Source organism: Oryza sativa, chromosome 11, assembly GCF_034140825.1.
Source record: "Oryza sativa Japonica Group chromosome 11, ASM3414082v1".
Classification (NCBI taxonomy): domain Eukaryota; kingdom Viridiplantae; phylum Streptophyta; class Magnoliopsida; order Poales; family Poaceae; genus Oryza; species Oryza sativa.
In genome coordinates this window covers 9,212,926-9,285,014 of record NC_089045.1, presented here as the reverse complement: position 1 = coordinate 9,285,014, position 72,089 = coordinate 9,212,926, and the positions used below count along the sequence as shown (strand labels likewise).

Sequence of the window (72,089 nt, the reverse complement as noted above, 5' to 3'; positions counted from 1 at the left end):
CAATCTGTAGCAAAGCATAAGAAATAGGCTAACCACATATATCTTTAAATGCATTATTTGGTGATAAAGAGGTTATTCACATAGATCTTCCCAGATAGAAATTTCATATATAATTTTAGTTAGAATAAAAAATATTAGAAACATTTTTACGTCTAACAGTAATAAAATTTTAGTAAGCAATATTGTATAGGTTATATATTTAATATGTAGCATAGCACAGGCAATAGGATAGTCAAAACTTTAAACATATTATTTGGCGATAAACAGGTTGCATGCATAGACCTTGGCCAGGCAAAAAATGTATATATAATTCTAATTAGAGTAAAAAATGTTAGAAACATTCTACGTCTAATGGTAAACATTATTAATTTAATAATGACAATTGTATAGTTTATCTTTTTAATGTGTAACAAAGCATAGACAATAAGATAGTCAATGCTTTCAACATATTATTTGGCGATAAAAAACACGTATAGACCTTTGGCAGATACAAAATGTATATATAATTCTAATTAGACAAAAAAAATGTCAGTTGTAGAAAATGGCATAATTCATCCTAGGAACATATCACTTTAGGTGAAGTTATCAACTCTATATTGCTGACATTCGACAAACCACTGAGAAGCACACAATCATCATCATAGACACCATAGATTCTTGTGCAGTAGTTTCCACATGAAACATGATCACCACAATCCCTAAAGTAACTGTGTAAGCAATAGTCCTCACAGCGATCATCCAGCCTGACAAATGTTATTGACTTGGCAAGCTCTCAAGTGCATGAGTCCAGCCTAGAATTTCAGTGAGTTCCAAAGAAACAAGACTAGGAGCTGAAATACGAGTGCGAGTATTCAACTCAAAATTGCATGGAGATATGCTCAAACTTATTACTGATTGGGACAGCATCTTCTCCACCAAGATTTTAGTCCTGTGCATCACTAGCACTTGCAATCCTGGGCTACATTAAAAAATCGAGAGATGTCCCCCAACTACACACCACTAAATTCTAGCCTTGTCAACTGGTTGGAGTGATTGGAGTGATAGCTATCTCAAGTAATCAAGAATAGTCAGTCGAATGGGCGTTGTCGACCCGAGGCACATGAACATTGCATGATATGGCATATTAGTACCATTGTGAAAAGAATCGAGCTCATATACATATAGAGGAGTCCATTCGTGGTGCAGCAGAAGGTGGATGACAAACTTATTCAGCTGCTGGACACTAGAGAAATTGTCAACGTCGTTTATTTGAATAACAGGCACAGTACCAACGCTGGGAGAACATACACGTCTACACAGCCTCACGTGATTGAAGGAACGAGAGCAGGTACTGAAGGAGCTTATCCAGGAGGCTGCTTAATTATGTGGTCTGTCCGCCCCCACCAGCCATGACCACTTTCTTGTTTCCCTCGTTTGCGAACTTCTCAGGCCTTATGTAAACACATTCCCAGTGTCAGAGCCATAGACAGATGTACGGAATGAACAAAAGAAATAAGAGGGAAAGAAGGCGTGATAACCTGATATTCTTACTGCATGAATTCAACTTATCTACCGGAAGTTACTAGCTGCAATGTGGAAGAGCAGATGAGATCTCTCCCTTTTTCTTGCAGAGTGCACGACAAGGGCATCCCCTATAAAATGAGGTCTTATATTTTTTCGTGAAGATGCTAATAACCAAGAAAAAACAGTAAATTTCATTCTAGCAAGGCACAGCTAGAGCTATTTTACCACATAACACCTTTTTGCTTGATCCACATCTAGGTCAATGGCCCTCCAACTATGTCAGGAAATTTAATGACCAATTGAAAATGTCTGCTACCAAAAGAGAAGGAATTGTGTGTGACCAATGACAACTAGATCTATGCCAAGGAAGCTCACTCGCCACGGTAGTGGCAATATGCCTAAGTAGCAAGAATAATCGCATCCTATCACAGCTATTCAGTTTTCCTTCCTAGCTGGAAAAATGAATCTTCAGTGCCTAGAATGCATGTTCACATCATCATAGTGAGCTACACTTATTCGAGGTAACCATGATTATGATGGAACACTTGTCATCAATGTCGAGAATAAAAAAAAAACCTTGTTCTTGCAAAATTGTATTGCTTATCTTATTAATCTATAGCAAAGAACAGGCAATAGGATAATCAATAATTTAAACACGTTATTTGGTGATAAACAGGTGCATTCATAGACCTTTGTTAGATAGAAAATGTAAATGCAATTCTAATTAGAATAAAAGAAACGTTAGACACATTTTTTGTGCAACGGTAATATATTTTTATAATCAAAATTAGATAGTTATATTTTTAATCTATGGCAAAGCATATGCAATTGGCTAGTCAATATTTTAAAGGTATTATTTGGCAATAAACAGATTGCATGCATCGAACTTTGCCAGATAGAAAATGTATATATCATTCTAATTATAATAAAAAAATGTGATAAACATTTTACGTCTAATGATAAAATAGTTCTAATAATCAAAGCTGTATGGTCTATCTTTTTAATCTGTAGCAAAGCACATGCATTAGGCTAGTCAATACTTCAAACGTATTATTTGGCGATTAATAGGTTGCATACATATGCATAGACCCTTACCAGATAGACAATGTATATATAATTCCAGTTAGAATAAAAAATGTTAGAAACATTTTGCGTCTAAGGGTAATCATTAATAGATAAAAAGGAGGGAGAAGACTATGATACATATTAGAACATGTTCTAATATGTACATATTAGCTTGCATTTAAGCACAAAGTTCTAGGACAATTAATTTTTGGAGGTAGCCTATGGGATTGTCCATCCTGCACAAGCCCAGGGATGGGCCTATTACATGGTTTGATTATGCTAGGAGACCAAGGATCAACTAGTCCCTCACCACATTCGGCATATATCCTACATTAACATATATGTTTAACAGATTTTCTAAATAGGCACCAGAGTCATTGTTTATTCCAAAAAACTCATATTACATACCTTGATGTGTGAACAATATCTTCTCCTCCCTCAACTTCATGGCAGATCAGATTTCTAGTTTTGGATCCTTGGTAGCTCTCACCAGTTACCATTTTTCATCCCGCGGAGGGAGAATAGGAGGTGGTGGACTGCTGATTGGACGCAGAAGTGGTGGAAGGTTGAAGAAGGAAAAGGATTCGAATTGACGGGGTGGTGGTGACACATCCAAAGGTCATAGCTGCCAGAGAGAAGGAAGAAGATGTACAACGAGGCGCTGCAGATAAGGCAGAGAAATGAAGATGGCAATGAAGGAAATTGTCGGTGGAGGTATGAGTAGTGGTGGCAGGAGGTATGAGTAGCGCAAAGACGGCGGCGGCGCGGGAGGAGCAAGGAAGGTGGGGGGTAGGTGAGGTATTGGGTGTGGGCCAGTTAGTGTTAGAAGATCGAGTCCATATATAGTGGGGGATGATGTTTGATATAACGGCTAGAAATTTTTTGCTTTCTTTTAAAAAAATCATGTATCTTCTAAGCTGGTCAAACTTTTTTTGAAACTAGTCATACGCAATGCACCGCAAAGAGCACCTCTACCCTTGATACTGTTCTTGGAGGTCCAACACTTCTATTGTCTCTGTCATTGCTAGAGCGTCACCGCTACCTGCCTCTCTCAAGGCACCAGTCCAACCTCCCTCTAGCTCTTCCTAATTCCCTCATCATCCCAGTGATAACGTCCTTATAGTCAGCATACACATTATACTAGTTTGGCATGTGACACCACCTTTATCCGTGGGGGAAGCCACACCTAGTTCACGTGCTTTCACCTTGCCTCTTTCCATTCGTGTTCATAGCATGGTACAGCTAAGACATCAATCCCCAAGAAGTGGGTTTTCTATGGATTAGTCTCCATTTGAGACCAGCATTTTTAAAAGACCTTGTTGTTCAAATCAGAGATTGATCCAGATTGGAATTTTCAATTAAGGAGATGGATTGGATTAACCCATCAAGATAAGAGTCTAGTGGAAGGTTCAATTGTGGGGTTAATCCCTTCCAGAGATAGTGCGGTGGCGAAAATGTAAAGCTAGCTGCAGTTTCTATCCAATCAAGCAGCATCCAAGCAACTTGGCAGTACGTGTTCACGTCCTTTCTTTGATGCACATGAAATAAGTGAAAAAGAAAAAAAAGAGGAGATGTTGCTTGCAAATGCACATAAACTATCTAATAAACAGCTTACAAGTTTTGGGGGCTTAATGAAAACCAGTAACAAATTTAGGCTAGACAAAAATCACCAATCATATTTCGGAAACATTGCACATGATGTGAAGCCTTTGGTGGTGAAATGACAAACACAAGTAGGGGTGTCTCAATGTGTGATAGTCAGCTAGTTTAGGGAACACTGTGCTAGGCAATGGGGGTTTAATGCTATGACTGCACAGCTTTGTAATCGAACAATCCCCCAACATACACGATTTACCCTGGTTCAGGCATCCCGGAGGATAATAACCCTACTCCTAATTTCTTGTTTAATACGAGAAGTTGTTTTACATTGTGTGAAGTGCTCACATGGGTAAGTATAGATCTCGTAAGGCTTCTAAGATGTGTGTTATGGAGTAGATCCACTGTTGATTCGATCAAGGCTGGTACTCACTGTTGAGTCGATCAAGGCTGTTCATTACTTTACTCATCAAGAATGTCTTGTACCCTATCATAAATTTTCAAGTTGCCAACAAAGTCTAACAAAGTTAAGTTACTTCCAAAAGACCACAACTCCACACGCTCGATGTTAATTTTGTTGCGAGGTACACCAAGTGTTGAAAATCCATAAAATTCTACAAAGCACTGCGCCCTTTTAGAATATTTGATTTCAAATACTTTTAGGTGCTTTGATGCCACAAATTGCTCCTCTAGGTCACAGCTTCCATCTGTCTCTATCATAGCTTTTGCTTCCTGTAGATTTAATTTAAATAGGAAAACTACAAAAATAACTTTAGTAAACAAGAAGTTATTTATTGAAAAATAAAATTGTTTTTTAATTTCCTAATACAGTTTAAGAATAAACTTGTCCAGAACTGGAGAGTGCCTTGAAATGTTAACTAGCAGGCCAAAGCTGGCATCCGCATCTGAAGCATTAAGCAACAACATTTTTAGCTTGCTATGTTGGGCAAGTAAGCAAATCCTTTCTGACAATGAACTGCATGAAGAACAAAACAGTAAGGACAATTTAAGGTCAAACTCCAAAAGTACTAGATTAAGCCATATTGGATTGAACATGATCATTCTGTTGGACTTTTTTTTTCTAGGGCTTAGATGTAACTGCATAAGCAGAAAGTAACTTATTTAGTACAAGATTTTTCATGTCTACTGCTATCATAAAAAGATAAATTAGTCACACTAGCTAAATGCACTTCCTAAAATAGATACCACTAATTAATCACAAATCGTGCATTTGAATATTATGTTGTTAGAAGAACTTGACACCAACATTGTACATTTCCATTCTCAGTACATAAACTTTACAAGAACGAGTTGGTTGTGATGGGGATTATTCTTCACTCAAAAGATAATCAAATCTATAAGCTTTTTCAATTTGGTTAAGAACATCATCTTTCACTTATGTGTGTATATACACATTTAGTCAAATGATATATTGATAATCAAAATTGTATAGTTTATCTTATCAATGAATAGCAAAGAATGTATTCTTTCGCAATGAATAGGTTGCATGCATAGACCTTTGCTAGATACAAAATGTATCTATAATTCTAATTAGAATAAAAATGCGAGAAACATTTTATGTCTAACTATAAATTTTCATAATCGAAATTGTATAGTTTACATTTTCAATATGTAGCAAAGCACAAGCAATAGGCTATCAATCTTTAAATGTATTATTTGGCAATAAACAATTTTTACGCGCATAGATCTTTGCCCGATAGAAAATTTCTAGGTAATTGTAATTAGAAGATCATGAAACATATTAGACCATATTTGCTTGAATTTAAATATAAAATTTTGGGACCACTAAATTTTGGGGTGCCCTATACGATCGTCCATCCTGCGCATGCCTAGGGATGGGCCTATTACATGGTGGGTTTAAGCCACACGACCAAGGAAAAGTCCCTCACCATATTCGACTTATATACTACATTACTTGTTATGTTCTACAGATTTTCTAAATAGTCAGCAAAAATCATTTTATTTATCCTAAAATAGTCGAACTACTTACCTTGATATGTGCGCAATGTCGTCTTTTCACTCAAGGTAGCTGGTAGATCAGGTTTCCAGTTTTGAATCCATCGTAGCTCTCACCAATTACCTCTTACCATGAATACCTCGGAGGAGGGAGAGGAGGTGGTTTGCCTTTAGCTTGGTGGCAGATGTGGTGGAGGGGTCAAGAAGAAAAGGGATTAGAAGGGGCAGGTTGGTGGTGACAGATCCATAATGTTGTAGCTACTGGAGAGAAGGAAGAAGATATATGAGGAGGTGCTGCTGATACAATAGAGAAATGAAGATGGCAAGGAAGGAAATTGTTAGAGGTATGAGTAGTGGTGGTAGGGGTGACCGGAAATCTTCACCAGTAGCAAGGGGAGGGCAAAGGCCGCGGCGGCAGCAGGGGGGTAGGTGAGGTATGGGGTGTGGTCCAGTTAGGCACTACAACAAATCTGGGCTTCTGTGACGATTACCTGATGACAGAACACATATCTGTCATAAACAGAGGTTGTTTATGACGACTGTTCACAGGATGACAACTGTTTATGACCAAACCATGTATCTGTCATAATCATTGTCACACTATACTCTGCATGGGCTCTATGATGATAGCACGATGACAATAGTGGATCGTCATAAAATATAGACCTATTATATTTTTAGAAACAAAAAAAATATTGTTATACTACATTGCTACCAGACCACAAATTGTTTGTCCTAGGTGGACTCTTCTTGTCTACAGCATTTCTAGTCTCTTATTTTAGGATTTAGGATTGAAGTCATCTCTACTCTCATTTTATGAATGAAAAAAAAAATCAAAATTATGGCGTTTCATTTTATGATGGCTAAAATGGCTATAAATTGGTCTAAATTATTCTTTTAAAATTTTCATGAATCTTCGGAGCACAATAACTAATTTTAATACCACAAAGTTCATTTAACTTATTAAAATAAATAGAAAACAAATTAAAATTCCTCTCTATGTCTTTGGGCCTTTTTTGGCCCAAGTATTACTCTCTCCCTCCCTCAGCCCGCGCCTCTCTCTCCCTTCTCCTCCCTTTTTGGGCCGCCGGCCTAGCCCTTTTCCTCCTCCTTTACCGACAAGTCCATTTTACTTCCCTCCTCTCAATTCAAATAACTTTTCACGTAGTAAATGATTTCAAATGAAAAACTTGTCAACAACAAAGTTGTATAACTTATCAAGATCTACAATTTTTGTTTTGGTCATTTTTCTATATGACTTTGTTTCAATAATTTGAATTTGAACTCCAAATTATGACAACTTCAAACACTATTTTCAAATAGTAAATGATTTCAAATGAAAAAGTCATTAACAACAAAGTTGTATAAGTCATCAATATCTATAACTTTTACTTTGGTCATTTTGCTATGTGACTTTGTTTCAATAATTTGAATTTGAATTTCAAATTATAATAACTTCAAACAACGTTTTCAAATACTGAATGATTTCAACTGAAAAAGTCATCAACAACAAAGTTGTATAACTCATCAATATCTATAACTTTTATTTTGGTCATTTTTTTATCCGATAAAGTGATAGTAACATTTTTCACGAAATTTAGATATCTCTCTTACAGTTTATAAAACCATATAAGAGATATGTAAATTTTGTGAACAATGTTACTATCACTTTGTCGGATGAAGAAATGACAAAAATAAAAGTTATAGATATTGATGAGTTATACAACTTTGTTGTTGATGACTTTTTTAGTTGAAGTCGTTCAATAACAAAAAGTTCTATTTGAAGTTATCAAACTTTGAATTTCAAATTTCAAATTGTTCAAATAGAGTCAGATGGAGAAATGACCAAAATAAAAATTTGCATCTCAATGATCTGTACAACTTTGGTTTTGGTGATTTTTCCATTCGAAATAATTTATTAACCGCAATTTTTGTTCGAAGTTGTCAAATTTTGAAAATTCAAAATTTGAATTGTCCAAATGAACTTATTTGTAAAAAGGACCAATACAACAGTTGTAAATCTCGATGAGTTCTACAATTTTTCTGTTTATGATATTTGCATTTGAAACATAAAAATCAGCCTAAAATTAAATTTAAAGTTCTCATAAGTTTAAGGTGAAATGTCCATTTTGTCCATAAAATTTCGTAATTACCCTCAACACACCAGGGACAGTTTGGTAAATTCGCATAGGATTGCTTCTTATCCATATACTCTATTCTCAAAACCCTAGCCAAACTCCATCCATCCACTCAGCCGCCGCCACCATCTACTCACTCTCCTCCATCCACTGCGCCGCCTGCATCTCCTCCCCCAGCCACCTCTTCGCCCTTCCCCGCCTCACACCCCCACCCAGGGAAGGATGGTGGCGCGCGGATCCGCCGCCTCCCGTCCTCGGGAGCGACGGCAGCGCATGAATCCAGCGGCCTCCGTCCTCGGGAGCGGCCTGGCGTGAGTGGGAGCACCGGCAGCACGCGGATCCGCCTGCCTTCGCCCTCCGGAGCAACGGCGGAGGGCTTAGGAAGGCGGGAGCGAGCGGCTACGGTGGCGGCGGCTGCGGCAACGACGGCGATGGTGGCTGCAACGACGACGACGACGGCGACAGCTGCGACGGTAGCTGCGATGACGACGATGATGATGACCAGCGGCGGCCGGCGACTTGCAATCGCGAGGCGGGCAGGTGGTGTGGGGCCGCGGGGGCGCGCCGGCGCGGGGCAGGGGTGCATGGCAACGGGCCAGCGACGCGTCGGCGCCTCAGCACAGGATCTGTACGCCGTCGCGGCGGCCAGCGAGTCGGCAACCAGGAGCACTGGACCAGCAATGGTTGCGCCGGAATGCCAACCAAAGGTCTAGCTCCAAGCGTCGTTCACTCATCTGTCCATGTGCACGGCTGACGGCTGGTATATTCAGTGAGTATTTCTAGGATCTCTCTCTGGTTTGGTTTTTCTCTTAGCAGAGTGAGATTAATTGAAAAGTTGAAACCTAGAATGAGTAAACTCAGTTCAGTTCAAGGCATATTTTTGTGATTTGTATGCAGAGAATTGAGATCATGTGTCTTTACTTCCTGGTTCAATTAGCAATGAGTAAAAATGAAGCGCTGCAATTAGGAATGATTGATTATATTATTGTGAACAAGTTTTTTATTTGACTCAACTATACTATGACATGTGGGCACACCCATGACAAAAATCTGACCCTTGTTTTCTGCTAAATTCGAATGCGCTGTTAAGTTTAAGTACACTGGGTTTGTTTGCTTAGCTTGTTCTTCTGATCGTATAGTCACTAGAACAGGTGCTTTACTGGTACAGGTGGACCTAATTACTTTTATCATAATTCATGAGTGAATTGGAGGCATCGCCACAACTCAAATTGACTTGAGGATCATAACTCAAATTGACTTGAGGTTCATAGCTTGGACAAGTGAGCAATCCATCCAAGGAAATTAACTAACTGAACCAAAGGGTGGAATTTGATGGCACAGCTTTTGGGCTTTCTGTTTTGCAATGGGCTTCCTGATAAGTTCTTTCAAGAAAAATGCATGGTTAACTAATTATAGTTATGAAGATGTTTATGCCTGCCCAACCGATCAGAGCTGTTGTTTACTGCTTTGATCTCTACTATGTACCAAACTTACCACATGCATTCTTCTTGAAAACAAACACCTTTTTTTTTGTTAATGTTAGGTGTGGTAGCATTAATCTGAACTCAGTTTAATCCAAGTATATAGATCATGATATCTCCAAGGAAGAAATTTTTTCTAGCTTTTTTTTTGTTAATATTAGGTGTGGTAGCATTAATCTGAACTCAGTTTAATTAACCCAAGTATATAGATCATGATATCTCCAAGGAAGAATTTTTTTCTAGCTTGGATCCTTTAGTGCAGTCAGTAGAAGAAGTAGGAAGGGAAGCTACTACTGCATCTCCACCTCAGTCTGTAATTCATAAAGCTGAAAATGTCACTGGTAAAAGGGAAGCATCACCTCCTGAGAAGAAAGGTCATGGCTAGCATCTCTCTGACTCCTTCTGTAATCCAATATAATGTTTGTCACAGAAATATCCCTTTAAGAATGTAAATAAGATGTGAGATTTTTACTAAATTGGCTATAAACTTTCTCAAAGAGTACATGTTCCTTAAAATCATGTTCCTTAAAACCCTACTCAACTAACAGATTTGCCTAGCAAAACCGGTTACTAGTCAGAAGCTTCTGCAACTCTAATGCAATGTTGTGATCCTTTCTTCTGATCCTTTCTTCATCTGTGTTGCAGAATGTGACTACAGGAATGAGGGCCTCGGGACTGCAAGATCAGGTGGCACTGGTGAGCATCGGCGGGTGGAGCCCTAACCAGGGCGTGCCGCAGCCGGCCATCATCCTCAACCCTTCCTTCTCGCGCCACAGACAGGGCCTTTGCCCTGGGTGGCCATATTGGGCGGCGGCAATGGGATTGAGCAACCGCACTTTAAGTACAGAACTGGAGCCAATGGAATTGAGCACTACTGAACAAGGCAAGTAACTTGGATTCTTGTTCTTTTGTCTTTATATGTGCTATGCTTCATTCATATCAAGTGCAGGATCTTTTTATTGACACCTGTAAATGTTTTATGTTAGGCACCCTCACTGGCAGTAGACAAGTGGAGCCAAGGGGGGAAGACCATGGGCACTGCAATTGACAGTTAGCCCACTGCAATTGATCTCTTTAAGGAGTTGCATTGCAGCAAAACTAAATGTTTTAGTGAACCTGAGAAGAAAGCTATAGTAAGTACTAAACTATTACTTCTTCTTTCCTTCTTTTATTAAGTACCTTATGCAATGAACCTTTATTTATATAATAATGCAAAACTGAAACCTTGCTTTGATTGCTAGGAGGATATGCATGCCCGGGAAGTCCTCACTTCACCATCAGTAGAAGATGGGCAGCCAGCTAAGACTTCTATTGAAGCTGTTTCCAAAGTGCTGCGGAAGTCGAACACATTTTTGCGCAACGTCGGAATTTAGCAGCTCGCTGCCAAGACAACCAATGTGATGAAAGAGATACAAGTTGAACTAGATGCAAAGAAGCTAGAGTCTGCAGTACTTCAGGAGGAGCTTGAAAGATTGAAGGCACGGGTACTTGTGTAGTTGGATGGTGGATGGATCATTTTGTATTCATGTTTTGTGCTTTTGTATGGAACATGTTGGAAACTGTATTCTGGAACTTGCTTTTGTATGGGCTGGAAAATTAATTATGGCTGGAATGTGATTATAATATAATTATGCAACTGGCTATGATTTATATTCTGTGATTGCTTTTTAATTGGGCTGGCCCATAATATGGGCTAGAATTGTACTGTTGGGCTATAATGAAAAAAAAACGTAAAAGCAAATTTGTAGCTGGGTCAAAAAAAAATATTTGGGCCAATTGTAATTGAAAATAAACAAGCCCATGCTATATGGGCTGAATGTGAATTGCCACGTCATTTGCCATATCACCCGCCTTGTCATCTGCAACATCACATGTCATCGTACACGTGGCGTTATTCAGTTCAATTTGTTATGACGAATTTGTCTCGTCATTCATCAATGACAGGAGAACTATCGTCACTGTATCAATGACGATGTCCTCTGGTGGTCACAGAAGCTGGTTAGTGACCCACCTTCTGTGATGACAACCATTTCGTCACTGCGGGCAGTTAGTGACAGGAAACAAGCTGTTATCGTCATAATGTAATCGTCATAGAAGCCCAAAATTCCTGTAGTGAGGGTTAGGAGATTGAGTCCATATGTAGTGAGGATTTTAGTTTGATCCAATGGTTAGAAATTTATTTGCTTTCTTTTTAAAAAAAAATAAACCGTGCACCTTCTATATCTGTAGTAAGCTAGTCTAATTTTCTTTAACACTAGGCATATATGACACACCATGAAGAGCACCTCCAGTCTTGCTACTGTGCTTGGAGACCCAACATTGCTATTGTCTTCACCATTGCTAGAGCATCACCACTACCTACCTCTGTCATGGCAGCAATCATACCTCCGTCGAGCTCTGCCTCATGCCCTCATCATCCCGGTGGCAACATCCATATAGTCAATCGAGACCTGGCCTTTCGAGGCTTCTCAGCAGAGCAGAGACATAGATTCAGTTGGATCTGAACTTGGGGAAACAAATCAGTCTCCCTCCCTCTCTCTCTCTCTCTCTCTCTCTCTCTCTCTCTCTCTCTCTTTCTCTCTCTCTCTCTCTCTCTGCCCCCCTCCCCTTTGCACTTAGTGCTTGCATATCGAGCTATTTGGTGATCATATCGTTGTATGCTTATCTGTTGTTGATCACCTCCTTGTTCTAGTTTAAAACTACTATGCAAAGTACTCAATCTCGCCATATGTTTCATATTCTCTGTATAGGGCCAGATCGATTATTCGATCGTGGTCAGTTTACCCGACACTGAGTGCTCTATTGGACTGTCCGCACCGGCACTGGATTAGTCTGGGTCTGTACATTTAGTAGTTGAGTTCATGTTTACTTTGTGTTTGATCAGATTGTCCAGCTGCTCTCGGATTGAACGAAACTATTTGTTGTCGAACTGTCTGCCGTGGCAATGGATTGTCCGTTCAATTTTGATTTCCACTGCAAGTTTCTGTGATTGCAAGAAATACCTATGCACCCTCATTGTAGGCGACATCTACCATCCTCAAGGCCCTTTCTGTTGGAATTAGAGCTTTCAATCAATCTTTCATCGTGGAAACCCATACCTGTGATGCTAACATGGTGAAATGATTGGGTATTAGAAATTGAGTGTTGAACAATGTAAATACTAGTTCCATGCTTAAGTGGACAACTTGGCCATGTGCATTCACCTTATGATGCAGAGGCCAGGCATTGCCCATTATCTAAAAAATGCTTAAGTGGACAGCGAAACTCGAGGGGATAGGAGGTCTACATAGACAACGAGGTCATGCAGGATTCTCAGGCTAAATAAAATGCACAAGAAAGTGAAGTTCCCAAATGGTGTACAAGGGATGTGTGCAGTTATGGAAAAGGAGACAAATTTAGATGGAGTCTGAATTTGGGAAGGTTTGAGTTCGAATTTGTAAGGAATAAAATGTATTCCTAGAAGGATTGTATTTATAGGGATGTAGGATTGTAGAAATTGTGGCTTGTGTGCACTATACATGGGCATAATAAATAGATGAAGGGTTGAGATACAAAGTGTGTGATCCATTTTTCCAGCCCCCCCCCCCCCCAAAAAAAAAAAAGTAGGTTTCAATAGCTTGTTTTGATCCTATAGTTAGTCAAAACTACAAGCCCCGGTCGAGCATATGCTGTTGCACTAGTTTGGTTCTTTCGTAAACCTACATCCGGACGATCTTCAATTCACTCCCCATTAATTGATTTATTTTACAATTTTGAAACTAGCCATCCATGGATTTTAGGTTGCCTTTATTGTTAGCAAGAGCTCGAGGCTTCCATTTTCCTTCTTATGCTTTTAGATTATTCACTGGATTATTGAAATGGATTGTTTGCTCGTTTCGAAAAATATGTTTTCTTAAGCTATTTGTTACCTTTATTTCTCAAACTATATAATTTATCCCTATAATCAGCTAGATAATAAGCAGCAATTATTCGCTTAATAATATAAATCAAACAAGGCCCAGATTGTGGTGATGTAGGAATGCTCTTTGAGGCTCTAGACAGATGCCTCTCGTTGATTATCACAGGCTAATACCAAGATGCCATTCGTTGGGCAGTTTGCAGTGACCGTGTGTTTGTCAGTTGATTGTTGCAGACTTCCTGTGTCCGACATGTGCAGCTTTTTATGTTGATTGTTCCAGCAATGGTGATAACACTAAGAGCATTCACAGTGCGTCGCCGAGAGTCGCCGTGGCGTTCTTCCCCGCCGCGCCACGTTGGAGATTCCACGCCACGCATACGTCTGGCACAACCAACCTGAAGCCCGCGGAGCCAAACTTGGGCACGCGTTTTTCGTCAGTTTTGGCATGCACGCGTCAGAACGAGGAGAGGAACGGGGCGCATGGCGCATTAGGAGAGGGCATGGCCCCGTGCTTCGTCGCCCCCAAAGCAGCGCCGGATCTAGTGACGTCGGCGGCCTGGGGAGAAGGGAAGATGGTGGCAGCGGTGGAAGAGGCGGTGGCAGATCTGGCTCCTAACCTTGTTGTCGTCCCCGTTCCGAACCGTCAACCCCGCCGTCGTCCTCTGTTCCAAGCAGCAGGAGCAGCTTGACGGCGACCTCCCCGCCAACAACCACCGTTCTGCTCAACTCCATCACCGAGGCCGCCGCCGCCGCTTCGCCCTAGGGCAGATCCGCGCCGGAGAGGGAGCCTCGTCGCCGCCCTTGCTCAAACCCACGGCGCCGAGCTCGTTTGCCCGGCGCCGGAGGGGAGAGGCGGCTGTCGCTTCTTCTCCCAAGCGCCGCCAGATCGGTGCCGCCATGCCGTCGGACAGAGAAAGTGGAGTGGTAGGGCGGTCGCCGCCGTGCGCCGGTGTAGAGAGGACAGAGAGGAGGAGGGGGCGGGGGAGGGGGAGGGGGGTCGCCGATACGCCGAGTGAGCGGGAGGAAGAAGCGGCGGAGAAGGGGTTAGGAGCGAAAGTCACGACAGAGCGGCGGAGAAAGCGATGGAGCGGAAAAGCCGAAAAGGGATGAGCGGCGTCGTGGTGGGGCCGACCGGGGAAAAAGTTTGCTGGTGGGCCCCACCTTAAGCACGGCGCATTGTAAAGCTAGAAGCCCCATTTGTTAAGCTCCGTGCCTTTTCCTACGTGTATGCCCTTGGGCTCCTTGGAAGGAAGGGCGCACTGCTAACGCCCTAAGAAAAGCCTGGAGATATGGGCATATATGACCATATCATATCTGATCAAAACGACAGTGGATATAAGCGTCACATCATTAGAATAGTGTGCTAACTGCAGTAAACCTATGATGACTGATGATCCTCATGTTTTGGTTAGAGGAAGATTGTAATATTTTAGCCACTGATGATTAAAGCAGCTATAATCCCCCCCCACCGCCCGCCGACCCACCCACCCACCCACACACCCCTCACCCCCAAAAAAAAACATGAACACAGTTTAGCGAAACTGGAAAACAAGGCATTTCAAAAGTTTGCTCTCATGGTCATGGATAAAAGTTAGTCGGTATAGCGGAACAACGACTAACATTCTCAATCGCTTCAGTCATTGATCACACAAGACATGCCAGATGACGACATAGGAACACATGATATTTGTTAACGAAGTTCAACCGTAGCCTACATCTCCAGGACTCTAATTATGGGCGCACATCCCTAACCAAAATAGTACCATGCCGCTATGTATCCATGGCCTCGCCGTTATCATCTCTCTGCATGTCTACGCTACATTATATTCACCATAGTTACATTGTGGTGCCCCTCTATTAATACCAAAATTTGGTAAGCCCCGAAGTCATCATCATCCTAAAGTCAGTATCGGCTTCAGAGTTCTGGAATCGGCTGATGGCAATTAGTCGTATTCTTACTATATTCGGTTAAGGAAATTAATCAATTAAAGGAAGTTTATCCAAAAGAGACCAAGTTCAAGGACGTAGCATGGCAGTTTATCTATTAAGGAAAAAGTACGGATTACACCCCCGAATTATCGCTGTCGACCGAATTACCCCCCTGAACCCGAAAACCAGACATCGTTCACCCTGAACTTTCAATACCGGACGAATTACCCCCTCTCGACCCAATCCAGAGCGATTTTGTCCTATGTGGCGTACGCGTAGCAATCCAATCAGCATTTTATTTTTTTAAAAATGGTGGGACCCACATGTCATATCCCCTCTTTCACTCTTCTCTCTCTTCACACACTCTCTCTCTCTCTCACGGGCGGGGACGAGCAAGGCAGCGGAGAGGCGAGCGAGGCGGTGAGTCGGCGAGGCGAGCGGTGGCGACGGAGGAGGTGAGGTGAGGCGGCGGCGGAGGAGGCGAACGTGGCGGTGGAGGAGGCGAGGCGGCGGAGAGGCGAGCGCGGCAGCAAGGCGAGTAGCGGCAACAGAGGAGGCACGGACGGGGACAGGCTGCGGGCAGTCAGCACAGACGGCGGCACGCACAGCGGCGGTCATGGCCGGAGCTGCGTCGGCAGCGAGGTCACCGAGCTACGCGACGACTTGGCCACCATCAGCGCCGTCCTCCGTAGGCAATCCAAGGCCGAAGAAGGCGCCGTGGACCACTTCGTCATGGACTACATCGACCTCTACCTCCTCCGGATTAGGTGCCGCCTCGGCAACAGCGTGCACGCCAGGCTAAGGCACCTGCTTGCCAGTGAGATCACCACCCTCTGCGCCCGCACCATTGCCATCAGCGAGCGCCACCGCCCGTCACATAGTCCTCTTCCCCTCTCTCTTCACACACACTCTCTCTCGGGGGGCCGCGCAGGTCAAGAGGTGAGCGGCGGCGTGAGATGGCGCGAGCGGGGATGGGTACCAAGCCGAGATCGACAAGAAGCTTCCGCCAGATGACCATGACCTCGCTATCGACGCAGCTCCGGCCACGACCGCCGCCGTGCGTGCCGCCGTCCGTGCCGACTGCCCGCCGCCCGTCCCCGCCCGTGCCTCCTCCACCGCCGCTCGCCTCTCTACCACCTCGCCTCGCCGCCGTGGCCTCCGCCGTCTGATGGAGGAGAGAGAGAGAGAGTGAGTGAGAGATTGGAAAGAGATAGAAGAGAGAGAAACTGACAGGCGGGGCCCACCAAATTTTTTTATAAATGAATTGCTAACTGGACTGCCACGTAGGATCAAAACCACCACGGATTGAGCCGGGAGGGGGTTATTTGTCCGGCTTGCAAAGTTCGGGTTGAAGAATGTCCGGTTTTGGGGTTCGGGGGGCGGGGGTTAATTCGGTCGACCGCGATAGTTTGGGGGTAATTCGTACTTTTTCCATCTATTAATTAGGAATAGTTTGGGGGGGAGTAGTTTTCATTTATCTTTTGGAAAGTGTTTAGTGTCCAATAAGGATTTTACGTTTTCCTTTTATCTTTAGGAAAGTTTCTTTGTTATCCAACAAGAACTAGTATCTACCTATGGGTATAAATATGTACACCCAGGTCATTGTAAATTATCTCTCGATCAATAAAACTACTCTCAGAGCATCGCCACCCTCTTTCCTGACGCGGGGCTGCATCGGCTTTAGATCTCCAGTGAAGGGGTATGTCCTATGTTCGGTCGGCCCTGTCAATTGTAGCGGCTACGTTGGTATTGTTCAAGGCTGCATCACTTCGACCTCTTGGATTGCTCTGGTTCGGTTGATATATTTGCCTACCTATTTATCATATATCTTATTTAATCTAGTTTGGTATCTCGATTTACTTGTATCGGCTGGGATCTGGTTTAGGGTTTTGTCGATATCGGCTAAATTGCTTTGCCAGATTAGGTTAGCTAAGGTATCCACCACTCTTAAAATCAGTCCAAGGTTTGATTGTTTAGAGTTTATGCTACTTTGCATACTTTGCAATGCATCATCCCTAGCCGTGCTTAGAATCATAAAAGCTAACATGTCTTTGATTGCCAATAAGGGTTTCATCGGGGTTTCAGCCGATGAGTTATCTGTACGCTGCATTAGCTTACAAGGATTACATACAAGTTAGTTTTAGCCGATCACAACAAAGGTTTCACTATTTATCTAATCGTTTGGATTTTATGACATCGGACCTCCAGTCAATGCATGCTTTAACCTTCGGATCAACACTTATTCTATTATATCATTATTAGCAGATTGGTTTCTATTGGATTATATTATTATTTTATTGCATTATTATCAGCCGATTGTCTTTATATCATTATTTATATTGGACATATAGCCGATTGCTTAAAACCCTATCGACATCGGCTGGAATCGCTCTATCGGCTTATCAGCCGATCGGCTATTTGATCTCTTGCTTATCCATCTTGTCAGTTGCAGGATCACACTGACAACACTTGAGCTAAGCAGATCGCCAAGGCTGTTGCTGTTGTCAACTTAGTTTATGCCAACACAGTTCCAGACCATTGGCCGAGCGCGGATTTTTCATCAGCACAGATTTGGCATGCCAAGTGGGACACAAGTTTTATACCTACATGTATGAAGAAGTCGACGCTAGTATCCTGGTCGCAATGGAGAATTTGACGGAGGAACAGAGGCAACAGATGGATCAATGAGTGGCTGATTTTCAAAGGCGTTGTCTTCAATGTTTCTTCATGGTGCAACAAGGGTCGATTCAGAAGACTCAATTTTCCAAGCCGATGATTGAAACACTTCAAGATACAGTTGATGAAGCAGTTCATCGTCCTTTGTTTGATCAATCTGGAGTTTTGGTGGATATATTGTGAAATTTGATCAAAAGAATAATTGAGGAGTAAATTGTTCAAAGACGACAGCTCGGGGGGCAGATTGAAGAACAACAGCAATATTGGCTTGGGGGCAAGCGCATCAGTATCGACAAGATGAATCATATCAACAACATCGGCCAGAAGAAACTCAAAGACATCAGTATGGAGAAGATTGGACCGATAGAATTGTGAAATTAATAGAGTAGTAGTTTGGAATTAAACCCAAGGAACAAACTTCTGTGTATCGGCTGCCATATCCTGAATAGTTTGATAGGGTTCCATTGCCACACTGAACCACTTGACGAACCTACACCAAACCCACCACCTTTAAGAGACTCCACTATCTCTGTAACTTCTTCCTCTGGACTTCACATGCAATTGTGCTCCACTTTCTCCCCCATCGTCTCAGTCGTCTTGCCAAGCGAAATTGAATTCATCCTTAGCTGTCACATCATAGACTCCTCGAAGACCATGTTCACCTTCATCTTCTATCTTAAATTTGATTTATCTAATCCATGGCCAGATAACCCGTGTCATCACCAAATAGATAAATCAAACTCACCAGACTGATGAAGAAACCTTTTCTTATTTGTAGTCTTATGAACCGATCTAATAAATTCAACATCCCCGCTTTCCACATCCGTAGACCAAGCTCCATGATAACTTGAGAAAATTCTCTGTTGCCTTGAATCACTTGAAGAATTACCACGATAGTGAGCCTTCGATCTTCCTCTTCAATTCTAGTCTATGTCCATATGAGGGATACATGGCATGGGTCGGAATGCAGAACGCTTGCGCGTGAAGGGATCGATAGACGACATGCCAAAAGGGACTGAGACCGAGCGTCACTGCGATGACGTACCAAAAATCCGGACAAAAACATGTTTAATTTTTATAGTAGTAGAGATAAAGCATGTAAAATGTTCCATTCATTCATCCAAAATAAAAGTTAAACCTTTAGTATAGCCAATCAATTATTACCCAAGTGCATTTGGTATGGTTTTCGTGAGTGAATTTTTTTTAACTCGATTATCTCAGCCAAGGAGCTCCCTGCTCAAGCCAACAAGATTGTGCAAAAAAAACAGATGGGAACCTGAATTTTTACCTTTTCAAATAGAAGGAAGAAGCCTAAAGTTGCTGCCCATGGGTGCTAATATGTATGGATTGGCTTCTAACTTTTATAACCCTGTAATACTTGTTTTATTCCTTGTTTGTAACTCATAGTTGTGGCAGAGAAGTAGCAGCTGTCATATCTACTTCATGTTTCTTTTCTAATAGAAAACATGCAGATTTCCTTATGTTGATTATTATTTTAAGAAAAGATGTTCCAATGCTCCCTTAGACCTAACCAAACATGGGAATCAATCATAATCATTGAAGAACCATAAATGTTTCCAAGAAAACCATATGATAAAAGGTGGCACAAATTGAAACTACTAGCGTAACAAATTTGGGACTGAGAGAGCCTGAAGTAAAATGCCAATATGCATGCCAAAAAAAAAAAGTTGGGGAAACTTCCCTGGTGTTCTTTATAGGCTTGAGAGGGCATCAAGAACTCATGCATGTTAGTATGCCGTACAAATTCGAGTTAGCAACAAAAGCAAGTTTCTAATTCTTTGATAAGCCTACAGGTAGTTTCACCGTGTTTAAATGGTAAGAGAACTGCTGAGTATCTGAATTTGACCGAGACCCTGATGTGTAGACTGTAGACTGTAGTACATACAATTCAGACAGTGTATGAGGGCAACAAGATGATAAATCGTTTGTGTTTCACGTCTTTCACCCATTTTTGGGGATCACACACTTCTCGAAGTATCCGTGAAACACACAAGCATGATATGTCATCTATTCAATTACAATTGTACAATCCTACCAAAATGAATGTTTTCAGTTGACTGAAAAGAAGTTCTTAGTTTTCTGATGATCAAATGTGTTGTGATACATAATTAACACAAACTTCCTGTCAATCTGAAAAGCACTGGTGTAAAGGGATAAGTTGCAGGAGATCGGAGGGAAATTAGAGAGGGGAAAAGAGAAACTAAGTGACATGAATCATGTGAGTGTTGGAATTTGAGGGTGTTCAAACAATCCAAGTATATCACAAGATTACGCAGTATCATTACAAAAATCAGTATTAAATTTCGCATTAATCAATGAACAAAATTCACCAATAATATTTCAGAAACAGTACACATGATGTTGGTCGTGGACTCGTGGCAGCGAAATAACATCCACAGGATCAATAATTGAATTTTACAAGTTGAGTGCTCAAAAATCTAAGTAGTAGTTTACCTAGCTAAATGGACGAGATATTTCAGGAGTACAAAATCAGTATGCGATTTTGACCATTAAAGGCAAGTTAACTTGTCTAGAACACAGGAATTTCCGGTGGTGGGCACCGGGAAAGTCAGGCGGATCGGGTGTCTTCATTCAAGCAACGGTACAAGCGTACAGAAGAACAAAACGAAGTGAGATGCTGGGAAAAATAACATGAGAACTAAGAAAAAAAAGTAAAAGTAAAAAACCAGCGAATCTTTCATGCTTGAGCATAAAACTTATTTTAAGAACTAAGAATAAGAAAAGAGTACTCCCTACGTTTCACATTATAAGTCGTTTACTTTCTCTGTCGCATAATGTAGCAACATAGTACGGGACATCTTATAGTACAACGAATCTGGACACTATGAGATGTCCCATCTAGTGCTAGGTTGCTATATTATGGGACGGAGGGAGTAACTATTTTCTTGTTCTAATCAAACTTCTTTAAATTTGATCAAATTTATAAAAAAAAAGTTATACTAACATTTTTAGTATAAAACAAATATATCATCAAAATAAATTCAAAATAAATTCAATGTTGAATTTAATGAAACTAATTTGGTGTTGTAAACGTTGCTAAAATTTTCTAAAAATTTGTCAAACCTAAAGAATTTTGACTAAAAAAAAGTCAAACGACTTATAATATGAAACGTAGGGAGTGGCATTTCATAAGGAGAAACTCAATTCCCACAGCAAACAGGAATAACTCCCACATTCCAAAAGGGGCATAAATCTGAACAAAATTCACCAATTATATTTCAGAAACAACATAGTACAATAGCACCTCATGTTCTCTTTTCTAGGTCATCTAGTACATATAGCCAACAATAGTTTCTGATAGAGTAAATTTCACAAAACTACATATACTTTAATCAAATTATCACAAAACTACAGATTTATAGTGATATATCACAAAACTACATATTTAGCACTAAATTTATTACAAAACTATAGATTTAAGGTGAAGTATCACAAAACTACAGATTTAATAACAAAATTATCACAAAACTAAATACTTTAGAGTTTAAATCCTTAGCACTAGTGTTACACGTGTAAGTTTTGTGATTAAATTATCACTAAACCTGTAGTTTTGTGATAATTTTATTACTAAATCTATAGTTTTACGATACTCCACCTTAAATCTGTACTTCTGTGAGAAATTTAGTGTTTAATTGGTAATTTTGTGATATATCACCCTAAATGTGTAGTTTTGTGATAATTCGGTCAAAGTATATATAGTTTTGTGAAATTTACTCCAATGATATTTACGTAATATTAACATGTTTTTCAGGAGTAGAAGATGAGGATAATGATTTAAAGCACGTCAGGAAGATGAAATATTTTCAGAAATTCTAATAAGAATCACATTCACATCACCTGAAAACAACCAAGAACCCACGGCAATGCATGGAGATACTTTTGTCAAGAGAATAGTGGAAAAAAAGGTTGCAACAAAGATTAAAAGTATGCACTGTAAACCTTAGATCACTTTAGCCCTTTTAAGTACTAGTTGAGTCATCGATCACCACTGAGTAAAAGTTCCTTACAGATTGCAAAAATTGAACAGCACTTCTCCATGTTATCACATTTCAACTGATACTCCTCATAAATAAAGAAAGTGCACGCATCGTTTTGGAAGTACAGTGGATACAGGAAGGTGTCCACATCAACAAGAAGTACCTTGATGAACAGAAAGATGTCACCATCGGAATGTGAGGAACACATGAGAAAATTCCTGGAAAAAACATGGAAACAATCTACCATGCACTGGGTAAAGACAGAGACAAGACAGGAATTTGAACAGAAGACTGATTCAACAACCAATCAAATGAGAAAATTGGTGGAAAAGTTTGAGCGCCCACAAATGCAGATCGCACTCCAGGTCTTTCTCCTTGTCAATTTGCTGTTCCAGGACATGCCCATACTAGTCTATTCTCTTTTATCCAATTCCTTATCATCACCAAAGGAGAGATCTGCGACTAAGATAGCATTAAATTTCTCGCAATGAGTAGGATATAGACAGGACACACCATGATGCCTTTACATATGTTACACCATATGCTGGATATTTTCTCCATGAATAATTAGAATTTCAGGGTGACATATTGGTTGTATAAAAAGATACTTCTATGATAAGGCAGTAAGCTTCCACTGAATGACTGAAATAACTTTAAAAATGCATCAGCAGTACTTAATCCCTAGATAAATCAGTATAACTACATTGATGCTGAATAATAATAAAAAGACCAGACAGATGTGTACCATGCATTCTGTTCAAAATTCTAGATAGCCAACAAAGTCCACTTGACAAGTTGGATCACACCCATGATGCACTGTCTTCCAACAGACTATCGGTACAAACCACGCAATCTGTAAGTGAGAGCATGCCGTCTCCATTGGCGTCGTCTCCCTTCCTCCTCCTAAAGTCCAATCTGCCACATAAGCTTTCAGTATACTATCTCCATAATATTTCACATAATTGACAACTTACAGTGTCCACTGTTGATTGCAGCTGGTTTCCCAAACTTAGTCTGGCCACTTGATGTTTTGTTGTACCAACACCAATCATCAATTATATTGTGTGCCCAAACTTGCTTGCAAGGTTGAGAAATTATTTTTAATGATAACATATGAATTGCTGAATCAGGCCACATGCATATTCTGAATTGTTGAATCAGGCCACATGAATAATCTGAATAGCTGAATCAGGCTTGACACACTGGGAAGTGTAAACATGATTACTCAGTGATACACTGCACATAGTCAACCAAACACAATAATTTTGGAGATAGTCCTGTCAGCAATTGGCACCGGGCCATTTTTCTTACTGGAATCCATGTTGGGAAAATAATCAAAATCCAAAGCAGGCATGCACAACTAAACTTAAAGAAACAGTTTCTCACAATTTGCACATATCAGCAATTGATTAGCACATCTCGATAAATAATGATGATAATGGTTTCTTTCCATTATTGAATCCACAAACAGTTTCAACATATCATCCTTTCTATCCTTGTTACCCAATTTACCGTGCAATCCCAATTGAGTCACCAAAATGTTACCTACCCTGAAGTTACCACACTGAACTAATTAAGCCGCCTTAGCTTGTACCTCTTTCAACCCATGGCTCTCCCTTACCAACAATGCAAGCCCTTCCTTTACCTCCCCCTTCTTCTCCTTCACCGCGGTAGCGATGGCGGCCTTCTCCGCCCCCTGCTTCCGGTACTGCCAGGCCTCCGCGGGATCCGTCGTGATCACCCTCACATTGGTGCCGCCACCATTGATCTCGAGCACCTCTGGCAGCCCATTACCGCATCCTCTAGACAATCCCACATCCACCCTCACCGCCTGCGCACCGCACACCGCATTGATCCCCTCGGTCTGAATCGTGTGCCCCATTATCATCCTCTTGGCGCCCGGGATCATCCCGAGAACCCCCTCGAGCCGCTGGCAATCGCAATTGACGCCGTCGGAGAACCTCCTGAGCCAGACCACGGCGTCGCGGCCGCGCACAAACTCCGGCGCCACGGCATTGGCGCCCCTCTCGCCGCGGATCCACTCGCTGACCTCCGCATTGATCCGCTCGAGGCCGTATTCGACGTTGGCCTCGAGGAGCCCGCCGTGGACGAACACGGAGTCGCCGACGACGAGCACGGTGGGGAGGTCGGCGAGGAACCGCCGCGCGATGGGCCCGTCGGGGAGGAGCGCGGCGAGGCGGGATCGGATGCCATCCCAGAACTCCGGCTTGACGCCGGGGAACTCCTTGGGGATTCCCAGGAACGGGTTCTTGGGGGGCGGGTCGCCGCCATCGCCGCCGCGGGCGCAGCGGCGCTTGATGGCGAGGCCGGCGCGGTACCAGCCCGCCCAGGCGGAGAACTCCCGGAGGCCCTGGGGCGTGGCGAAGCGGAAGTCGCCGGAGACGTTCATGACCTCGTGGTTCCCCATGATGGGGAGGAGCGCGCCGCCCTGGCCGGCGGCGGAGATGGCGAGGCGGCGGATGAGGTAGAGGAGGCGTATCTCGTCGCCGCCGCGGTCGAGGATGTCGCCGAGCTGGACGGCGAGGGTGGGGCCGGCGGACCAGGAGGTGGGGTCGTGGGGAGGGACGAGGCCGGCGAGGCGGAGGGCGGAGAGGGACTTGGGGAGGTCGCCGTGGAGGTCGCCGATGGCGACGAGGCGGGTGGGGGAAGGGAGGAAGGTGGTTGGCGTAGGGGGAGGAGGGGGTGAGGGGGTTGGGGTGGAGGGGAAGAAGATGCCGGAGACAGCGAAGTCGACGAAGGCGTCGGCGAAGGCGGAGACGGCGGCGGGGAGGTCGCGGCAGGAGGGGACATCGGCGGCGGCGGCGGTGGCCATATTGGGGGTCAGACGGAGACGGGTTTGTTTGGCAAAAAGGGAGGATTTGGTGTGCGGAAGATGGAAATTGGGTGGGGCCGCTTTTATAAGTTCCGGGACATGGTTTCTAGTCAACGCACAAATATTTTTAGAGCGATTTCTTTTTTTTTTTTTACAAAACTGCGGAATATATTTACAGGTTTGTTCGGTTCTGATAAGGCATGTTTAGTTCGTGAAAAAAAAATATTTAGGTATCATATAGGACGTTTGACGGATGTCAGAAAAGGTTTTCGGACGTAAATGAAAAAACTAATTTCATAACTTGTTTGGAAACCGCGTGACAAATCTTTTGAGCTTAATTAATCTGTCACTAGTGCATATGGGTTATTGTAGACTTATGGTTAATCATGTAGAGTACTAATTAGAGATTCGTCTCGCGATTTCTATGCAAATTATGCAATTAGTTTATTTTTTATCTATATTTAATGCTCTATGTATGTGTTCAAATATTCGATGTGACGTTTTTGAGAAAAAAATTTGGGTACTAAACCGGGCCTAAATTTCAATCCATAGCAACATAAAAAGGTGAAGAAATAGAAAGAATATACTCCCTTTATCGTCACGAAAAACAAACCTAGAATTGAATGTGACACATACAACGAATCTGGACAGAAGTATATCCAGATTCGTAATACTAGTATATGTCACATCTAGTACTAAGGCTTCGTTCGTTCCCGGGTGATATGGGAGATTGGGAGAGAAACCATCTCGTTTTCCGCGCGCACGCTTTTCAAACTACTAAACGGTGCGATTTTTGCAAAAAAAATTTATAGGAAAGTTGCTTTAAAAAATCATATTAATCCATTTTTGAAATTTAAAATAGTTAATACTCAACTAATCATGCGCTAATGGCTCACCTAGTTTTGCGTATCTTCCCAATCTCCTCAATCCCCTTCTCCTCAAACACACCCTAAGTTGATTTTTTTATAGGATGGAGGGACTACACTTTAGTTTTTATAATTTTTTCAAGAGGTTTAAGTGGATGAAATTTTTCACGTGTTTTCTATATACAACTTGGAGGAAAAATTTCTTACAAACAGAATGGTATTAATAGGAATTAATCCTTAACAATCCAAATTATTTGATTTTTCTTCACACTGAATAAACCCATAGACTTAAATAAATTGGGATGAAACAAAACATTTTTTAAGTTGACAGAATTATCAAGTTTTAGTAGAATATGCTAAATGTGATGCTGCTAAAACAATGATATGACTTAAAATGACACCAATCTAAACAGCCCAAAGACACAAATGCTACTAATGAAAGGTCCAACCAAAGTTTTTTAACAAAGCATTGCCAAATATATTAATTAGTCAATTTTTTTTATCTTATTCACTTGATTACCCCACTCTTTGAAAAAAATATGTTTTCTAAAAACAAATCTTCCATTAAACCACTATTTGTTAATTTTATTCTTTAAAACATTTAATGTTTCTCTAGAATTAAGTAAATAAGCCACAATAATAATTCGCTCAATAGTATATAAATCGCCTAATTAAGTGAAGAGATTGTTACCTATCTTTTTTTTTTTTGCGTGGAGATTATTACCTGTCGTTAGATGCATACGAAAAATAAATGTGCCCCACACCTTAGGACACTGGTGTACAAAACATGCTAGTAGACGGAAACCATAATGCTAATTAACCAATTCCGGCTCAAGCCAAAAGAAATTAAACCAGCATCGACCGACATCTTCATTCCTTCGACAGTTATGAAAATCGATCGACTTTACGGAGAAATTCAGGAACCCAAGATATAAAACCGGTTTTCCTGGTTGAAATAATCTTACCAAAAAAATAATTCCCAAAGAGGAGCAGCCCATCGTTTGGCATATCCAAGGAAAAAACCAAACAACATATTTACAAATGAAAAATAATTTATAAATAAAACTTTTAGCAACTTAAAAGCAAATGCTGAAAAATAAACCATGATAAAAATACCCAAAATGAACATCAAACTTAAATTGAAAATTTAAATTTTGTCTGATAAGTATAAGTATACACGAAAAGATAAGGCTACACGAGACAACGTTACGGGGGTTCATCAAAATTTTGTTTCATTTTATTCGCTCCAAATGTAGCATTTCTATGGACCAATGAAAAAAAGATGTGATCATTTATGGAATTTTGGAATTATGGCTTCCAAGTGTACCCGTGTACCATGTGTTTGATACTGGTAGTAATAACGATAGTGACTCCGCTCGTGTCCTGCGTGATCGATCTTGGCAAATGATGTGATATGAGACGCAAAAAAACATGTCTTTTTCAGTTGGAAGGCGTCAATGTTAATGCCGGGTGAATGACGTTTTCTGATACGTGTCGGCAGAAATCACCATGCGGATAATCTTGACTAATACGATGGCTTAGCTAGGATATTTTGTTCACAACCTATTTGTATTGGGATATTAATTTTTTTTTACCATTGTATGATTGATGGATACACACATCATCCATGTGTATATATTATTAGCCTTGTAATGATTTTGTTTCACATGATAAATAATTTGTAGCTGACAATACTAATTCCAACGCATCATCCTGTTTGATTCAGCTAGCATTATTATAATCTGAATTATTAGAAGTAGGCTAAAACAAACAGATAGCTTATTAATGATAGATTATTATAATTTATAAACCATATTAGTAATCCACTCGAAAGGTACTTTTTTAGATTATTGGTGGCTAACATCTAATAATTCGGAGAAACAAACATCTAACTGCTTATTCTATATCGGCTTATTATAATCTAGCTTATAGTAATCTCGCTCAATGATCTACTCCCTTCGTCCTAAAATATAAGCATTTTTAGCTATGGATCTGGAGAGCTGTGTGTCTAGATTCATAGCCAAAAGTTGTTATATTTTGGGACAGATGTGGTAGATCAAATAGGGCCTTAGAGAAGCTTAAGATTATAAGAAGCAGCTTAAGAGAAGCTAGCCGGTGAAATCTGGAGAAGCTGGCAAATCGAACTTTGGCTTCTAATTCATTTTCTTGATTCTACAACTACAGTTTTTATAATCCATGTGAAAATCTAGACTGTTTGAGGGAGCTTCTGACAGCTGGGAGAAACCGCAGCTGTCAAAAACTCCCCAAGTAGGTACTCAGCCTCAACAACAACACATGTGATTCAGGAGTTGCGAAGTGAGATTGGGATTTACAGAGATAAATATGTTGATGATCATTAATTTTTTTTTTCAGTTTCTTCCCCATTTCTTCTACGAAAATGTAGGTTGCTTTGATTTGGTCTCATGCTTCACTGGTGTCACTGGTACGGGTGTGTGCTGACGATCGATATGCAAAGTCTTGTGGGCATTTCTAGAGAAAATAAGGTTTTCAAATCCAAATGCCAACTAACAAGATCTTCCCGATAGTGATTGGCCTTGCAATTGATAAACAAAAAAATGAGGAGATTTCTAGAGGAAAAATTGGGTTCATAAAACTAGTACGAGCACAGCATGCTGATGGTGGTTGTTAATGAGCAGATCTTGAGCAACATCCGGTACTGCCTAGGCTTTCAACTTGACACAACCTTAAGTGAAGCCAAGCCTATTCCACCTTTAATTGTTGTTGAGTGTAGATTCTACTCAAAATTGTTGGCTAATGGCTAGTAGGAACAACGTGATGGGAAAAAAAGTACTTCTAGGGCCTGTTTTGATCCCTTGGCAAGTTTTTTTAGTTTGACAGATCAAATGTTTAGATACATGCATGAAGCATTAAATATAGAAAAAAAACTAATTATATAGATTGCGTGTAAATTATGAGACGAATCTTCTAAGCCTAATTGCTCTATGATTAACAATGTGGTGCTACAATAAACATTTGTTAATGACGGATTAATTAAGCTTAATAAATTCATCTCGCAGTTTACAGACGAATTCTATAATTTGTTTTGTTATTAGACTACGTTTAATACTTTAAATGTGTGTTCGTATATCCGATGTGATACGGTAAAAAAAAATTACCCCCAAGGCCTTGTTTAGTTTTCAACTTTTTCTTCAAATTTTCAATTTTTCCATCACATCAAAACTTTTCTACACACGTAAACTTTAATTATTTTCTTTACACTTTTAATTTTAGTCAAACTTCTAATTTTAGCGTGTAACTAAACACAAATCGAAATACAGCCTTAGACTTGCCATGTCTTCAATACACATATCGGCGATGAACATGGAAGTTCGTAATTGTGATGTTTGATCCCACACGCAACTAGATTTGCCAGAACGAATGAGCCCAGTGGGCCAACTTAGAGTGCCTCGATCATTTGCATATTAACGCATTCGTCTGTCGCGCTTGTGGGCTGATTTCTTCGGCTCCCTCCGTTTCACAATACAAGTCATTCTAGTATATCAACGTTTGATGTCATAATTCTGGTATTTGTATAGTATGGGGATCGTCAGTGCTAGAATATACGCGAGACTGAGGTAAAAGAGATGGGGACGAGGATTTTTATACAGGTTCGGGCCCCTGAGCTATCAGGTAATAGCCCTACATCCTGTTGGCCAGAGCCGATATTGCTCTTATTCACCATAATTACACCAGTACAATATGTGGGGTAGCCTATCTAACTGTTGTCGACATGGCGGTCTGAAGGTCTGACTCGTAGTCGACAACAGGGTAGCCTTCCTCCTCGAGCTCGCGCCCGACGAAATCAGAGACAGTGCTAGATCCCTACGGCCGGCCTCTGAAGGTACCGGATAGGGTCGATCCAGGCGTGTCTCTGATGTCGATATCCGGCGGCTTGTCTTGGCGTATGTAGGCTTGTATTTTGCGGCTTCTGGTGGGTGTATGTTGATTGTGCTGGTTCCCCCCGGTGGGTGTCTGTGGATTCTCCCCTCTCATCCTAGGGGGTCTTATATTTATACCCATAGGTGTCCCGTTATCCAAGTAAAATTAGGAAAACCAATATGGATACAATCCGAGTAGTCCTTGTCGTTTCCATGTAGAACTCTGGTTGTCTTTCCTTATCGGAACTCCTCCTATATCCGAAGGTTGTTTCCGTATAGGACATGGTATGTGGTGGGTCCTGCTGAGATTTAGTAACTACTATTAGGTATATGGTATCCATAACCATGACAGTAGCCCCCGACTTCAATGCAAATGAACGAGTTCATATTCTCAACCGCGCGCAGACATTGGAGTAACTGTTATCGAGCTCATGTGACCGTTCTCGGTGAGTTTAGAGATAACGTTGGACTTCCTTTGTCAGCCTCGTGCGGGCACCGAAAGGGTTTGTCTAAGTCAATCTCTGATGTCGACCGAGAAAGTACAGATCATACGACTAAGTCTCCCGTCTTGCTGTAATCGAGAATTTGGATTGAAGTCAAGAAATTTTATCTCGGCGGGTACACCATCTCTTCATTCCGTATTCCTTATCGAGATCTAGCAATCGTTCTCGAGTGATCGAGAAGGCGTAGAGTCTGCGACGGAGCTTTGTCGACATTTTTCGTACTCGCCTTAGTCGATCTTGGTGTAGAACTATAGAGACATGGAGTCTTCGATAATGTCAAATAGATTTTTCCTGAAATCAATACTCAGAAAAGAATATTAGATAGAAATAGCCCCCGAGCGAATGCTCAAAGGGTGACATGTTATAATATGACAGACTAGTGAATTGAATGTACAGACCAGTGTTTTGTATATGAGCGTCTTCTCTCTTACCGACTCTGATCAGTCAGTTTGTAGAGTCATACACTCTCCCTAGCCTCCAGCCTTGTCATCGGAGAATCGTTCTCGGATGATAAGGCTCTTGGACCTTTGACCTACCTCGGTTGAACAAGCACTGATCCTAGCCCCCAGCCATGAAGTTGGAAAACTCAATTTCCGATTACACGGCTTGGTTAATACGCACGGCGAGAACTCTTACACGACCAGATCTTACATGGTCTTTCGTCTCTGAAGGATCCGACAAGGCCTTATCGGCTCTGGGCGTCCCCAGCTAAGATTCCCTTAGGTTTCTCGGAGGCCTTGTTAAGACGGCGTAAAGGGACAGTAGGATAGGTTTCAACGCTAGGTGTCGTCGTGGTAAGGGATCTCTGGGTAAAACACTTGGCGATCTTGTGTACCTGATATTAACTTTGTTGAAGCAGTGGTAATGGGAGAATTGCTACACCTCTGGTCGAGGACCAAGTAGTAGTCGTAATGTCACGCCCGGAATTTCTATCCAAAATTCCAAACGCTTACATGTGTGTGAACCCTCGTCCAGGAATCAGCCGAGGCACACAATAACAAATTGATAATAGAGTACAATTATTACTCTAATTAATAAGCGTATAAACTGTCATTACAGAGGTAGATAGTTCCTCTCAATCAATAAAGATCTAAAGCAGCGGAAAATAAGATAAACGACGCAGACGGCTCCACTCCACAGGCAGCTTGACCAGGGCTACACCTAATCCTCCACACCATCAGCATCATTGTAGAACTCTTCCTCTGATGAATGATTGCAAGGTGAGTATATGACATACTCAGCAAGCCACGCAGCAAATATGCAAGTGCACAGGATAACAAAGGATGGCATAGTAGGGTTTGATTTGCATAAACAGCATTTAATAAACATTTCAGAATTTAATAAAGCAGTTAATAATTAAGCAATATTAATCCAACGCTATACAACATACTCTGTTGTATAGGCCCAACCAGTCTGAACAACCATCCCGGCTGCACCGTCCTATCTCCAAACCAGGAATATACCATTCCAAACCAGGAGCTAAACAAATTATTACCATTTAAAGCATTTGTTATCATGATGAGAGGTGTGAGACTAATCACGAAAAACATTGCTCAACCCGCCCATAACCGCGGGCACGGCTATTCGAATAGTTTTACTCTGATCAGAGGTGTACCACTGTACCCACAAGACACAGCTCCACATCATGTCACCATGTGCCTCAATACCACCACGGTATCTCGGAAAGGAGCTGTGACATTACCCCTTGCATAACACAACCCACCACAGTGCACCTTTCCTGGATCATAATCACCCCCTCAAAAACCAGAGGCATGGACTCCCCAACGACCCCCGTGGGCTTATCTCCGCCACTTCTCAGTCTAGTGCCCCACAATGAACCATGCTATACAAAAGGTAAAGCCGTTGCCCACGCTGGCTTGTGGTTGGCACGATTAATGTTTCACAATAGAAGCTCGCGAACCGGTCCTTAATTGTCATGAGCACGACTCTCAAAACCATGTGCTCACAACCCACCATTATCAAGTTTTAGTTGGCAAGTAATTAATTAACCAATCACGATTGACCATCGTGAACTATCATTAAGCCATCATTAAATAGTAATGAGTCATAAGTTATCCCAATAGTGTGCTACTGTTTCTAAGCATGGCTAAGCAACTATAAATAACATCTAGCTGAACCAATCCAATGTATAAGGTCCATGCTAGTCAAATTATAACCCATAGGAAAATAAAGTCATCTTCGGCCATAATTAAATGGGAAAGGCTCACCACCCAATGACATTCGAAAACAATGCATAAGTTGAATAGAAACAGTGGCTTTAAACGGGATCAACATGCTCAAAGGGTTGTTTGGGATCTGTGTGACTTGCCTTGCTGGCCTTGGAACTCTTCAAAATCTTCTCCTGCGACAACAGACTCTCCGGAAACGTCGGAATCTAAACAAAAAGGAGCAAAATCACCAAAACAGCACATAAACAAGTATGAACAGTACATGTGGATATTTTTAACATGTAGATCTCAATTTTAGAAAAATTTAGAGACTTGAACCAACTAAATCCGAGCTAAGATGAATTAGTTATGAATTTTTGAAGATTTAATCGGATTAAAACACTTATATTGATTTTAAATGAATTATGACGCAATAATGAATTATTTTTGAAAAGGAAAAGGAGGATTATTGCGTCAGCGGCTAGGGTTTGCGATGGACCGGGTGCACGGCGGCGGTTCACGAGAATGGACGGCCGAGATCGATCCATCCAAAACGGACGGCCGAGATCCATCGGTCCACGACCGGCTCACGGCGGACGACCCCGATGACGTCAGCGGTGACGTCATCACCGGCGGCGGCTCGGGCGGCGCAAGCTCACATGCTCGCCGGCGAACGACGGCGCGGCGGCGCGAACGGAGAACACCCACGGATAGCGGACGGCACGGCGAACTCACCGGTGACCAAAGAAACGGCGGAGGAGCAACGGACGGCGACGGCGTCAAGGTCAAAGCGGCGGAGATTCCAAATACTTTCCAAGCAATTTTAACCGATGATTCCAAAAGAGAAAAGGTAGAGGAGATCCCGAGGATCATTTCCCCTCTATCGATTCGGCCGGAGATGGAAAGGATCGACCGAATTTGGAAAGAGACGGCGGCGGCGCACGCTAGGGTTTCGGGCGGCGGCGGCGGCGCGAGGAAGACGAAGACTGACAGGTGGGACCCACCTGTCAGCGACAGCAAGGGCGCGCGCGCGTGCGGCTGCGGCTGGACTGGGCCGACTGGGCCGAGGGAGAGAGAGAGAGAGGGTTTTGGGCCGACTTTCGGCCCAAAGCCAAAAGAGACTTTTAAAAACTTTTTCCAATTTAAATTATTCATGAAATGCAATTCCATTTATTAAAAATACTTCCTTAGCTCAAATAAATCCCAGAAAAATCTAGGAATTATAGAATTAAGCAAAGTATTTAATAAAATTTTATCTGGCCCCATTTTATATTGGAATTTATTAATTAAAATTAGATCTTCTCTTCTAGGCTTTTAAAATAAATTATAATAATTCCAATTAAACAACAATTTATATATTTTTGGATTTTTAGGATGTGACAAACCTACCCCCCTTAAACAGAATCTCGTCCTCGAGATTCGGAAGAACTGGCGAACAGATGCGGTTGAGCTGACTTCAATTCATCTTCTCGTTCCCAAGTTGATTCTTCTTCCGAGTGATTACTCCATTGGACTTTGCAAAAACGGATAACTCGGTTCCTGGTTCTTCTCTCATCTATTTCCAAGATACGGATTGGTTTCTCAACATAAGTCAGATCCTCTTGGACCTCTATCTGTTCAAGATTAGCTTCTTCGGTAGGTACCCTTAAACACTTTTTCAATTGTGAAACATGGAACACATTATGGACTCCTACCAAAGATTGAGGTAATTCCAACTGATAAGCAACCTCTCCTCTTCTACTGACAATCTTATAAGGTCCCACAAAATGCGGTGCCAATTTTCCTTTGGTGTGAAAACGATGAACTCCTCGAAAAGGCATGACACGAAGATACACATAATCTCCTTCTTCAAAACTCAAATCTCTGTGGCGATTGTCGGCATAACTCTTATGACGAGACTGGGCCACACGCAATCTTTCTTGGATGATTTTCACCTTTTCTTCTGCTTCTCTTAGGATATCCGTCCCGAAAACCTGACGTTCTCCCGTTTGATCCCACAAAAGCGGAGTGCGACACTTCCGACCATATAGTGCTTCGTAAGGAGCCATCTGAAGACTAGCTTGATAACTATTGTTATACGAAAATTCTGCATAAGGTAGATTCTTATCCCAACTTCCACCGAAGTCTAAAGCACAAGCTTTCAACATGTCTTCCAAAATCTGATTCACCCTTTCGGTTTGTCCGTCTGTCTGTGGGTGATAAGCAGTACTAAAGTTCAACTTAGAACCCATCTCTTCCTGAAGTTTCTTCCAAAAATTTGAAGTAAACTGGCTGCCTCGATCAGACACTATTTTCTTAGGGACGCCATGCAAACACACAATCCTGGCCATATACAATTCCGCCAACCGACTTCCAGAATAAGTTGTCTTTACCGGAATGAAATGAGCCACTTTGGTAAGTCTGTCGACTATCACCCAAATAGAGTCATGGCCTGATGACGTTCTGGGTAGACCAGTGATGAAATCCATATCGATTTCCTCCCATTTCCATTCAGGAATCTTCAAAGGCTGCAGCAAATCAGCGGGTTTCTGATGTTCTGCCTTGACTCGCTGACAAACATCACATACTGCTACGTATTCTGCGATTTCACGCTTCATACTTGCCCACCAAAACCGTTCCTTGAGATCCTGGTACATTTTGGTACTACCAGGGTGAATGGAATATAAAGTATCATGAGCTTCTTTCAGAATTGCATCTTTTAAATCTTTGTTGTCGGGAACACAGATTCTCTCACCCAACCATACAGTTCCTTGCTCATCCTCCAAGAAACCGATAGCTTTTCCTCTTCTCATATTCTTCTTGATTTCTTGAATATCAGGATCATTAATTTGGGCTTCTCTAACTTGATCAATTAGAGTGGGCTTTGCTTCTAAGGCTGCAACGAAACCTCTACGGACAATTCCCAAATTTAATCTTTCAAATTCCTTGCATAATTCCAATGGCAACTGTCGTCCTTCCGTAGCATTGCAATAGCCTTTCCTGCTAAGAGCGTCTGCTACAACATTAGCCTTTCCCGGGTGATAATGAATTACCATGTCATAATCCTTAATTAATTCCAACCATCTCCTTTGTCTCATGTTCAGATCCGGCTGAGTAAAGATATACTTTAAACTCTTGTGATCGGTGTACACCTCTGTACGAGTACCGAAAAGATAATGACGCCAAATTTTCAACGCATGAACCACTGCAGCTAACTCAAGATCATGAGTAGGGTAGTTCTTCTCATGCGGACGTAACTGGCGAGACGCATAGGCAACCACCTTCCCACCTTGCATCAGAACACAACCTAACCCAAGTTTGGATGCGTCGCAATACACTTGGAAACCTTTCTTTGGATCAGGTAAAATCAAAATAGGAGCTGATATTAAACGATTCTTCAACTCTTGAAAACTCTGCTCACATTCTTCTGACCACTTGTACTTCACATCTTTCTGAAGCAGTCGTGTCATGGGCTTAGCAATCTTGGAAAAATTCTCTATAAACCTCCGATAATATCCTGCGAGGCCTAGGAAACTGCGAATCTCTGAAACTGTCTTTGGTTGTTTCCAGTTGGTTACGGATTCCACATTACTAGGATCGACGGCAACTCCTCCTGCTGAGATGACGTGACCAAGGAACTTCACTTCAGACAACCAAAATTCACACTTGCTAAACTTAGCATACAGTTGATGTTCTCGTAGCTTCTCTAGTGCAAGGCGAAGATGTTCTTCATGCTCTTCTTTGGTTCGGGAGTAGATAAGAATGTCATCAATAAAGACCACCACGAACTTGTCTAGGTACTCCATAAACACCTTATTCATCAAGTTCATGAAGAAAGCGGGGGCATTGGTAAGTCCAAAAGACATAACAGTACATTCGAACAATCCATACCTAGTGGTAAAAGCTGTCTTAGGTATATCTTCCTCTTTGATCCTCAACTGGTGATACCCTGATCGAAGATCTATCTTGGAGAAAACGGTGGCACCTTTAAGCTGATCAAACAAATCATCAATTCTGGGCAGCAGATACTTATTCTTGATAGTCACATCATTTAGTGCACGATAGTCCACACACATCCTCTGGGTATGATCTTTCTTTTCCACAAAAATAATCGGAGCTCCCCATGGAGATGAACTTGGTCTGATGTATCCTTTCTGAAGCAAATCGTCTACTTGCCTCTTGACTTCTGCTAATTCATTGGCTGCCATTCTATAAGGTCTCTTATGGATCGGAGTTGTTCCTGGTACCAAATCTATTCTGAACTCTATATCCCTTTTAGGCGGCATACCAGGTAAATCATCTGGGAACACATCGGGATACTCCCGGACTATAGGAATCTCTTCCAAAGTTATTTGGTTCAGTCTTGACCTTAAAGACTCAGAAGACAATGCATGAACAGTTACAACTCGACCACCATTGCTGGTGAGAGTTACTTTTCTGTTAGCACAGTCTATCACACCCTTATGCCTGGCTAACCAGTCCATCCCTAGGATGACATCAAGATCTTTGGATTCTAACAGGATAAGATTGGCCAGAAATGGTACGCCTTGAATTTCTATTCTGACAGAGGGGCTACGTTGCAAAGAGAGTGCTTGATTACTTGGGGTACTAACCATCAAAGGACGTCTAAGATCTTCTACTTCCATCCCATGATTTCCCGCAAAACTCATAGATAAGAATGAATGTGTACCACCAGAATCGAAAAGCACTGTTGCAGGAACGGAGTTAACAAGAAACGTACCCAAAATCACATCTGGAGCATCTTGAGCTTCTGCAACAGCAACATGATTGACACGGGCCTTTGATGCTGGTACAGTAGAGTTGCTCTGAGCAGGGACAACCTTCACGCGTCAGGGCTTCGGACACTTGTCAGCGTAATGTCCTGGGTCTCCACAGTTGAAACACACCACAGGCTTGCTGCCTTGCTCCCTCTTGGCAGGTTGTTGCTGTGTTGAGGCTGCAACAGGACGTGGAGCTTGATTGCGAATGTTGTTGCCAGCATTGTTGTTGAAGAACTGACGTTGCGGACGAACAATAGACGAAGAACCTCCCTGTGGCCTGGACTGGGGTCCTAAAGTAAGACGCGGCCTCTGACTATTCCCCTGTTGTGCCTTGAAGTGAGCAATCCGGCGTTTCTTCTGCTCCATGCGATTGTACTTGTCCTCCTGGCGAATAGCCTTATCCACTAACTTCTGGAAATCAGGATAATCTCCAGTCATGAGTGGGTAAGAAAGCTCATCATTAAGTCCTTCCAAAAACTTCTCCTGGCGCTCTTCATCAGTGTGTACATCTTCCGGAGTATAACGAGCCAAACGATTGAACTCGTGCAGATACTCCGTAACAGAGCGAGACCGCTGAGTGAGCGACCTGAATTCCTTCTTCTTGAGAGACACCACTCCCGATGGTATATGCGTTTTCTGGAAAGCAGCGGTGAACTCAAGCCAAGTGATAGGTTTAGCAGTAGTCCTGTTAAGGCGGAAGTGATCCCACCATTCAGAGGCAGGGCCATGCAACTGATGTGATGCAAATGAGACCTTCTCCTGATCGGTGCACTGAAGCAAATCCAACTTCTTTTCTATGGCATGCAGCCAATCACCAGCTTCAACAGGATTAGTGGTGCTAGAGAAGGTAGGCGGCCTCACACGAAGAAATTCTGCTAACTTGTTCTGGGGAGGTGCATGGTTATTTCCCTGGTTCTGCTGGTTCTGGAGTTGCTGCATCATCATGTTCATAAGTTGTGCCTGTTGAGCCAGGACTTGGGCAAGTGTGGGATTCTCTCCATTGTTGTTGTTATTATTGTTATTGTTGTTGTTTGGGCCATTCCCGTTACTGCGAGTGAGCACCATCTGACATGGACAGGGCACAAGAAGAGAAACCGGGGGAAAACTACTTAGGACCGAGAATTAATTTAACTTTTATTGATCTTAACTGAGTTTCATTATTACAAACTGAAGACTCTCACACCACTAAACTCACCAACTACCTAACACTCGAAAGCAAACAAACGCACGCACTTACATCCCACCACTGATGTAAATCACATGCGAGACACACACAACCAAACTTAAAACAAGCAAACTAACACAACGATCTAAGACAACGGCTTGACAAGGCACTCTAGGTCTTCCGGGCATCGGAGTTGATTGAAGGCTCGTTCGGCTCGTCTTCATCATCTTGAGTTGCTCCCCACTCGATCTTGGAATGGGTGCGCTTGGATTCTTCTTCTTCATCATCACTTATAATGATGACCGGAGGATCTGCTAGGGCTGGGGTAACTTCTTTCTCCACCACACGGACCTTTGGCGCCAATTGATAGCGAGGGACAAATAGAGCTCTCTTCCTTGCGGTAAGACGAACCCTGGCCTTCTGCGGTGGTGCTTCTCCCTTCAATGCGGCTAGTTCCTTCTCCAAACGATCCACTTTGTCTTCTAGCTTGCAAATCTTACTACGATTCCAATCTTCACGATCTTGAGCTGCTAACACAGTCTCTGCACGGGTTTCATCCATAGCCCACAGCATCTCAACCAAATGCTTTGTGGTAGCATCATTCTCAATTCCTTCAGTCTCAAGGTAGCTGCCACGGTCACTTCCCTGTGGTTGACGAGGATGGTAGCGATACTCAGTGTCGGCCAATTGATCACTGTAGCGATCGCGGAGCTCTCCTATGGCGATCCTTGCCACCTCCTGACATGCATGAATGTAGTTTCTTCCTCCAGCTTCGAACATCACTGAGGGGATATCTTCACTATTACTGTTCAAGGTGACTTTGACTCGGCACTTCTCTTCGTGACGATCATGAGGAATCTGGGCATAAAAGGGGGCAGTCCCAAATCCTATGGCAAAGGACATCATACGCAACTCCTGGACAAATCCCTCAACACCAAACAAGTACTCAGGCTTGTAGCGCGGCATCTAAAGACAAGTGAAAGGAGTGAGTTAAGACATTTATCCAATCAATAGCACAAGTTTTTGGATTAATTTGAATAAAGTTAGAAAATCAAAGTAAAAGGTAAGTGAATAAAATAAACCAAGCTTGCAAGATAAGTTGAAACAGTTGGAAACGAGGTCACAAATTTTGTATTTTTGAACATCAGGTTCCAAAAGAAATAAAAGAAAGTTATAAAATCAACATGCTAAATTTATTTCCTTGCAGCAAGATTAAATAAAACAATATTGTAAAACTTTTACTGGTAAATGAGCCATTAGTACAGTAATAGATGTATAGTACTAATAACACTGAAATAAATTTTGAATGAGAACCACAAAAAAAATATTATGAAATGCATGTGCCATTAGTTTGGTTTAATTAAAAGAGAAAGGGAGGAGAACAGTTCTACTTTTCCAATATTTTTAGAGGGCTTCTATGGGTAACCATTTGGCATAACCTAGGGTCAAGGAGGCTCTGATACCAACTTGTCATGCCCAGAATTTCTATCCAAAATTCCTCTGATGAATGATTGCAAGGTGAGTATATGACATACTCAGCAAGCCACACAGCAAATATGCAAGTGCACAGGATAACAAAGGATGGCATAGTAGGGTTTCATTTGCATAAACAACATTTAATAAACATTTCAGAATTTAATAAAGCAGTTAATAATTAAGCAATATTAATCCAACGCTATACAACATACCCTGTTGTATAGGCCCAACCATTCTGAACAACCATCCCGGCTGCACCGTCCTATCTCCAAACCAGAAATATACCATTCCAAACCAGGAGCTAAACAAATTATTACCATTTAAAGCATTTGTTATCATGATGAGAGGTGTGAGACTAATCACGAAAAACATTGCTCAACCCGCCCATAACCGCGGGCACGGCTATTCGAATAGTTTTACTCTGATCAGAGGTGTACCACTGTACCCACAAGACACAGCTCCACATCATGTCACCATGTGCCTCAATACCACCACGGTATCTCGGAAAGGAGCTGTGACATTACCCCTTGCATAACACAACCCACCACAGTGCACCTTTCCTGGATCATAATCACCCCCTCAAAAACCAGAGGCATGGACTCCCCAACGACCCCCGTGGGCTTATCTCCGCCACTTCTCAGTCTGGTGCCCCGCAATGAACCATGCTATACAAAAGGTAAAGCCGTTGCCCACGCTGGCTTGTGGTTGGCACGATTAATGTTTCACAATAGAAGCTCGCGAACCGGTCCTTAATTGTCATGAGCACGACTCTCAAAACCATGTGCTCACAACCCACCATTATCAAGTTTTAGTTGGCAAGTAATTAATTAACCAATCACGATTGACCATCGTGAACTATCATTAAGCCATTATTAAATAGTAATGAGTCATAAGTTATCCCAATAGTGTGCTAATGTTTCTAAGCATGGCTAAGCAACTATAAATAACATCTAGCTGAACCAATCCAATGTATAAGGTCCATGCTAGTCAAATTATAACCCATAGGAAAATAAAGTCATCTTCGGCCATAATTAAATGGGAAAGGCTCACCACCCAATGACATTCGAAAACAATGCATAAGTTGAATAGAAACAGTGGCTTTAAACGGGATCAACATGCTCAAAGGGTTGTTTGGGATCTGTGTGACTTGCCTTGCTGGCCTTGGAACTCTTCAAAATCTTCTCCTGCGACAACAGACTCTCCGGAAACGTTGGAATCTAAACAAAAAGGAGCAAAATCACCAAAACAGCACATAAACAAGTATGAACAGTACATGTGGATATTTTTAACATGTAGATCTCAATTTTAGAAAAATTTAGAGACTTGAACCAACTAAATCCGAGCTAAGATGAATTAGTTATGAATTTTTGAAGATTTAATCGGATTAAAACACTTATATTGATTTTAATTGAATTATGACGCAATAATGAATTATTTTTGAAAAGGAAAAGGAGGATTATTGCGTCAGCGGCTAGGATTTGCGATGGACCGGGTGCACGGCGGCGGTTCACGAGAACGGACGGCCGAGATCGATCCATCCAAAACGGACGGCCGAGATCCATCGGTCCACGACCGGCTCACGGCGGACGACCCCGATGACGTCAGCGGTGACGTCATCACCGGTGGCGGCTCGGGCGGCGCAAGCTCACATGCTCGCCGGCGAACGACGGCGCGGCGGCGCGAACGGAGAACACCCACGGATAGCGGACGGCACGGCGAACTCACCGGTGACCAAAGAAACGGCGCAGGAGCAACGGACGGCGACGGCGTCAAGGTCAAAGCGGCGGAGAAGATCGGGTCGACGGCGGCGACGGTGCTCCGGCGGTCGACAGCGATGGCGAAGGGGCGGACGAGGACGGCGGCGACTTGGCGACCACGATGGCGACCTTCCCGAGCGACGGCGACAACTGGAGCGACGGCGGCGCACGGCTGGAGCGGCGGCGACGACGGCGGCACGAAGTCTCACGGCGCTAGGGCTCTTCCGACGGCGAGAGGCGAAAGCAAGGGTGGCGGCGGGTAGAGAAGACACCGGGGGTCCTTTTAAAGGGGCTAAGAGGCGGCGGCGGAGGCCCACGGCGACCGGCGACGAGAAGGAAAGTTCGGGCTCGGAGAGAGAGAGACCGATCCGAATCGACCTCGAATCAAACACTTTCCAAGCAATTTTAACCGATGATTCCAAAAGAGAAAAGGTAGAGGAGATCCCGAGGATCATTTCCCCTCTATCGATTCGGCCGGAGATGGAAAGGATCGACCGAATTTGGAAAGAGACGGTGGCGGCGCACGCTAGGGTTTCGGGCGGCGGCGGCGGCGCAAGGAAGACGAAGACTGACAGGTGGGACCCACCTGTCAGCGACAGCGAGGGCGCGCGCGCGTGCGGCTGCGGCTGGACTGGGCCGACTGGGCCGAGGGAGAGAGAGAGAGAGAGAGAGGGTTTTGGGCCGACTTTCGGCCCAAAGCCAAAAGAGACTTTTAAAAACTTTTTCCAATTTAAATTATTCATGAAATGCAATTCCATTTATTAAAAATACTTCATTAGCTCAAATAAATCCCAGAAAAATCTAGGAATTATAGAATTAAGCAAAGTATTTAATAAAATTTTATCTGGCCCTATTTTATATTGGAATTTATTAATTAAAATTAGATCTTCTCTTCTAGGCTTTTAAAATAAATTCTAATAATTCCAATTAAACAACAATTTATATATTTTTGGATTTTTAGGATGTGACACGTAACTCGACCACTTGAAGTGGAAATAGTGGGAGAATCGATACACCGCTGGTCGAGGACTAGGTAGTAGTTATGACTCGACCACTTAAAGTGGAAGTAGTAGGAGAAATGCTACATCGCTGGTCGAGGACCAGACAGTAGTCATAACTCGACCACTTAAAGTGGAAGTAGTGGGAGAAACGCTACATCGCTGGTCGAGGACCAGGCAGTAGTCGTAACTCGACCACTTAAAGGGGAAGTAGTGGGAGAAACGCTACATCGCTGGTCGAGGACCAGGCAGTAGTCATAACTCGACCACTTCAAGCAGAAGTAGTGGGAGAAACGCTACATCGCTGGTCGAGGACCAGGCAGTAGTCGTAACTCGACCACTTCAAGTGAAATTAGTGGAAGAAACGCTACATCGCTGGTCGAGGACCAGGCAGTAGTTGTAACTCGACCACTTCAAGTAGAAGTAGTGGGAGAAACGCTACATCGTTGGTCGAGGACCAGGTAGTAGTCGTAACTCGACCACTTCAAGTAGAAGTAGTGGGAGAAACGCTACATCGCTGGTCGAGGACCAAACAGTAGTCGTAACTCGACCACTTCAAGTAGAAGTAGTGGGAGAAATGCTACATCGCTGGTCGAGGACCAGGCAGTAGTCGTAACTTGACCACTTAAAGTGAGGCGAGAGAGATCGCTACGTTTTACTGGTTCGAGAACCAGGAGTAGGAATCTCTTAATCACCTATAGGGGCGCTAAAGTTGGTTTATTAAATGTGCATATCATGTGGCCAGCATGACTCACATACCCAACTTATAGCATATCCGGATGTCCGCTCGCAATCATGTCGGGTGATCAAACCGACAGCGTTTGCGAGGAATTATCCGTTAACAACCTTTTCTCGAGTAGTCCAGCCATGGGCCGATGCTATGAGATAGGTCGTCGGTCTTCATTGGTAAGTTGGGTGCGACGACTCCGCATTTGTCAAGAATGTTCTCGATAGTGGGGTGTACTCGACCACAACCTACTCGAGTGCTCAAATGTTCCTGAAAAATATTTTCTAGAAGGCAAGACATATAGCAGAGAATATCGAGTATGTACTCAAAAACTGCATGGATCTTCTAGTATTATCAGGATATAACGAGCAGATGTAAATATCAGACATTATGTAAACCGTAAACAAGCATGATTTATACAGAAGATAACAGAGCGAGCCTCCAGCGTTAGACCGTAGTCGATTTAACGTCGGAAACATCCGCGCAATAGATATTGTATAAAAAGACATGCTCTAGGTAAACATAATAAATCATGGATCCGACAATGCTGTATGATCTGAATAGGTACGATAAATTGCAGATAAAATATTGCGTACCTTTGTAGATACATGCCGGATGTATCTACGAAATTAGTAGATCAATTTGAAAAACCAATCTACCAATTACCTTATTGCGTACTCGTTCGACATCATATGATCTGACATCTTTTGGTACGCCGCGTATCTTGAGGCTTGGATGATCTCGATAAACCAAGTTGTCGATGACGATGATGGTTCCGATCTGGTCGGAAGATGTACTTCAGTCGGGTTAGATCTCCTCATAGCCGAAGTCGTCGAGTAGCTTGTTGTTGGAGAATCCATCTTTTGAACCCTTCTTGTCGAAATCCTGAAGCACCAAAATCCCCTACCTAGCGCGCCACTGTCGACGTTTGATGTCGCAATTCTGGTATTTGCATAGTATGGAGATCGTCGGTGCTAGGATATACGCGAGACTGAGATAAAAGAGATGGGGACGAGGATTTTTATACAGGTTCGGGCCCCTGAGCTATCAGGTAATAGCCCTACATCCTGTTGGCCGGAGCCGATATTGCTCTTATTCACCATAATCACACTAGTACAATATGTGGGGTAGCCTATCTAACTGTTGTCGACATGGCGGTCTGAAGGTCTGACTCATAGTCGACAACAGGGTAGCCTTCCTCCTCGAGCTCGCGCCCGACGGAATCAGAGACAGTGCTAGATCCCTACGGCCGGCCTCTGAAGGTACCGGATAGGGTCGATCCAGGCGTATCTCTGATGTCGATATCCGGCGGCTTGTCTTGGCGTATATAGGCTTGTATGTTGCGGCTTCTGGTGGGTGTATGTTGATTGTGTTGGTTCCCCCCAGTGGGTGTCTATGGATTCTCCCCTCTCCTCCTAGGGGTCTTGTATTTATACCCATAGGTGTCCCCTTGTCCAAGTAGAATTAGGGAAACCAATATGGATGCAATCCGAGTAGTCCTTGTCGTTTCCATGTAGAACTCTGGTTGTCTTTCCTTATCGGAACTCCTCCTATATCCGAAGGTTGTTTCCGTATAGGACATGGTATGTGGTGGATCCTGCCGATATTTAGTCAACTACTATTAGGTATATGGTATCTATAACCATGACATAGTATTTTTCACATTCGTATTGATCAATTGATGTTAATGAATATATATAGATATATATGTTTAAATTTATTAACATCAATATAAATGTGGGAAATACTAGAATGATTTACATTGTGAAACGGATGAATACTATTTTTCAAACCCCGTTAGGTAGATGCATGAAGTTTCAGCGATTATGCAATAGGGCTCAAAGTAGCGGTTCTTTACACAGAAAGATAATTTTTCCCTTTTTAATTTTGAACTACAATTTTATTAAGTGGGGAGGGGAATCAATCAACATCGTTAGATCATTTGTTCTAGCAGTATATACTTACTGATGTGCTGTAAAAGTTTTCAAATTAAGTCAAGCATATTTACAAAGAGGAGAAGTACTAAGATAAATACGACGCCGATCGACACGTGCCAGTTTACCATATATATGGATGCATACTACTTATATTTGGAGCAAATTATATTTTGGACCATCTATCTTAGCACAATTTTATGGGGAGAAAAGCCGATACAAGTCATCAGTAAGCTTCGCTCCGGTGTTAATGCATATATTTAATATTATCAAACAATGTGTCTTATGTGAAAATGCCATCTCTATCATATCATATTATGAAAGAGAGGACAAAGGGGAAACAAAGAAAACAAACGAACATAAAGAAGGCCGGCCCAACATTGTTCATTGACTGGATCAGATTTTGTGGAAATCATGACTGACAAGGATGTGTATCTGACCACCAGCAACTAAAGTAGGGCCGTCCATGCAAAAGAGCTAGGAATAAGTTTACTTTAGGTCTCTTAACTTGACACGAGTTGGATTTTCGTCCATCAAACAAAATACCAGATACAATGGATCCCACAAGTGTTAAAACCGATGCAATATTGATCCCATGGCAGTATAGTGGGTGGTTTTGTCCAACGTGCCAATTTGACCCAAGTCAACAGCGTTGAATCATCATAAACCCCACATGTTAGGACCTCTTCACATCTCTCCCTTGTTTCCCTGTTCCCATCTCAGTGACACCCGGTGAGGATAATAGCGGGCAGCAGCAAGTGGTGAGGAGGATGCCAGCCGGTGGGAGAAGCTAGCTCGATGGAGGAAGGACGCCGTAGGTGGCTTTGTCCCACGGACCTTGTTGGTGGCGGTGGTCCAAAGCAACAGCCGTAGTATCTGACATCCAACGGGCGGCAGCCCCCTCTCAGCACCGGCGTCAACAATGAGTCCACGAGCTCGATACCAACAAGGTATTGACTGGTACTGACAAGTATTAGTTGGCACCGATGGGTACTAGATCTAATACCAATAAATATCAGTTGATACCAACGGCTATCATATCTGATATTGACAAGTATCAACTGATAATCTGGTACCGATAAGGTATCAAAATCTGATATACCATCTGGATAGGCCCCCATGGTATAGCAGTCCCTGTGTTTTATTTGAAAAAAGTGCCCCTGACACGCTGGCGCTCTGTGAAGATTTTACTAGTCAACTTTTGTAAAGAGTTTTTCCTTGTTAGCAAGGAAAATCTAACTTGCAAAATGGTAAAAGTAATTCTTTTGATTTGAGGCCCTTTATAGATAACATGAGATTCCTGAAAGTAACGGCAATAAACTTTGTTTCTATGATGAAAGAGCGCAAGTGAGAAACTTGACTGCTGAAACAATACAGGGTACTACTCTCTCCGTTTCGAAATGTTTGATACCATTGACTTTTTAGCACATATTTGACCATTCGTCTTATTCAAAAAATTTAAGTAATTATTAATTCTTTTCCTATCATTTGGTTCATTGTTAAATATATTTTTATGTAGGCATATTATTTTACATATTTCATAAAAGTTTTTGAATAAGAATAAGACGAACGGTCAAACATGTGCTAAAAAGTCAATTGTGTTAAACATTTCGAAACGGAGGGAGTACTATGTAGCAGGAATTCTTCTCTCCGACAGCCTACAATTCTTCTATTCTTCATCAGTTTTGTCAAAGAAACGAGGAGGTCAGGCAAATAAAACCGACATGACCATTGGAAAATTTATATGGACAAAAATGAGACAGTACCATTGTGATAACATGCATGTGGCTAATGCATATGCACCCATTGCAATTAAACAAATTAGCCCATTGAACTATTTAATAGTTTTATAACATTCGGAACTCTTCAGCTCTAAATTTACACAGAGGAAAAATGATTGCAATTATGTGTATCCAATCAGGTTCAAACATCTCGAAAAACACTCTGAATTTGCAGGAAAATGCATCAGGAAGTCACGCAGGGGAGTTATATCATGTGTCTAAACAACAGATCAACAGATCATTATATATGTTCCACGGTTTGACCAGCTTGACAAATGTTGGCATTTCCATCCTCTGAATATTCAATGAAAATGATACATCAGGACTAATCAACGGTTCTACATCAGGATAACCATGAACAATTCAGAATGAGCAGGCATAAAAAGGCAAAGGGCCCTGCCTGCAGTTGCCACCGAACTTACTGCAACATAATCCACAGGAAACACACAAGAACATGGGTTTCTTTGGTTTTGGGAGTGCTCCAACTGCATGTGCTCTCATCTTTGCTATGATTTTGGCCTTGCATGGCCCCTGTTTTGCATTGCCCGAAGCACCGGGGGAAGCGAAAGAGGTATGAATTTTGTAGAAATTTTGGTCAGATCACTTTCAGAATATGAACTTGAAGAAGCATATGTAGAGAGAGTTTAACTGAAGAACTGATGAATAATCCAAGTTAAATTTGCAGTTGTACATCGTCTACCTGGGGGAGAGGCAACATGAGGATGCTGATCTTGTCACTGCCTCACACCACACCATGCTGGCCACAGTTCTCGGCAGGTAAGCCAAAACAAAAACGCACAATTTAATTTGAATTTATACGCAGGCTCGATGCAACTGTTCATATTCAATTTGTAGTTCAAAAGGTTCCGAAAGTTGGACAAAGCTACATGAAACTAAATTAGATTTTTTTGTTCTTACCAAGATCATGAAATTCATGCCTTGTCATCGCTAGGTTGTTCGCTTAAGTGTTGCGTGACTCGATCTAGTTATATGATTAACGAGGTGATTCCCCGCGCTTTGTTGCCAAAATCACTAAGCAATTCTCAAAATATTTTTTTTTGACAATCAAGCTAGGAGTAGAAAGGAAAAAAATAATGAATCATCAGTGTTTATCAGTATTTATGATAAAACAAACAAATGATGCCCACGCTTTAATGTGAAACATATCGATAAATATATGTTAAATATTATAAAAATGGTATATATATTTGTTAAAATATTGTGCAAATGATGTGAGGGGTGATTATTGGATATGCTTGTATGTTGATTTGTAGAATTAAATAAATTGTAGATGATGTTGTATGCTTGTATGATGTGAAATATGTAATTATTGCTAGTGCGTGGTTTGCATCTTTAGCTTTAAATTTAGTGGACTATAAATTTATATAAAGTATAGATATGATATTGTCTTAATTTCTAGGCTCCGAGCATAGTTTTGATTTTAAGCGAGGGTTCCAACAGTAAGCTAAAACCCAATGCAATCAATTAGGAAAGGAGGATAAGTTGGCATTTTGATGACGTGGTTCAGTGATATTCTTCTTTTTGAATCAACTCTTAAGTGGTGTTTGGTTGGAGGGATTAAAGTGGAGCTAAACTTTAGTCACTCTCACAAAAGTATAAGTCCCTACCATAGGGACTTATATTTTTGTGAGAGGGACTAAATTTAGTCCCTAGTTCCCAAACACCCCCTTATCTGCGTGTGTTGTCCAATGGTATTACTGGCATTAGCATCAGTTTTGTTCTGATCTACGTACGTTCGATGTGGAACGGCTCTAGTACTTCACTATTAATCGATGGTCCAGAAACTGAAAAAGTCAGAATATAATTCCATGGCCCACAAAACTTTTACCATTGACATTTCTGGATGCACATTTAGTCATCTGAAGTTTGCTTCACTGATGCAAAATTTGAGCTAGTGTGATTATCAAAAACACTGCATGAAGTTGTACCACACTTTTTTGTTGCGTTCAATCACAGAGGCTGGAGATATTAACCATTTCCATTGCATTAAAAAAATATGTTGTACTCACAAGAATAGTGTCGACGTTTGATGTCGCGATTCCGGTATTTGCATAGTATGGGGATCATTGGTACTAGGATATACGCGAGACTGAGGTAAAAGAGACAGAGACAAGAATTTTTACACAGGTTTGGGCCCCTGAATTGTCAGGTAATAACCCTACATCCTGTTGGCCGAAGCCGATATTGCTCTTATTCACCATAATCACACCAGTATAATATTTGGGGTAGCCTATCTAACTGTTGTCGACTTGGCGGTCTGTAGGTAGTCGACAACAGGGTAGTCTTCCTCCTCGAGTTCGTGCCCGGCGAGATCAGAGACAGCGCTAGATCTCTACGGCCGGCCTCTGTAGATACTGGATAGGGTCGATCCAGGCATATCTCTGATGTCGATATCCGGCGGCTTGTCTTGGAGTATGTTGGCTTGTATATTGTGGCTTCTATTGTTCCGTAGATTGTGGTGGGTGTTGATTGAGGTGGTCGTGTGTCCCCTCTCCTCCTAGGGGGCCTTGTATTTATACATAGGTGTCCCCTTGTCCAAGTAGAACTAGAAAAACCAATATGGATACAATCCGAGTAGTCCTTGTCGTTTCCATGTAGAACTCTGGTTGTCTTTCCTTATCCGGAACTCCTCCTATATCCACAGGTTGTTTCCGTATAGGACATGGTATGTGGTGGGCCCTGCCGAGATTTAGTCAACTACTATTAGGTATGTGGTATCCATAACCCTGACAAATAGTTAAATGCAAAATTATATAATAAAGAGATTTGCTCTGGTATAAGAGAAAGTATCTCGAGGTACCGGTACCTCACGGTACCAAATCGTTTCCGATCGTTGGATCTAACAGTGCCCATTTTGTCCAGCTAGATTTAACGATTGAAAATGATTTGGTACCGTGAGTTACTGGTATCTCAATGTACTTTTTGTTGGACTGAAACAAATCTCTTATCTTTGACCATCAATTTCTCTTTCAACTAGTAAGGTAGCCCGCGCAATTGCGCGGGCATCTTATTTAAATTTTATTATTAGGATTTTGAATATTATGACTTTGTCTCTCGGTAAAAGAATTTGAATGTTCCTTTATAACACATGATTGAAAAAAAAGTATAAAGGCCGGAAACATGTTAGAAATGCATGTGTAAAACAGCGAATAAACAGATTTTGGACAGTAAACGAATTTTGTACATAGTACAGAAATAATATGAATTTTAAAATTTGTTAACCCACATAGATGAAATCATCATCTTTCATTGCATAAATAAACTGCAGTTAACCAAACAACCTTTCCGTTAGCAGCTTGATTTTCTCGATCCCATGCGAAGGGAAAAAACATACGCATGCATCTTATTACTATTTTATTAATTTTATTTGCTATAGAGATATACCGCAACTTTTTGGATATCAGCTAATCGTTATGTGCACCGTGCATTGATACCTCGTAAGCAATATGATTTAGGGATTAGTAGATAGTGGTAGTGTGGATATACCTCGTAATAATTGATCAAGTATATTGTATACTATATATTAAGCATTTTAGTAGCTTTCTAAAGAACTTATCAGAGTGGCTACTCCTTTATCCTATATATCTATAAAGTTCATTCCCAAAATAAGTATAGCTAATGCTAATTCTCTCTTCTCTCATGAAGCCACAACACCATAATTGTTTTTAGCCCTTGGATGATTCATCAAGGGTGTAAATTGCATCTCTTCTCCCCAAAAGCCACACCATACAACTCAACCATTTATAACTTTTGAATAATTGATGAAGGTACAAAATATACAAGCACATGAAAGAAAATCATATAGTAAATAAGATATTTTTTCTACTACTCATATCTACTATTTTATTACACAATTCTCCTACAGCAATGTACGGGCCATCTAGTTCATAGTGAGAACGTTTCCCGGACTGCTAAACGTGTTATATTTTATCTTTTTCTGATAATTTCTATTATTTTCTCTAATTTATTATAGTATCATGTACAATTTTAAGAGTGTTCATAAGATGTTTAATGGACTTAAACTTTCCTATGTTTATTTTTGCATGGTATCAGTAGGATATGAATTTTTTCATCAGACTTACTATAATGTATTCGTGCAAATTAAAGGACGGTATAGTGATGCAATCAATAGGAATCCCAATCACACACTTTTTTTACTATAATTCAAAGGAGGTTTAAATTTTAATTTTAAATCCCAACTATAGTTTTGGGCTGAGTTCAAACTTTTTAACAGTGTATTGCTCTTTGGATTTCACAAAGAAAACAAAACGAAAGAGAGGAACGTGGGACCTGCGTGGGTACATACTTATTTACACCTAGAAGTGGGGACTTTTAGAGATAAATTAAATTGGTAGTTTTTTAAGATAGATTCAATGCATGGATAAAACAATGGTCTAACAAAATAAATGAAAACCAACGGTTAAATGCTGTTTTTCTTAGAATTTATGTGATTTATTATAGCGCCACGTGGTAGCTTAGAAGCGTTTATAGGGATGCTATGTGGCGGCTTAGAACCATTTATAGAAATGCTATGTGGTGGCTTAGTAGCATTTAGACGAAGTTTATTGAACTTTCAGTATATAATTAATAGATAGATAGATGGTAGATTATCAGTAATAAAAAGAATTAAGCTGAGCATAAAACCAACATATATATTTTTTATAAGTTAATACATGCAAGATGCACGCATGCATGTAACCCTCCATGAAGAGGACATCGACAGATGTAACCATGGTGCTTTAGCTCTCAACAACTTATGGAAAAAAAAAGAACAGATGATGCATATACATGCTTGAGAGGTGAGCAGATTGCCGGATTGGACGTTTTATATGTTAGCTGTTAATTTTTCTTTTCAATCTGTAATTGTTTTTTTGGTTTTTTATCTTTTTTTATTTCGATCTTTTTTTATCACTTTTGGATGTATTTTCTCTCATATAGAAACGGTATATTAGAAGTGAGAGATTATATTTTAATGGATCTAATAATCTAATGGTCCAAAATAACGGATCCATAGTCTAAGTGTTAGATGTTTCACTTTTTCTTACAATTCTCTAATTTATTACCGCGTCACATGGCGATGTATGAGCGTTCGTAAAAAGCCACGTAACAACTTAATAGTGTTTGTAGGAAGTTTAATAGACTTTTAGTATATAACAGATATATTGTGATACAAGATGTTTAATTTAATGGATATTTATTATTTGCTAGCTAGAAATTAAGGAGGCCACAGTGAGCAAGCAGATATGACGTAAAATTTTTTGCGACCACTTGATAGTATATGTTATTTATTTTTTGCTATTTGTAGGAGTATTTGTCAAACGATGTATTTCTTATATATCAAAACACATGGCTAATGTAGATAAATAGAATATGTTGTAAAAATTTATAATTATTTAGTTATCTAATTATTTTTTACATAATAAATTTATTATCTATAAAATTAGAAGATGGATGGGATGAAGAAAAGAGAGGTTGTGAGGGAGTAACGTACGTACACGTACATGTACGTGCTTTACGTGAGGAGTGGAGGCCCATGAGGGGAGCGGGAGAGGATGGGATCTTGGTTTATTTTGTTTAATATAGATCTAATGGTGTAAAATAATGGGCCCGCTATATTAAGTGAAAATCAAGGGTGAGATGTTTTGCTTTTTTTCTAGAATTTATTGGATTTCTCTAATTTATTAGAGTGCCAAGTGGCGGCTTAGAAGTGTTTGTAGGAAATTTAATGGACTTTTAGTATAATAGATAGATAGATAGATAGATAGATATTTCAATTCAACTTCAAAAAGTGTGATATGGTTATATTTTGCAGTTACCGTAGTTTGATGGTTTGGCATTTTTTATTTTTGCCAACTACTGTTATATTTGAGCTATTGTACTGCTGTGATTTATGTTCTTTGATGTCGTTTTATAGTTTTGCAGTGCCCCATCTCACAGTTTTTTCTTGTTTCCCCTTGCTTTATATTATTAACTTGTGTTCCAAAAAATTAATCCGTTGGTTGAATATAGAGTTCAAATCTTCATCACAAAAATAAATAAATAAATAAACAAATCAGATCTGACATTACCATGTGATATTTTTAGCATTCGTTGTTTATGATTTCGTTTTGTTTTGAAGCGAGGAATTGGCTTCGGAATCAATTGTCTACAGCTACAAACATGGATTTTCTGGCTTTTCTGCAATGCTCACCGAATCACAAGCAAGAAACATCAGAGGTAATTAAAAGAATGCTCTAAATTAATTACATGCTTCAGAAGCGATCTAGCCATATAGGTGCTTTGATTGCTTATGAAACCCAAGGTTAATATATGAAATACCTTCTGAAAGAGACTACCTATAAATTAATTCTTGTCATATATACAGGGCTACCTGGAGTTGCCAGTGTGTGGATGAACCAAATGCATAATGTTGTTACAACTCGTAGCTGGGACTTCATGGGACTGCCCTATAATCAGACAAATGGACTGCTGGCACATGCCAAAATGGGAGAGGGGATCATCATCGGAGTTATTGATTCAGGTCTGAATATTATATTTCTGGAGTTCATTTTTTCATAACAAAACAGATGCACTTACACTCAGCCACTCTCATTGTTCTCGATGGAGGAATGAAATATTGATTTACTATTATAAAGTTATAAAGTTAACTTAACAAATAAATTAGTGTATTAGTCCTCATCGAAGAGTTTGTTTGGCAGAGCTCTAACTTCTAAATTTAACTCCAGTAGTCGGGTCTGGAGTGAAATTGTGTAGCAGCCTAAGGGCTTGTTTGGTAGAACTTCAACTCATAAATTTAGCTTCAGAAGTTAGGTTTGGAGTGGAGTTGTGGAGCAGCTTAAACCTATCTTTACTTCTCTAGTTCATTTTGGGCCTGTTTGGCACAGCTCTAGTCCTGGAGCTGGAGCTCAGCCAAACAGTTTCAGCTCCACTAAAACTGAGAGTGGAGCTGGGTGGAGCTCTCTCATAAAATGAACTAGAGTTGTGGAGCTGGGTTTAGACAGCTCCACAACTCCACTACAGACCCAACTCTTGGAGCTAAATTTAGGAGTAGGAGCTGTACCAAACATGCCCTTTGTTAGAGCACTCCACCTAGCTCCATCCCTGTTTTACATGGAGCCGAAACTGTTTGGCTGAGCTCTAGCTCCAAAAAAGATGAAGCTGGAGCTGTGGTTGTGACAAACAGGTCCTAAACCTAGGTACAGTTCTCTAGTTCATTTTGTGAGAGTACTCTACCTAGTTATGCTTCTATTTTAAGTGAAGATGAAATTGTTTGGTTGGGCTCCTGCTCCATAAAAGGTGGAACTGGCCAAATAAACCAAAGTTTATTTTATAAGAGCACTCTACTTAACTTTGCTCCTATTTTAAATGGAACGAAAACTTAAGAGATGGAGTTAGACTAGGAGCTGTGCCAAGTAAAAAGACTGTACCCAACGGAGGAGGTCCCACTCTCGCTTCCTCGTTTCTCTCTGCGCTCGCGCGGTCGCCGCCGGCGTGCGAAGGGACGCGAGCTTTGCCCACAAGGGAGGCGCCTGATGCCCTGATCTTGCCGCGCCATTGCCGCGAACCTGGGGCGCTCGACGGCGGCGAGAACAGCAGCTGGCCAGATCGCACGGGGTGGCGCCGCCGCCAGAGCCTCCAGCTCACGGCATGAGAAGAGGCCGCGCGGCGCCAGGCGGTTCATTTCCATGCCGGTGAGGTGATGGTGATGACCTCATCCCTCCCCTTCCTCCATGGCGGGGCATGCATGGTTGTTGTTATGGGGACGGAAACCATTCCGTGGAAACGATTCGTGCTTGTCTTTGCCGCGTGCACACAAGGTGTTCGATGAATTGTCTGAACTCTGAAGGTGAGATGGTGGCAGTGGGAAGACTTAGAACTTAGAAGGAATTGAAAAGGTGGGAGAGGCCATGAGCAGAGAAAGGTGAGAAAGGCTGCACCCAGGGTACTCCATGATCGTGCCTCGCTCTATTTTCCTTTCCATCCCCTTGTCTTTCCACAAGTTATGGTATTGCCCATGATTTCATCTACTTGTGACTATGATTTAGTATTACCAGCTCTGTGCGATAGTAGCAGGCTCCCATCCTGCGTTCCCCTATATTTAGGCATCGCAAAACCAAAATTTTTGGTCAAACAGATGAGCACAGACAATAAAAGGCCATTTTGTAAGGTGAGTTATTTTTTTTTCTTTTTGAGCTGCGCTGTAGTACTCTACAAGGTAAGTCACAAGTAGAAGTTACAATGATCCCATCTTCTCTGTGTGGCTTCAGATGGTAAATATATATGATAATTGGAAACAGTGTTGGATAGTAATTTGAGCTATCAGTTGATATATATGTAATCCCATTATACATGAGGAATATTTAGCCACCTTCACATGATCATTTAACAAGAACACAAAATCATATTAAGACAAGTACACATGGGAAATGATATCTTTATCTATATCTTACTTGAGTTATCTGATGAAAGTATTTAGTCCATGATACAAATTGACATTTTTTCCCCACCTTTAGGTATCTGGCCAGAGTCACCGAGTTTTGATGACACTGGCTATGCTCTTCCTGCTGCAAAATGGAAGGGGATTTGCCAATCTGGCATGTCCTTCAGAGCTAAGAGTTGCAACAGAAAGATCATTGGTGCAAGATGGTATGCTGATGATTTCAACAAAAGCCAACTTGAAGCTGCAGGTGAATTCCTGTCCCCCAGAGATTTCGATGGCCATGGCACCCATGTGGCCTCCACAGCAGCTGGCAGTGTTGTCCGCAACGTTAGCTTCTATGGTTTGGCTTCTGGCATTGCGCAGGGTGGTGCCCCGAAAGCTCACATTGCTGTCTACAAGGCTTGCTGGAGCATCGGTTGCAGTGAGGCGACCATTTTCAAGGCAATAGATGACGCCATACATGATGGAGTTGACGTCTTGTCACTCTCCATACTCAGCCCAACAGGGCACACTCCAGCATTTCATGCGGTGATGAAGGGCATACCGGTGATATATGCAGCTGGGAATGATGGGCCATATACCCAGACAGTGAACAGTGTTGCTCCATGGCTGTTAACAGTTGCAGCATCGACAATGGACCGGCTGTTTCCTACTGTTGTCACTCTTGGAGATGGACAGACGCTTGTGGTATTTTCTTCCGTCTACTGAAAAAACTAGTATAAAATACATAGATGAACCCTGCGTATATCATGATTTTAAGGATCACGGGGGTTGAATTATTGACCTCAGGCAAGCAACTCTGTATTCTCTATCACTTAATTGTACGTGCAGTAGGTCTCATCTATTTATTAGTTTTATTGAAATTTAATTCAGAATAACCATTGTCTATGATGCTCGTAAGTAATACATGGGACCATGATACTTTCAATTATAAATTATTATAATTCCTAACAGATAATTATAAATTATTTATACCATGATACTTTTTGTGTGCAACTCTAAATTCATAATTAGCTATGTGCTTGTATAGATTATTAAATTCAGTTTCATGTTGTACTGCATGCATGTCAGTTCGCATCATTCCACTTTCTCAATGATTACAGGGACAATCCTTATTTGTGGGAACACGGAAAGCAAATCAGTTTCACACGCTCAAGCTCTACTATAATGACATGTATGCTTATACTATATGCTCTTAATTTTCCTAGCTATATCACCTACTCTGTGTTGCTTAGTTTTGGTAATTTGAAGTCATTGTTTGTCAAGCCTTTTTTTTGCAATGAAACTTTATTAGCATAACTTTCAAATGAAATAGTTCTTAATTTTGCAGGTGTAATTTGACTATTGCAAATAGTACAGATGTGAAGGGGAACATCATCCTTTGCTTTAATCTCAATGCCATTTTCACTACCACACAATTGGTTGAGTTAGCAACAGCATTGGTTAAAAGTGGAGGGAAAGGATTTATTTTCACACAGCGAAGTAGTGACCGTCTTGCTACTTGGCAATTTCAAGCTTTGACTATCCCAATTGTTTCTGTTGATTTAGAGGTTGCCTTCAGGATTCATCAATATTTCAGGTATGCGTAAAGTTAGGATTTTCATATGCATGCTTTACACAGCAAGTTGTTTATTGAAGAAAAAACTGGCAGAGGGCACTACCATTTAACAAATAGCACGTCAAGCAGTGAAAATTGGCGTTCAAGTCATAATTGCATATAGCAAATTAGCAATGTTGCCCTTAGACTACGAAATGGGTGGTTAATATTTGTTTTTGCTCCATCTAGTAAAAATAAAATGACTAAAGAAATGGATGTTGTTTGTAATGATCTCTTGGACCATGAAGGAAAAAACTGCTAAGTCGGTTGTCATGCAGCAGCGACTTGTTGTAGAGAAAGAGGAGACAAGAAATAGGAAATGAACTTACATCTTATTTTCTTAATTTGATCTTTGTAGAACTTACATACATGTCTAATAATAATTTAGTTCCTTAACGTTTTCTTTTGGAATGCTATTTTGATGTTGTGTGCAATTGTATTGTCAGCATTCTAGCATCTTTAGAGTGTTCCTGATCTACTTTTACGAACAAAATTTTGTAAGAAATCAAATTATTCCCCTAAATTTGAGGGAATACTACATAACCCTGAACGTTGTTCATCTGAAGACAGAACCAATTGATATTTGAGAACACAAAGTTAGGAAAAAAGTAGTTCCATTTCTCATCATGAGTAATGGCATTCTTGACCACCTCTCTGAATGAAGGACATGTTCCTGGGTAGTTTCATTTCATTTTGAATGTTCTTTTTGGATATCTAAATTAAATAAATGGAAACAAGTTTATTGAGAAAAAGCATAGTACCATAGTGAAAGAATTAAGAGACAAATGGAGATAACGTTTATTACAGAATATAAGAGCATATAAATAAAGTTGTATAATATTACATTTCATTGGCGATACTGTAATAAATTATACATATAAACAAGACATGCAATTTGTAACCCACTCTTCAAAATACCAGCCAAAGAGCTTTTCCTTGGCATATACATGCATGTTTGCTAAATCAATTGGTTTTACATAGTTCTCCATTTTCTTGACAGCACAACTCAGAGCCCGCTGGTAAAGGTTTCTCCAAGTCAAACAACTACTGGAAGAGGAATTCCTGCTCCAAAGATGGCAGCTTTCTCATCTCGGGGCCCAAGCTTCATCTACCCTACAGTTCTCAAGGTATATATCTGGGATTATCACTAACTATTTTCTCATGTAAATGACCAAAAATAAAATGTCCCTGTAGTGGAATGTCCCTGTGCAGATAAATCAAGTTCAGTAGATCTATAAATGGTTTCTATGTCTGTCAATTTATAGTAATGTTGGAACTGAGTTTTCAAATGCACAAAAATAAAATGTGTTATGGTAATGTTGTAGTATTCATCTTAGCTAATGTTGTGAAAACTACAGATTCTTAAATTTAATATAATGATAAAAGGAAAAAAAATCTACTTCGCTTATTTAGGGATTGCATGGTGTACCTTTATCAAGTAATCAGTTAAATAGTTCTGGACAATCACAATGACTACCACTTGTATCTTATGCTTTAAGACGCAATGAAGGACTTTCAATTTCCATGCTTGATCTCTTAAAGAAGAGTTTCTGGAACCTTAAAACAATAGTTACAATATTTATCAGACATGAAATTTTATTTTAGCATTAAAATCCTTTTTATCTTATTGAAGATGTATGGATGCAAATAAACAAGATAACGCATGTCATGGCACATGGTACTAGTCTTACATTTATTGGCACTGCTGTGCCAAATACTCTCTCCGTTCCAGAATAAGATAATTTTTGGCCCCTCCCATTTGTCCCAAAATAAGTTCATTTTTGAGCAATCATTACACCAGAGTTTGTAAAAGTTGGAGATAAACACATCGGGAGTAGATAAAGAGGGGCATAATTGCACTAGGATTTGATAAAGTGTTTCTATTCTTTTTGGTTTTGCATTTGTATGTGAGGGGTGTGTGAAAAATGAACTTATTTTGGGACCGCCAACAACCCCCTTAAAGGTTAGAAGTTGGTAAACTTGGCTCCCTTGGATTAATATATACTGTCCAGATTCACCTAAACTCGAGCTACAAGAGACTAATTCCATTTATACACAATACACATGAGCCACTGGGCCTGTAATCAATTGAGCCAATGCTAATATCCACCTCGAGTCCTTAACCCACTTACAGCAAGTCTAGTTGTACAGCCCACTACTTACTCCAAAAATTACCACATCAGAAAAAATCATTGTTTAATCAATGCATTGTTATTTAAAGTATTATTTTTCCTCTTTGTCCCATGCGCTCTCTCCTGACACAAGTGGCAGTGAATTGGTTGAATTGCTCAAGCATGCATGGGAGCGCGAGTGCAGCTAGCGCTTAAATAGTCGCCCGATGATATACTCTCTCACCTCCAACTCACTGCTAAAACTGATGTGCGGGCTTATATCTAGTTATTGTACCTACTCTTAGGCTCTGTTCATAAGTGCTCGTTCCCAAGTCCCTTCGCCTCATTTTTCACGCGCACGCTTCCCAAATACTAAACGATGCGTTTTTTGTAAAATGTTTCTATACGAAAGTTGCTTAAAAAAATCATATTGATCCATTTTTGAAAAAAAAAAAGCTAATACTTAATTAATCACGCGCTAATGGACCGCTCTGTTTTCCGTGTGCACCGTTTTTGGTTGGGAACCTCCAGCAACGAACATAGCCTTAGAAAGCTGATGGCCTTGGAATCACATCGCTGCACATTAAATGCTTGGAACCATTAGGTGGTATTCTTTTGTCCTAAAGATGAAGATGAAGATTAAGTTTTTTACGCAAAACGAGGTGGTATTAACGTATGATTGATTGAGTTTTAATTATTACAAACTTGAAAAATAGATTAATATGATATTTTAGAGAAACTTTCATATAGAAAGTTCGCACCGTTTAGCAGTTTGAAAAGCGTGCTACGAAAATCTTAATCTTCATCCAATTCTTGTTGGAGAAAAGAACGGGACCTTAGTATGCACATGTCCATGCATGCTATGCCTATGTAGGTGTGGGGTATATACGGACAACTATGTGGTTAGAGGGATCCTCTGCTATGCCATATTTGACACTATAATGCTGGGACATGCTTTAGTCCTCCACACCCATTCTGGACAGGTTATGTTCACTGATCGATGAAGCAACCAGATTGGTCTTGGTCCTTGCTTTGCCCAATAGAGATAACAAGTTTACTTGGCTCCATTTGGTTCTATGTTATCTAAACACCCAAAATGAGACTATGGGAGTAACCTCATCGTTGTTATGCAAATTTGCGCTCAATCTACCACTATTTTTCCTTGTTGCATCCAGTTATTCCTTGAATGATAGTGTGCTTATATACTATTTTTTAAGATGCAGCAACAACTAAGGTAATGTTTTTCCATTTATTTTACTTTTAATTTGATGAAAATATTGAAGTTGAACTGTATTTCCTTAGTATATATGTCAATGGCTCAATGTAATTAACATTTTGAATATTATTTCTACACATTCCAAACAGCCTGATGTTGCTGCACCTGGGGTGAATATTTTAGCAGCAGCACCACAGGTTGGTATATACAAAAAACTGGGGCTCCCCTATTTCTTCAATTCAGGGACATCAATGGCTTGCCCACGTCTCAGGCATTGTGGCCTTGCTCAAGTCACTCCACCCAGACTGGTCACCTGCTGCTCTCAAATCAGCAATCATGACAACCGGTAAGTACAACTCTAATTGCTATTAGTACATTAGGAAGTAATTTCATACAAATTGAGAGAAATTATTCAACACCATAGTTTTGTTAATGGATATCCCAGTTTCTCAATACTAGAAAAACTTCTGTGCAGCACACATTACGGATAACAATGGTCTCCCATTGGTAGCTGATGCAACCCCAAACAAGATCGCAGATCCTTTCGATTATGGAGCTGGATTTGTTAATCCGACTAAGGCAAGCGATCCTGGACTTATATATGATATCGATCCTTTGGATTACCAAATGTTGTTCAACTGCATGATTGGATCAAACACGAATAGAAGCTGCACAGCAATTGAAAGTTCTCTCTTTGACCTTAATCTCCCATCAATTGCCATCCCCAATCTCAAGACATCACAGACAATATCAAGGACAGTCACCAATGTAGGCCAACCTGATGTAGTGTATAAAGCATTTCTTCAACCTCCTGCTGGCATTGATATGCTAGTTAAACCTAAGATGTTGGTGTTTGATAAGAACACAAGGTCGCAGTGTTTCAAGGTAACATTCAAGGCAAGACAGAAATTCCAGGGCGACTATACATTTGGTAGCCTTGCTTGGCATGATGGAAGCAGCCATTGGGTCCGTATCCCAATAGCTATTCGTGCTGTAATCGAAGATTTCTACTCCACCGTATCCTGAATCACAACTATGCTTGTGAAAACCATGTTTGAGTATATGACATATGTATTGGGTAAGCAACTCTCTGTTGTGGGGATTACAATAAAATGACAACTATTATTGTGTATTTGGATTTTGTTTATAAAAATAAAAAATATTGTTGTATTTTTATAATCCTGATATTTATATGATGTTTTTCAATTAATCTTTTGGTGGAACCTACTGAGTTCCAGAAACTCGTGCGGTTGGAATGATCAATGGGGGATTCAACTGCACACATATCCGGTGAAACAAGTGTTCTTATTTTTGCAGCAATACATTTGAAGAAGGGCGCAATTTGGAAAACCTCACAATGAAATTCATATTCAGAAGGTGGTTCAATTCAACATCCTGAGGAAGCTGTTTTTGCCGCAGTCCTACCGCATAAAGAGCAAAGAACTGATGGGTGAGTGCCTGAGTTGGTTCAGAACTGGTACCAAAGAAAATGAAGGAAGAAAGACTCTTGTTTTTAAATCTATATCATCGGTTTCTGCTTGATAGACAAATTACATACGTGACTGACACCAGAATATATGTACATTTGCAGGCAGATCATCTGGATTTTCCTCCATTCGTCCCTCTATACAGTTCATGACATAAATAGCATTGTTTCTGCAGCAGGTTGCATGCAAGCTATAGGATACATCTTCTTGAAGTGAAAGTCCGTCTTTCACCATCAACTTACCTCCTATAAATAGTTGAAACATAAAATATTTCCAATTTATACGTGATTGAAGCGGCTTTTATAAAATCCTGCAAAATATTAGTAAAAAAAAAATCTATCTACACCCTCGAACTATTTCATTGAATCACTTAATCCCTATCCTATTTTTTAGCTAATTTTACCCCTGAAACTATTTTAAAAAATAGTTCACTCAACAGTATTTCCCTCCATTGATCTATCAAATTTTAGCACAAAATACGATTTATATATATATAGAGAGAGAGAGAGACAAAAGGAGAAATGTTAATAGGGCATAAGTTGAACCGTTTTTAAATGTTCGGGGGTGTAAAATAAGCCGATAAATTGTTTAGGGTGTTAAGTGCTCCATTGAAATAGTTTGGGGAATGAAATGGACTTCTTTTTAGAAAAAAAATCTTATGTGCCAAAAGAAAATTCTAACAGGGTTTGGAGTGGTGTGCCATGCTTGATTTTTTTTGAGTGAAAGTAGCATGCCAAAAATCATATGACCAAAGTGAAGTCCATCCTTTAGTTTGGTTAAAAAAATATAAAAGTATGAAGTTCACTTCGTTAAAAAAAAAAGGCCCCGTCCGGCAAAAGGGGCTCAAGGCTTGCTACAACTGTAACCAGACAATACACAAACCACTATTGCCTGCTTGCAGAGCAGTCGTAAAAGGGCAGCCGAACATACCCGAAAGCAATGGATTTTCTTGAAGTGATAGTCCATCCTTCATTGGGCACTGTTCTTTCTAGCTTCTCAGCTTTGCTGTTTTTCGTGAGTACGTTTTCTGAACGGTTAAACAACGTAATTATTTTTGCAAATGTTTTCTACATACAGAAGTTTCTTTATAAAAAAGGAAAAACCAATTTTAAAATTTATAATAGCTAATGCTTAATTTATCTTACACTAATAATATTTTTCGTTTCACGTGCCATCAGTAAGCTCCAAGAGAAAATGTTACCACCCATTTGTAGGGGAGTTAAAGAGAAAGTAGATGATCCCTGTTTTGGAGTGGTGTCATGCAAGATAAGAATCATATGCTAAAGTGAATCCCATTAGTTTGGTTCCCAAAAGTACAAGTTTGATGTCCTTAAAAAAAAAAAAGGAAGCGAAGTCAGTCAAATCAAAACAACACAACACTAGTACCTGCCACTCTGCCAGCCATCCTCTTTAGCTTTCCCCTTGTTCCCCTTCTCTCTCTCACTCTCTCACTCGCCGGAGGAGCACCGTGCGGCGGCGCCGACTCCACCGTCCAGGTTTCCTCCTCGCCGGTGGCCGCGTCGGAGGTCGGCGCACCGCTCCTGATTGGGTCACTCTTCTTACATTCTAGAAGAGAATGGTTAGTCCTTACATTCTAGGGGTTCGCATCCCCTGCCTTTGAAGCCGACGGCCCAGTTTGCCGTTGCTTCTATCCTGCCCATTTATCTTTTAATCAATGGATGCATGTCTTCGTCCCATGTCATGGACAATTAACAGTCAATTAATTGATACAATCAATTGTGTTAATTAGATCGATTTAAAACACAAACAATCATTAGCATTGCTAAACATATTTAAAAAAAATCCTTACAATACTTTTACGAACAAAGTTCTCAATATTTGATTTGACTATAAGAATTATAGAAAAAATATACTCAAGTACAACTGAAACATTTTTTTCCTGAATACTCCCTCCGTCCAAAAAAAAGACAAACCCTGGTTTCCGTGTCTAACATTTGACTGTTCGTCTTATTTAAAAAAATTATGAAAAAAATTAAAAAGACAAGTCGCGCATAAAATATTAATCATGTTTTATCATCTAACAACAATGAAAATACGAATTATAAAAAAATTTCATATAAGACGTACGGTCAAAGTTGGACACGGAAACCTATAGTTTGTCTTTTTTTGGGACGGAGGGAGTAAATGTTAGAGAGACAGTTGTGGGTTGTTTAATACGGAGGTGGGATAATTATTTTCTTCATGTTTCTAAATGAATGGATATCAAATATATTTTTTTGGCTATCTTTGTTTTTTTTCCTGGTTTACCGGCCGCTTGAGATTGTTTTCTTCAATTTCTCTAATTAAATGCTGCTAGTTAGTCACGATTGATGGAAGCGGTTGATTGAATGAGGGATGGCGTGGATGAAAGCAACGGCAAACTTTGCCTTTTGCCACAAAGGCAGAGGATGCGAACCCACATTCATTCTAGAAGAGAATCTTTACATTTCAGAAATGATTATTTCCTTATGCTCTAAGGAAACTAATGCTGGTTCACTCACAAAACCAGAAAAAATACAGTAGAGCTACTTCTTTACAGTATGAACACCTTTTTCTACCAATTTTTTTTTTAAATCTCTAACTAGCAGGACTGCCCAAGACCAAACTAGCATGTTTCGTGCACAACTACAAAATAATATTAGAGAAACTACTATCATTGTGTAATTATATACCCTCCAAAATATTATTGACATGTATTTATGTTCTGAACCATAGTAATCTAGGGATTTTACTTTTAAATTCATCTAGGCATAATGTTTCTATAATGTGTGGCTAAATTGAAGTATTATCTGAATCCACTCATAGTTCCTTTTTGTTGTATTTTTCGAATTATTTGTTCTTCATTTTGGTAACTTTGTATTCATACTTCCATGCCTTTTTAACCATACTTCTTCAGAACATTTATTACCCATACATTTAAAAACTTTTTTGTGTATGTCAAGACAGCAAGGCTACTGTGACAATTTCACTTCACACTTTGTAAACTTCAACGTGAAATTCTTTTGCAATGGAGGGATAGAATATGTTGATTTCTTGGTAACATACTAACATCAATACAAAATTCTGAATAAAACGTAGATGCACCTCTAAATTCACTCGATATACGTATAAAATTCCTAGTTCAGTATACTCAATGCCAAGCATATAAAAGGGGGAAAACCTGACAAACAATAATCAAAGGCAAACAATGGAGACAAGTAAAGGCTGTATCTTATCTAGTGATGTCTTGTTTTTTTTTACCATCTCTTAGTATACTTATTATTACTAGTATGATTACAATGGAAACAAATACTTGCACACACATGCATTGACAAGCGACAAACTGACACATAGATTCTTGTTACAACTTAGCAGAGCATTGGAGAGATCCAGATTATAAGTGCCAAATTGAACATGAATTCAACAACGGATGGCTTGGTACAATTATGGAATGAGTGGGAAATCCAGTTAGTGGTGCTCCTCAGCTTCATCTTGCAAATCTTCCTCTTCTTCACTGGCAGAATCAGACGGTGCAATATTAACATGTTGCTCAGACTTATCATATGGTTAGCTTATGTGGGGGCAGACATGGTTGCAGTATATGCCCTTGGCCTCATCTCCCAAAATGTTCAGAGTGTCAATATATCATCAGTTGGATTCAGTAGGAGTAGCAACCAACTAGCATTCTTCTGGGTACCTTTCCTCCTTATCCATCTTGGCGGGCAGGACACCATGACCGCTTTCTCCATCAAGGACAACAATTTGTGGTTGAGGCACCTGCTGAACTTGTGCATCCAGGTCTTCCTAGCCTTATACGCCTTTTGGAAATCGACAGGTCGACACAACCTTCAACTTCTAGCTCCAGCCATTCTCATGTTTCATACTGGAATAATCAGGTATGGCGAGAGGACGTGGGCGCTGAAGTGTGGTAGCAGAAATGGCCTCAGGGAAACAAGTTGGCAATTGCCAAAACTGAATGTTGAGGTTGACAAAGGAAGCTACATTGACACAATCTGCTATGTTCTACAATCAATTCTTTGTGTCCATGATCTGTTTTCGGGACGCACCATCTCACAAATGAAAGAGCGTCAAGTCTTCAGATTCCAAGGAGACAGGCCCCTGGAGCAAGTACCCAAGTTGCTGGAGATTGAGCTTGCCATGATGTCTGATGATCTCTACACCAAGGCCATGGTGCTTCAGACAAGGAGTGGCATTATACTCCGGTTCATCAGCCATGTCTTTATGATTGCGGCATTTGTGCTTTTCCTAATTGCAAGCAACAAACATTAGTACAAAAGAGTTGACATTGCGATCACCTATGTATTATTCATCGGTGGCTTTGTTCTCGATGTTTGCTCCTTCTTCCTCGTTGCGATGTCACCATGGACATGGGCATTTTTCAGAGCTCAAAACTGTAATAGGCTAGTCCACATATCTTGGCTAATTCTGTGTAGTTGTATTGGTTGGCCGGAGAAGAAGCCACTGTGGTCGAGTTCCATGGGATAGTACAACTTCTTGAGCTCCTCCATAGGATTTGATGAGTCAAGGTCATCATCCAAGATGTTTACTATTCTAAGAAAGATGCTGAATGCGGTTAACAAGAAGCTCTGGTTCAGAAAGATATGGCACATTAAGCATGTCAAGGTTGACAAGGACATCATGGACATCATGGTGACATGGGTGGGGCGGCTCGCTCGCGAAGAGTTTACAAGGATCACACAGCAGCAAAGCTGGGCAAATCTTCGACCAATTATCAACTGCACACTGAATATCCCAGCTAATTCTTTCGGCGATAACATTGTCCTGTTGCATATATACACGGACTTGCACTTGCGAAAACAGCCTGACAACGAGGCCACTGGTGCAGAGAGCGAGACGGCATCAAGCAGCACTGCTGATATCATGGACATATGCAGAAAGATATCCAACTACATTGTCTACCTCTTGGTTGCCCAGCCTTCCATGTTGCCACTTAGTGGCGCTGCCGATGACACAACAGCAGCATTCTACGAGAAGATCAGCAAGAAAGGAAGTAGCAAACAGGATGTTCTGGAGACCTGTTACCAGCTAGTGGAAGATCAGCTGGAGTTTGGTTACGAAGAATGCCTGAAAGAGCAAGAACAACCTGGGCCGTGGTGCGAGACGCTGATGGAGATCAGAGATATGTGGCTGAGGCTCCTCATTTACATTGCCGGCAAGTGCCAGGTAGAGCTGCACGCGCAGCAGCTGGGCAGAGGAGGGGAGCTCCTCACCTTCGTCTGGTTGCTCATGGCGCATCATGACATTGGAGATGTTGCACACCAGGTTGACTTGATAACTAGTAGCGAGACGATGTCCAGGCAGTTTTGTGCATTCCATTTTCCTAAGGAATCAGAGCGATAGATTTCATAGGTAGCTCAATCATTTCACATCTGGTCAGGTGGATCATAGATTTCTTGAGGTTTGTTGTCGGCCTAAGAAGGCGAAATGCTTGGGGCTGTGTTGATGGCTAGCTCCTCTCTTACCAGTTTAGGCAAGATGGTGGCATAGTCACATTAACTGAGGTTCTCATATGTCACCCTTAGGCGCAGCAGTAATGGGATGTTTTGCTGAGTTGTGAGGTTTTCCCTTATAGGGAATCTACTTTTTTTTTTAAAAAAAAAGACAGAAGCTCAATTTTGCATCAAATTGAAGAGTAAAATATAGGGGCCAGCTAGAAATTTCAGTAGTACAATCATAAACAATCTGAAAAACCACACCCAAAGCAAACAATTGACAACAGGCAAAACAAATATAGATTGATGATCAGTAATTTACCAGTCGCTTTCCCTAGCTAGCCTTCATAGTAAGGCGTCATCCTGAATTGACCGAGCAACCTGCTCAAGGTCATAACAAACATAGTAGAAAATATGACTGTTACGCTCCTTCCAAATGTTCCCCCAACAAGCATAAATAAGAATGCCATAAGACTTCTTCTATAAATGAAATGATACCCAAGATGCCTAAAACTTCCGGTATGAGATCCATATGAAATCCTTTTGCATAGTAGTCCATCTTTATATCCATTTACAGTAAATTTTAGATAGGGAGAGACGGAGTTTCAATAATTGTAGTTTTGGACAAGCAACTAGTCAATCTGATAAACCTTTGAGTATCAATAGGTTCTTAAGTATTTATATTTGATACATGAAAGTCATACATTCAGTATACAGATTTATTTTAACCAACGCTCAGTTTTTCATATATGCTCAGTTTCGAAGAAAATAAAATAAACAGTGGATGCAAGTGTGTCGGTTATTCACTTGTCTTGAGTGAGAATGGAGGAACAACTATGCATTGCCTATCTATACCCACTTGCGGATATTGAGGCCGGATTTCTATCCATTATCTCAAAAAGCTATGCTTACTTACACGCTCTAGAATTTTCTTTCTTGTCTTGAGTGAGCTTCCATCTTCTACTGCCTGTTCCTGATGCTTACCAATACCCCTGTTTTGTTCACCATCATGATCTGTGCTCCCCATCTTTTCTTTTACCATTTGTCCTGCCCTGTGTCTTTCGATTTCAACTTGGAGATTGCTGGGAAGGACACTGGTAACATTCCTGACAGCAGCCTCTGTGACCTCAACCTCACAAGGTCTTGCATCTATACAATCTATACCGATACGGAGATGCCTGAGGGAAGATATGTGTTCAATGCCTATGTCAAAATCTCCAGATGGAGGACCTGCTCCTTGTGCTTTTATGTCAAAAAGAAACTTCTGAAGCTTAGGCATGGCCCCAACCTCAAATTTTATTGGCCCCATCTCAATCCTCCAAAAACCAAAGTAGAATTCTTTCAAATGTTTGAATCCAACATTATGTATGATAAATCTTCTCTTGGAGACTACTGTTTTTGTCCACAGCCAGAGAGTAATGAGAGAAGGCAAGTTCCCAAGAATCCTAAAAGCCTCCTCGTCCACAGGATTAACCTTAATATCTAGGAATGTGACCTTAGAAAGCGAGGCTATCCAGTCTGGAATTCTTGGAAAATAGTATTCTGTGTACATATCAAACTTCTGAAGGAGATGAGGAGGACAGGACCAAGAATTCAACAAGAAACCGAGAGAGCATCCTTGACTGCCTTCTGATCGGATACGCAGATACTGAAGCTTGTGCTTGCAGAGCTTGATGATGGATGAACCAAAGCTTTCTGTGTAACTTTTCATATCACTGCACATATCACCAATGCACCAATTTATATCAAGATATCTTAGTTCAGTCAAACTGCCCATTTCATGCAACGTCGTTGATGGGGCACTAGTGTTAACTTTTATCCATGACAGTTTCTGCAAAGCCTTCATATTTCCAACTCCTTCTGGCAGGCTCGTGTAATCAGCACGTAAAAACATCAGATTCTTAAGCCGAGTAATACTTTTGGGTAATCCATTTATCTTAGTATGCTCTAGCTCTAGTGTCTCCTGTTGTTGTAGTTCGCCTATTTCCTCAGGAAGCTTGCTGATACTTACTTCACTGAGCCTTAGGTATTTCAACTGAAACAATCTACCTATACCATTAAGGTAGTAATTTTCCAATGTATCATTATTTTCTATGTTAATCACGCGCAAAGACTGAAAGTCCGAAATAGGTGGCATATGATTAGTCGACCCATAAACAGTTAGTGAACGGGTACATGAAACAACCCTTTTTGAAGGAATTGTATTACCTTCTTGATGATGAAAGTTAAGGGACAGCCGACGAACCTTATCTTGTAGGCCGCACACACGATTATGGTAACCAATAAATGTTATGAAATTTTCTTCAATCGACTTAGACACAATAAGATCAAGAACCATATCATGTATGCGGCAAGTGTTAGCTCGATCATCATATTTGATTCCCACCACTTGTATCAAGCTCCTGCTAATTAGCTCGTTAAAATAGTCTTCACCCACTTCCTCTAAACTGCATCCACTTTCGGTAGCAATGAAACCTTCAGCTATCCATCTCCGTACTAGTCGATCCCTTTCTATTATGCAATCTTCTGGAAATGTACTGAGGTACAGTAAACATGTCTTAAGATGATGTGGAAGGTCAGCATAACTAAGAGATAGGATTTTTTGCATCCGATTCACAATGGGATCATTTTCAACAATAGAATCTCGATACTTCTCCCATTGTTCTTTTGTTTGTGGTTTATTTACCAACAAACTGGCCATTGTGATGATAGCCAATGGTAAACCACCACATTTTCTTAATATGCCATTTGATACCTCTTTTAAGTGAGGAGGGCAACTGTCTCCTGATCCAAATATTCTTTTGAGAAATAACTTTTCAGCATGAACAGCAGTAAGATGTTTCATTTCAAAAACTTTATCTTGGTCAGCAGGACAACATGATTGTGCCACATAACTGATTTGTGTTGTGGCTAATACTCTACTACCAATATTACTGTCCAGCAAAACACATCTGATTGTTTGCCAGTCTGTGGTACTCCAGATATCATCAATTACAATAAAGTACCTATTTTGCATTTTATCATGGAAGTATGTGTTAGTAAAACTACAGTAGTACATGATTAAGAGGTATATATTGTTCAAGGATCTGAATGATCATCATATACAATCCAAAGAAGTAGCTATTTTATTTCAAGATTGATATGTAGAACAGTAAAAGTAGGTAATACCTTTTACAATTGATGAAATCCCTCAGTTTGTTGATGAGCCGCTCCTCATCCCATGCTTCAATTCCTATGTACTCCACCCCGGTGACACTAATTAGTATATTTCTGAATACTTTTCTCATATCAGGTTTCTGGGACACTGACACAAATGCTTGGCAATCAAATTGTCTTCCAATTTTGTCATATACTTGACGGGCAAGAGTGGTCTTCCCTAAACCTCCGGGTCCCCAAATGGATACTACCTTTAGCTTTTGAACCAAGTCACCATCCCCTTCTGTCAACCACTTGATGATATCATTGGTTGGTTCATCAATACCAACTAGGCTTTCTGCCTCTGCATATAGTGCTGGTAACCGAGGGTCAACAGGTACAATAGCACTAGAACTTGTGATGGCTGGATCAATGTTGTACCTCTTGAATCGCTCACTTGCGCTATCAACGCGAGCCTTCAGCTTCAGTATGTCGTTCGAGATTGCGTGACGAGCTCCAAGTGTCCTCACCTGGTGAATTACCTTTCTGAAGAAACATTTCGTATTAGAGCTGTCTGAGCTACAATTGACTCGGTGCATGAAACCGTCAATGCAATCCTCGATGTCGTAGGAGAGCTCTCGGATTTGGATCCTCCATTCCTTGACCTGAACATCGAGTTCTTCAATATCTGACAGCTTCAGGAGGAAAGCATTCATGCTGCTTAGCTCGTCCTTGAGGGAGATAATCTCGTCGCGCACACCCTTCAGCTTGCTGTACTCCTTCTCCATCAGGGTGGAGATCTTCTCGAGTACGGCACTCGCAACACCCGTCGCAACGCTCACCATGGCATGCTCCATGATCAGAGTAGTATCTGAGAATTGCTATATGTCGTGGGTGTTAATACGGTCTCTGCATCAAGCAAACACTCTCAAGGAAGGTAATGGTTTTGGGTGGGTTAGCTCTGGTGACAATGAGAAAAGGGAGGTTGTGTCTCTCTCAATAGTTTTTATTACTTTGCTTGTAGCCTGGTTCTAGCACACACAAATGGCAAGATCAAACACAGAGGGTGAATACCACAGTTTTGCTTTTCAAGAACTCTGCCAGCATGTCCCTGTCTATGCCTTTGCATTGTCAGATACTGAAGATCGATGGGTATTTGTTGGATCCTGGGGGATATGTAGTCCTCTGAGCTAAGTGATGTAAGCATAAATCAATGAAAAACATATATGAGGGCAGTCTAAGGTGATTAATTTATTAGTTAAATACAACCATGTTTAGAAACTTCTAATATATATGTGAGTAAATGATTTGGTCTTTGAGGTAAACCAACTATTTTGTGAACTTAATGGTAAGTTTGCTTGATAGGTTTGCAAGACTCGCAAATGAGTAGTCACAAGTAGATAGTCCACAAAGCTGTTTAGTAGTTGTACATTGAAAATTATTTCTTTGTAACTTCTTAAATATATGTTACCATTCATAA

The 72,089-nt window shown here is 40.9% G+C and overlaps 3 protein-coding genes and 2 pseudogenes across 3 annotated transcripts; 2 read left to right on the top strand and 3 right to left on the bottom strand.

The window, feature by feature from the left end:
• LOC136354143 (uncharacterized) overlaps positions 1–8,865 on the bottom strand; it is a 10,304-nt pseudogene extending 1,439 nt beyond the window's left edge.
• Positions 8,866–22,344: 13,479 nt separating this feature from the next.
• On the bottom strand, positions 22,345–25,170 carry LOC4350234 (shewanella-like protein phosphatase 2). Its single transcript, XM_015759845.3, has 2 exons — positions 23,028–25,170; positions 22,345–22,738 (listed from the first exon to the last, which is right to left on the bottom strand). The coding sequence occupies exon 1, from the start codon at positions 25,113–25,115 to the stop codon at positions 23,856–23,858; it is 1,260 nt and encodes a 419-aa protein (XP_015615331.1). The 5' UTR covers positions 25,116–25,170; the 3' UTR covers positions 22,345–22,738; positions 23,028–23,855.
• Positions 25,171–47,558: 22,388 nt separating this feature from the next.
• Positions 47,559–61,666, top strand: LOC4350233 (subtilisin-like protease SBT3.9; annotated as a pseudogene).
• A 1,815-nt stretch (positions 61,667–63,481) lies between these two features.
• Positions 63,482–67,546, top strand: LOC136354071 (uncharacterized). Its single transcript, XM_066305701.1, has 2 exons — positions 63,482–63,600; positions 65,376–67,546. Exon 2 carries the CDS (start codon positions 66,561–66,563, stop codon positions 67,380–67,382), a length of 822 nt encoding a protein of 273 aa, XP_066161798.1. The 5' UTR covers positions 63,482–63,600; positions 65,376–66,560; the 3' UTR covers positions 67,383–67,546.
• Positions 67,547–67,819: 273 nt separating this feature from the next.
• On the bottom strand, positions 67,820–71,466 carry LOC112936977 (uncharacterized). Its single transcript, XM_026021657.2, has 3 exons — positions 70,650–71,466; positions 68,391–69,523; positions 67,820–67,855 (listed from the first exon to the last, which is right to left on the bottom strand). The coding sequence occupies exons 1-3, from the start codon at positions 71,464–71,466 to the stop codon at positions 67,820–67,822; spliced, it is 1,986 nt and encodes a 661-aa protein (XP_025877442.2).
• Positions 71,467–72,089: the final 623 nt, after the last annotated feature.

Coding starts and splice junctions, on each gene's coding strand:
- LOC136354071 (XM_066305701.1), top strand. CDS start 66,561: ATGTTTACTATTCTAAGAAAGATGCTGAATGCGGTTAACAAGAAGCTC.
- LOC4350234 (XM_015759845.3), bottom strand. CDS start 25,115: ATGGCCACCGCCGCCGCCGCCGATGTCCCCTCCTGCCGCGACCTCCCC.
- LOC112936977 (XM_026021657.2), bottom strand. CDS start 71,466: ATGGAGCATGCCATGGTGAGCGTTGCGACGGGTGTTGCGAGTGCCGTA. Junction 69,524..70,649: donor ACTGAGGGATTTCATCAATT/GTAAAAGGTATT, acceptor TTAATGGTATAG/GTAGATTGTTTCAGTTGAAA. Junction 67,856..68,390: donor GAAAGAAAATTCTAGAGCGT/GTAAGTAAGCAT, acceptor GACCTTGAGCAG/GTTGCTCGGTCAATTCAGGA.